Genomic DNA, 67,571 nt, shown 5'->3' on the forward strand with positions numbered 1-67,571 from the left:
GAACTCAAATTTGAAGCCACCCTAACTGACTTAGCAAGACCCTGTCTCAAAATGAAATCTTTAAAAGGGCTAGGGATGTAGCTCACTGGTGGAACACTGGTGCCCCAGGCCCCGAGTCTGATCTTTCATGCTGAAAACTTAATCTATTTTTTTTTAACTAAGCCTCTCTTGTCAATATTTCATGACCTGTTGCTATTTCACCTTTTTGTTTTTACTCCATTGTCTGAGCATTTGACAACAGCAGTGATCTATGAGCCTTGACTTGTCTACCTTGAAGACAAGTCTACAGGCTATGTCAAGCATGGCACTGGGACAGCTTGCATTTTCAAGTGCAATTCTGTTAAAACATCAACAAAAATTCTCACTGTAATAAGGTGAAATGTCAAAATGTACATTTTGGCCCAGAAGTGTCAACAGGGCAGAAGCATTTGGCAGATGGCCTAATAAATAACAACCAGGCATTAATTCATGCTTTTTAGGAATAGCAACAACAATAAAGAAGGATCTTCAGCTTCTAAGGTCTAAGCTTAATCTAAAGCTACAGAGGCTTGCTTGGGTACAAAGGCCAGCATATAAATGCAACATTACAAACATACTTACAGTCTGCATGCCACAGTAGTAACTCTCCAATGGTGGATTGACTAGGAATTAATTCATCCCCAAACAAAAAGAGTGATTAACAGTGGCTTTCTAGCTTCATAACAAGTTCAGACCTAGACAGTCCCTCACTGGCATAATAACTGCTCAGAGTATCACAAAAAAGGGACCCCTGTACTTCCTGCCTCTCCTTTCTACTATCCTTGGTTACAGTGGCCTTTGCCCTCACACTTATCATCTCAGAGACAATGATAGCTAGTGCTCCTCCAAAGTTCATGTTCTCAGGAGGATGGGGCAAGGGGAAAGGACCAGGGACAAGGTGGAAAATGTTCTGGTGTGAGAGCTTTGCCATTTTATACAAGGGCTTATTTTTTACCTATATGGTGTTAGTTATCTCTGCTTACAAAAGGGGAAGGCCTGGGGTTTGTGGCTTTTACTTTTATCCTAGAGTTAGGCAAAAGAGACAGGAAATTGCCTATCACAACCATGTACTTTAGATCAAAACTGGCCCACAGTATTACCCCTACATGTCTCTTACATTTGTAAGGAATAGTCATTTACTTATACTAATGCTGGATGCTAGCCTCAGAATTCTTGAGGTGATCACATTTCCAAATATTCTATTGAATAATACATGAACAATATTATGCTTCATTTTTATATGGCCTATTTAATCAAAATTAGCTAGAGAGAGACTTGATTGCTTCTAGATCCCAGTTCAGGTAATTGAGCAACACTTATTTTATTTTAGCCATACTATTTTATAAACTGGTTACTGGAATTATCCTCAGTAGTGAAAACAAATTACCTTAGCTGAAAAGAAACAGCATTGAAGATAATTTTGCCTACCTCCCCATATTTTTGCCCTATTTGGTGTGTTACATAAATTAGAATTGGTACAGATGGAGAGTCAGAAAACAAGGTCTGTAAAACAATTCCAGTATAAAACGTGCTTTGTCTCCATCTGGTGGATGATGTTATTGTTGCAATGACAGCAACAGCTTGCTCCTCCCAATCCCACTCAATGACATGGATTAGATATCTTTTCTTTCCTTCTTTCCTTCCTCCCTCCCTCCCTCCCTCTCCTCCCTCCCTCACTCCCCTTCTTTTCTGTTTCTTTCCTCTAACATTTGCCAGTGGGTTAGAAGAAACTCAGTCATTTGGGAACTCAAAGTACCAACCCCCCCCCCCAGTGAAACAACCACAAGGTTGAAAGTGGTCTGTGTACTGTAAAGTAAGAACATCGAGTCTTTAGAGAAAGAAATTAAAGATACCAGAAAATGGAACTATTTCCCATGCTCTTGGATAGTAGGATCAACATAGTAAAAATGGCAATCTTTTTTTTTGTTGTTGTTTGTTTCTGTTTTTCAAGACAGGGTTACTCTGTGTAGCTTTGGAGCCTATCCTGGCATTCGCTCTGGAGACCAAGTTGGCCTGGAACTCACAGAGATCTGCCTGCCTCTGCCTCCCGAGTGCTGGGATTAAAGGCGAGTGCTACCAACGCTCGGCAAAATGGCAATCTTGCCAAAACCAATCTACAGATTCAATGAATTCCCATCAAAATCCCAACACAATTCACAGATCTTGAAAGAACAGTACTCAACTTCATATGGAAAAACAAAAAAACCAGAATAGCCAAAACAACCCTGTACAATAAAGGAACTTCCGGAGGCAGCACCATCCCTGACTTCAAGCTCTACTCTATTATAGAGCCATAGTCCCAAAACAGCTTGGTATTGGCACAAAAAGAGATAGGTTGATCAATGGAATCTAATTGAAAAACCTGATATTAACCCACACACCTAGGAACACCTGATTTTTGACAAAGACGCTAAAGTTATACAATGGAAAAAAGAAAGCATCTTCAACAAATGGTGCTGGCATAACTTGCGGACTTGTAAAGATTGCTGATAGATTCATATCTATCACTATGCACAAAACTTAAGTCCAAATGAATCAAAGACCTCAACATAAATTCAGCCACACTTAACCTCCTACAGGAGACGGTAGGTGGTACCCTCGAATGAATTGGTAAAGGAGACCACTTTCTGAACATAACACCAGTAGCTCAAACATTGAGATTGACAATTAATAAATGGGACCTCCTGAAACTGAGAAGCTTCTGTAAGGCAAAGGACATAGTCAGCAAGACAAAAATGCCAACCCACAGAATGGAAAAAGATACTCACCAACCCCATATCTGACAGAGGACTGATTTATCAAAATATACAATGAACTCAAGAAGCTAGCCACCCCTGGACACATGGGGAAGGGCCCAGGACCACCACAGGAAGATTTGGTGGACTTTGCAGAGCCCCCTTTGAGGGCCCTACCTGCCTGGGGAGTGGTGGGCGGATGGAGTGGGGGTAGGCTGGGGGTGGAGGAGGGATGGGGGTGAGGGGAGGGAGAGGGAGAAGGGACTTACATGTGAAACAAGCTTGTTCCCTAACTAGACCTAATAAATAAATTTTAAAAAAAGCTAGCCACCAAAAACCAAACGATGCAATGAAAAAGTGGAGTGCAAAACTAAATAGAGAATTCTCCACAGAGGAATCAAAAATAGCTAAAAGGCACATAAAGTGCTCAACATCCTTAGCCATCAGGGAAATGCAAATCAAAACAACTCTGAGATACCATCTTATTCCTGTCAAAATGGCTAAAAATCAATAACACCAATGACAATCTATACTGGAGAGGATGTGGAAAAAGAGGAACACTCCTCCATTGCTGGTGGGAGTACAAACTTGTAAACCCACTTTGGAAATCAGTATGGCGATTCCTCAGGAAAATGGGTATCAGTCTACCACAAGATCCAGCAATTCCACTCTTAGACATATACCAAAAAGAAGCACATTCGTACAAGGACATTTTGTTCAACTATGTTCAACTATGTTCATAGAAGCATTATTTGTAATAGCCAGAACCTGGAAGCCACCTAGATATCCCTCAGCTGAAGAATGGAGAAAACATGGTACATTTAAACAATGGAGTGTAATTTTTTTCCACTACTCAGTGGAAAAAAACAATGGAATCTTGAAATTCACAGGCAAATGGATGGAACTAGAAGAAACCATACTGAGTGAGGTAACCCAGTCACAAAAAGACAAACATGGTATGTAGTCACTCATATATGGTTTTTAGTCATAGACAAAGATTGCCAGTCTACAATCCACACTTCCAGAGGATCTAGGAAACAAGGAAGACCCCCAAGAGAAGATTGCATAGTCCCTTGAAGAAGGGGAGGGGGACAAGAACCCCTGAGCAAAGTGGGAGCAAGGGGGGCAGGGAGAAAGGAGGTGGGAAGGGAACAAGGGGAGGGGGGAGGAGAACAAGAGGACTGAGACAGGGGAGGAATAGAGGAGGGCAAGAAAAGAGATGCCTTATAGAGGGAGACACTACAGGTTTGGAGAGAGGTCTGGCACAGGGGAAATGCTAGGGGATCCACAGGGATGACCCCAACGAAGAATCCAGGCAGTGCTGCAGAGGACGCCTTTGATGCCCTTCCCCTACAATGAGATTGGTGTCTACCTTGGTTACCATTCCTAGAGCCTTAATCCAGTAGCTGTTCAAAGCAGAAACAGGCACCCACAGCTAAGCACTGAACCATACTCCTAGAATCCAGTTGCAGAGAGGGAGCAGAGATGAGCAAAGTGGCCAAGACTGTGCTGGAGAAACCCACAGTAACAGTTGACCTGACTCACTGAGAGCATGGAGACCCTAGTCACAAAGCTGGGGAAACAGCATTGGACCAAACCAAGCCCTCTGAATGTGGGTGCCAGCTAGGAGGCTAAGACAGTCTATGGGACCTCTAACAGTGTAGCCAATCTTTATTCCTAGAGCACAAATGGACTTTGGGAGCCCATTCCCTATGGAGGTATACTATTGCAGCCCAGATACAGCAAGGAGGTCCTACCTAGGCCCTCCCCCAAATGATATGACAGACTTTGAAGGTCCCCTGTGGAGGGCCTCACTATCCCTGGGGAGGAGTTGGGGGATGGGTTGGGGGGGTTGGTTGGGAACATGGGAGGATGGGAGGGCAAGGGAATGGGGGGATGGGGGATATGTAAATATGAGTGCCTCTAAAAAAAATTTTAAAAAAAAAGAAAAAGAAAAAATAAAGAAAGTGGTCTGTGTAGATAACTCACATGATCTCCCAAAGGCCTCATTACACCCAGAGTTGAAATCATCAAGCTGTTGCTAGCAACACAAGAAGTCTGACATGTTGCCCTTTCTATGGGGCAGCACAGAGATGCAAATACACAGTCAGACTTGCCCATGAGCAAATCTCAAGCAGTTTCAATCTGATTTTGTATCTCACATGTTCCCAAACAACTGGTAGTATTTTCCACAGAATTCTCAGGTGCTTATCAAAGTGAGTATTCTTTTTTCTTGTAAGTGTCCACACTCCCTTAGGGATGAAGCCCTGGAGTTGTACACTTGCCATTCAGATCCTGCCTTTTCCTATTTCTTGAAGTTTATTAAAACTTGCTTGCTGGAGTCAACAAGATGGTCCAATGGGTAAAAATCCTACTGCAGAGCCTTACAAGCTGGGTTTTTATCTCCAGACACCACCGTGAAGGGAAAGCTTCGACTCCCAGAAGACTTCTCTGACCCCTGTACTCACACACATATGCACACAATAATAAAACAGAGTTCTTAAACTTGGTTTATGGAACCTGCTTCTTTCTCACCTTGCTTTTTGCCAGCTGACTAGAGATATATTTAATATTGGTGTATCAGACAAACAGATGATAATGTTGAGGAAAAAACATATCCAAGATACATAAACCATTATCACTTATATATCATAAGCATTCATCCTATTCTTTTTTTATATTCTAGAAGACATTTCAAATGAAGCTACAGTCAAACTAGTCACTATCATCAGGACAATTTTGATCAATAGTGACTCAGTCTTCATCATGACATATGCATTACTATAAAAGTTTATATTTAACCATATACATGATTTTCTATTTTAAAAAGGTAACTAAGTTTTACTTCTGGCATTATTAGATAGCTCTGAATCCTCTGAGAACCTGAAGAAAATTCAACACATACCATTAAATTAGTGAAAAGACAGATCTAATCAGTATTAATAACACACCTAAATGCTAGAGAACTCATATCCAGAATGTAGAGAACCAGGGATTCAAATAGATTGTAAGGGGGCTCGAGAGATGACTCAGTTAAGGGCACTGGCTTCTCTTCTAGGGAACCAGGTTTGATGCCCAGCACACAGATGACAGTTAACAACTGTCTGTAACTCTTCCAATGGATCAGACAATCTTTTCAGGTCCCTATGGGGACTACACACATGCGGTAACACAGACATACTATATAGGAAAAACATCTATACATATAACAATAAACAATAATTTTTTTACGCTAGTAAGAGTTTCTAAAGGCTAGCTGTCATGGGGCTGGCAAGATGGGTCAGTGTATAAAAGTACTTGCCTGGCAAGCCTAGTACCCTATGTTGATTCCCAAAAGCCATGTAAACGTGGAAAGAAAAACTGACTTCACAGAACCATCCTCTCACCTCCACGTGTACCATGGCACAGGTGGCTCTCTCTCACACACACACACACATCAAGCATACACACACTCACACACTAATTAAATGCTACCAGTTGTATCAGTAATCAAAGCATTACAAATCAAAACTAAAATGCAAACATCTGAAAAATCTTTCAGAATATTTAAAACCAAAGGACAATACTAACCTAGGCTGAGCAAATGCCACTCATATGTTGTTTTTAACAAAACCTCAATTGTTCCATCTTTTTCAATAAAGACACAGGTGAGAGGGAGAGAAGGAGGGAGGAGGGAGAGAGGGAGGGAAGGAGTGGGCAGGGCTAAGAGATTTGTATTTTTGTATTTTTGTAATTTTGCATTTTGTATTCTTAGGTAGCTTTACTCCTTGAGCTATGCACCTCCAAACCATACCTATCACTCACTAAAGGATCTAGTTAAAAAGCAGATATTTATCAAGTAAACTAAAAGAGGACCAGCAATTCTGTATGTCTTGAAAACTCATAGATGTTTGAAGTCAGTGAGATGGCTCAGCCAGAAGAGCCACTTGGTCCCAGGGCTAATGACATGACTTCCAATTCCAAGGCGAGAAGCAACTTCCTAGAGTTGTTCTAAGAGAGGACATCCTCTCTCTCTCTCTCTCTCTCTCTCTCTCTCATACACACACACACACACACACACTGCAAGGTAATGCTGAGCCTTAGGGCAGAGTTTTCCAACTACATCTTATGAAAAGATTTTGCAAATTATCAAATATTACTAATGGCCATTAAAAGTTTAATGATATTTTAGTTTGAAAAAATACTGTTGAGCCCTTTCTCTTGCTTTTTGAGAATTTGCTCTTAAATGTAAGTACCAAACACTTGTTTAATAAAATAAATAAATAGTAAATGTACAGTATACAAGCTATACATCATGGGTACTGTCAATCCTACCTCTTAATTCAGAAGGCAATGTCAAAACATGGCAGCAGAGACTGCTTGGTAATGAACACAAGATGTTTGGCACTGTCCTGGATAAGCAACACTTAGCAACTGGCGTCTCTGCTGGATTGCCAATTGCAGAGGCTGGCAAATTTTCTACATAGGGCCAGATGGTAAATATTTTAAGCCTTACAGACCATAGGGTTTCTGTCATAACTACTTAGTTCTGCCAGTACATCACAAAGCTACTACAGACAGCATGTATATGACTGGGTCTAGAAGGGGACCTAACAGATCCCCTAGTCTACTATACATCATCAGCTAACAATATGTAGTTTGTCTGAAATTTTCCATATAGTTAGTTTTAAGAAACCATCTTAGTTGGGCATAGCAATACATCGTGTGGGAAGCTGAGACAGGACAGGCAGGAGGACAGTATGTTCCAATCCAGGCTGTTCGGGCTATATAGTGATACTCTGCCTCGAGTAAAGGAAAAGAGAGGAAATGAGAATGGGGAAGAGAAGAGCTGAGTGGAAAGGGAACATTGCAGGAACAGAGATGGGGGAAAAATGAGATTAAGTTGTACCTCAACAGTGACTTTTTTTTGGTGCCTTCATGGATATTCACTGTCAAACAATTTCATAAATGGTAATCAATGAACTAGAACCCTAAAATAAATAATATATGAGGTGACAACACAGGGGACATCTTAGTATATATATAATATGTATTCTTTAGCCACACACTACTGGGATGCTGGCCTGCCTGCCCTATCATTTCACAGGATTAGCAACCATTAATCAGCATATTGCCAAACTAGCACAGAAACTTTGTACATGAATTTAAATTCCACATAGAACTTAATTATGCTAAGCCTGTGCCACAAAATCCATTTATTTTACATGGATTTATATTTTTGATATGCATAGAAAGTATGACCAAAAACATCAAATGTAGTAAAACTTAGCCCCAGCCATTAACGGTGTATGCCATTAATCTCAGTAGGAAGCAAAGGTAGGTGGATCTCTATGAGCTGGAGGCCAGCCTGATCTAAAGAGTGAGTTTCAGGACAGCCAGGACTATGCTGAGAAACACCATCTCAAAAAAAAAAAAAAAAAAAAAAAAAAAAAAAAAAAAACCTTCAGCCAACTACAGTCCAAAAACAATCCACTTACTGGTTACTGGTTATACTACTTTATTGTACATACAAAATTGGCTATGCTACCTTAGTCTCAGGTTCAGAAACCCAAAATGAAAGCTCACACTCATAAAAGATTAGCTTACCTGGCTATCTAAATTAGTTTAATGAGTTACATGTTTTGAAAAACTAGAGATTTTAGTATGTGCAAAACACTACATTGGAGTTAAGATTTGTTCAAAAGTGTTGGTCACCTATGTTTTTGTAAGTAATATTTATATTTTATTATAAAATAAAAGGCTTAAGGAAAAAATCAAATTAACTAGTAAGAAAACTTTCACTCTATCTCTGTACCCCATTTTATCTGCCCTCTACTTTGGTTCTGCCTTGGGCACCCTTCCCAGTGCTGACAGCAGCATTCTTAGCAAGCAGCGCTGCTCCACCTGAATTTTAAGGAGAACGCTGATTTTGTTTGCTTCAGAATGTTTATTTTCCCAAATCAAAAAGTAAAATCAGGTTCCTGAGTTGCTACTATGCTCGATGCTTCTTACTGGGTTCCTACAGTTTCCACTTTCCCCTACTATGCAAGGAGTCCACAGCCAAACTTGTAGTAGAGGTTTCGGTTGTGGGGTACACCCAGCCAGCACCCCGGAGTGGGGGACATGCAGGCTCCTGTCTGCCCTGCCTCACACTCCTGACAAATGAGGTCCTGCACTTACAAGATCAAGCAGTTCCTGGACTGTTCCTGGACTCAGAGAGACCTATCCCTGTGCAAGGGCTTCAGTAAAGCCCCAAAGCAATGCAAATACAGCCATAGTCAGGGTTCCCTTGCCCTGAAGAGAAGAGTCTTGCTCTTACCCCCAACCCTCACCAATAGCCAAACATGATGAGAGGGAACCTGTGACTGGGAATAAGGAGAGGACTTGTCATCCCACAGATTAACATGGCATAAACATCCAAACAAAGAGATTACTTTAGACCAGTGTGTGTGTGTGTGTGTGTGTACCTGCTACCAAGTGTAACTCACTATCTGTGTTCAAGCCCCAGGACCCATGTAGCAAAAGGAGAAGGAGAGCATCAAGTTCTATCTAGATCCCTACTAGTTTGCCCTCTGACCTCTATACGTGTGCTATGTGAGAGTACACAAGCAAGCAAGCACACACACACAATAAAGAAAAATTTTAAGAGCCTTATAAAGTATATTGTTGATACATTTATTGAATTAAATATATATATAAAATGCCAATCTATACAGCAGCATTTAATGCATAATATATACTTTTAAAACTTACAATTTACAATGATTGTGAATAAAAACTTGACACTGAAACAGTCTCCCAAAGCAATTTATTTAGCTGTTCTTGTTCGAAGTCGTCGTTTGAGAATCTGATGATCACTTTCTTTCACTTTCTGTTCCATTAAAATCTGAAATTAACAGTTTTTCAAATATAGGTAAAAGTAATTTGCTTATGAGTGATGGTACACCATTATAATTCCATTTTTCATCTCCTAAATAAATGCATGTCAAAGAATTACAGATTTTGTAAAAGATTCATTCAGCATTACCTAAGTCAAGAATTAAAACAACCTATAGTCTGCTGAATCCAAGGCAGATCTAAGATTGAAATTACTAAAATATTTGGACATAAAATGCCTCAAACCAATTTTAGGAAATGACCATTCACAGCAATAAGGTCTAACAAAAGGGGGAAGTACACTATGCTCTAGCTCAGCAAAAACAATCTGTAGACATAGATATCTTTCTTCAGCAAAGAGGAGAAACTGTACTACTCAGACGGTAAAATAAGACTAATAGAACACTACATGAAATAGCATGTTCTAACTCTGGCTTATGACATCAGCCCTAGCTTTGTTAACTACTATTGCAAAAGCGGGTCACTCTTATTTGTCTTGGCCACTTCCTGTTGAAATCCATTAATTACGTTTCTACTTACACTTTCATCCACTAAGCAAATGAGAACTTCCTGCTTTAGCTCTCATGAGGACAATGAATCAGAGTGACAACAACCTCCTTTTCTTTAAAAAGCCTAATGGAAGTCAGGTGTGTGCACACATGCCAACGATCCCAGCCAGGTGTGAGAGCACACTACAATGAGCCAGCAACAGGGAGGCTAAGGCAGAAGGAACACTAAAAGTTTGAGGCCACTGTGGATGACATAGTGAAAACCTTTCCCAAAAGCACAAACAAGACTAGAGAGCCAGCTCTTGCAGAAAACTTGGTTTTGGTTTCTAACACCCACATGGCAGCTCACTACCCTCCAGTATCAGGGGTTTCAGTGCTCTCTTCTGGCATTCAAGGGTACTGCACACACGGTGCATATTTATACTTACATATAGACAAAATACTCATACACATGAAATAAAAATAAATTTTAAACAAGAAGAAATCAGAAACCTAGAAGGAAGGCTTATAGAAGAAAGGTAAGAGAAAACGGTGAAATATCAATTTTATATTTCTATTAGGTACATGGATCCATATTTGACTCTTGTAATAATGATAACACAAGAATAGCTCTTAGAAGTAAATAAATCATTTGTTGTGTTCTATTGATGGAAATATATTACTCTGATGAAACTTCAACTACCACTGCATAATACGTGTGTGTGTGTGTGTGTGTGTGTGTGTGTGTGTGTGTGTGTGTGTGTGTGTGTGTGTGTGTACTACTGTGGTATTTATATTTAGTTACTATAAGGCTAATATATATCTGGGATAAAAAGTATAACATCTGTCTAAGAGAGCTAAAGAGAAGAAATTAAAAGCACTCGAGTTGAAAAGGTGGCTTAGAGATTAAGAGCACTGGCTGCTCTTTCATAGGACCTGGGTACAATTCCCAGCACCCACATGGCAGCTCAAACACATCTGTAACTCCAGTTTCACAGGATCCAATACCCTTTTATGACTTCCACAGGTACCAGGAATTCATTTGGTACATAGATATACTGTAACCAAAACACCCATACATGCTAAAAATTAAATGATTTTTTAAAAATAAATTAAAATCATAAAATTCAAACTGTTACAAATACTTGAGAATTAAAAAGAAAATGTATAGATTTATACTGATAAGAACTAAAATATTAGCTTACCACTTGGCCAGATATGTTGATGGGAGATGAAATTTCACTTCTGTATAATTTCCGTTTGGCTTTTTTTGGCTGAGACACATTTTCTTTACTTACTTCTACAGCTGAGAACTTTGGAGAACTCATTGTTTCAATTATCCTTTTTGCTGCAAGCAAAAAAATGTTAATTCTTGTGTTAATTTTTCTAATTTTTCTAATTTTTCAAACTAAGGTTTGAAATTCTTAATGAAAAAAAAATAGAAATCAATCAAGAAGAAAAACAGTGTACTATACAAATGGTGACAAGACATGAATAGATAATTGATAAAGAAACAAATCCAATTAACACTTAACACAGAGAGGGGAGAAAAGCAAGGAAGCATCAGTGAACCCCCAGCATCTGCAATGACTTGGGAGTCTACCCAGAGCAGGGTCTATCTGTGGGAAGCTGCATTAAAAGTAAGGGGTAAAGCCAGGCATGACACAGGTACCTAGATTCCTGGCAGGTGGGAGAATGAGGCAAGAGGAGCCTGATTTTTCAGTCTAGCCTGGGTTAGACAGGAAGACACTGTCTCAAAAACTCAAAACACTAAATAAAGCAAATAAATATGGTAGATTCACTTTGATACTCGTGTATCAAGACACCCATGAAGAATATTCAGTAACAACTTAATCACCAATGCTTTATGCCCATGAACAAACACATACACTACATAGTTAACAGTGGACACATTCTAAGAAGTAGACTAGATATTTTTAAATTTCTGTTGAGACACAAAAGGCACAGAACCAAGAAAGTTTGACAACCTCTGGTTAGCCTCCACAAAGCACTTTCTGTTTTGATTCAACTATGATTCTAGTCGTTCCTTCTCCATCTCGCCCACTTCTGGTCTCCAATTTATGCTATTGCTACCACTCAGGAAATCCCACAAAACCTCTTTATACTCTCCCCCATCTAGAATTACATGTACATTTTATAGTGTTCTGTAATCTACCAGCATTAAAACTATTCCCTGTAGTGAATATGAACATACATATGTATATAACTCATAGTACATATTTTAACAGAGATATGTAACATGTGCACATTATAGCTCACTGCTCCTCCATGGTCTCTGTATGAGTTCCTGCTTTAACATCCTTCAGTGATGGACTGTGATGTGAAATGTTACGTCAATAAACCCTTCCTCAAATTGGTATGAATATATATATGTATATATATATATATATATCAGTTAATATTTACAATACTAACAGTGATTACCTCCAAAGGGTCAAATAGTACAACCCCACATTTCTATGCACACATCCCATTTCCTTCCTAAGTTTCTCAAAGTTCCTTCATTATTATAATTGGCTTTCTCTGACCTCCAATACTATCCAACCACTTTATTTTACCTCTACTATATTCAACAGCCTGCTTGATTTACATAGGTTACCTAAATGTGAGCCTTTCTACTCCAATACATAGTGAACACCTAGGAACATCGTCTTTTGTTTTTTTTTTTTTAGGAACATCGTCTTTTCATCTGATTTTTCCCACAGTATCTAGGAAGACAATGCCTGCCTGCTCTAGGCATTAGACTTATTAAACTATTAAATGTATATGCAACTAGGCAATAGGAAGCACTCTACACTTATTAAAAAGGTCACATAATTTTTCCACAAACCTTTTGATTGAAGAATTGTTGGAGAATGTTGCAAGAAGTCTCCAAATTTCTGTAGTGTTCCCTCTCTTTTTTTAGAGGCTATGTTTGCACTAGCTGTAGGTGCCTGGCTCCGTAAAGAGTATGTTTTCTTAGATGATGGACATAAAGAAATCTAAAAAAAACAAATACTTTCTGTCACTAATAATGAAAAATGTTACATGGAAACAGTTATGGCCACAGTTAATTAAAGGAACTTGGAATTAGGTTTGTGGATTAAAATCAAAGGGCTAACCAATGACATGAGTCTGACAGCTAGTGTAAGTAGATGTGAACACAAGAAGAAGTACCACTAAAGGGCAAATGCTAAAGGTATAGTCAAATGTTGATTACAGGGATTAGAAATTGAAGAGAAATTGAGTTGCAATTGACACAACTGAATTTTGGAAAACTACTACTCAAAATTTGGTATCTTACATCTAAGCTCCCACTTTATCATGGAAACGACAGAAATAACTGGACCTAGGACAAACCTTTTGTTCCTTTTTGACAGAGGAATTTCTATGTTCTGAAGCAGGGAGGTGCACATTATTTCTGGGTGTAGAATTTTTCTTATTTTCACATTTCACCAAGTCCTAGAAGTAATAAATTTTGGCACTGGTTACTTCCTTGATATTAATTTCTTTAGACTCAAAAAGAATGTCCGAAAATGCTACATTACTAATTAGGATAACTGTTCTTGAACAAAGGCAGTGTGAGACCAAAAACCAGTAGCAATGCTGGAACTTTTTTTACCAAACATTTTAAGCTTAAAACAGGTAACTTTAAAAGTAAATATTACCATCTATTATGTACCTTCCACAGAAAGAAAAACATCAATATACTACTACAGAGAGAACTAAGGATCAGAAGAAGGCTGGTGTGACTCACCACACAATGCGGCTAAGATGCAATACTAAGTCTGGCAGTCCTACTGCCTTCTAAGAAGCTGCACTAACAAGTGGCAAGAGCTTTTTTTACCGACCATATGAAGGTCCAAATCCTAATACCAGCTGATGGAAAAAGAATTTTCCAAGACTTAAGATTTTAGTTCAGTAACAAAGACACTGATCAAGCAATTTTGTCATTTCAATTTCTCTCATTTCTTTATCAAACATTTCCCATCCCACTGGGGATAATGTAACTAGTTTGGTACAAACTGGTATACTAAAATAAGTGTCTGGTAAAATTCATCATTATCTGACCTACTCCAGATGAAATGAAGTAAAGAATGAACTAATAAAAGCACAGCTTTCTGAGGACTATGAAGTTCCTGTATCATCCCTACAGGAGAGAAAATATTCCGTAAGTTGTGTACATGAGTCTCTAGAATGAGTTCTGAACAGAAGAGGGCAGCAGACTTAACTACAGCTAAGCCTATTAACAACATTTGCTTGCTAAATTTACCCATCAGGCAACTATACCTCCTCCATTTCATTACTCTTCCTCTTCCGTGCCTTGGGAATCTTAATTGTGACCGGTGTAGGACAACCAGGGTGCTTCACTGCCATTTTGTTTGGCTGCAAAGGTGTAAACTGAATCTCTAATTCAGGTTTTGGAAATCGAGTGCTTTGTACATTTTCTGTTGACACTTCACAAGAGTCGAGAATTACAGATCCATCCTACAACAAAATAAAAATGGGAGAAAGGGTTATTTATCTTTGTAACACAGATTTAGAAATGGCAAAAAAAAAATTTTCAAATGCTGTTCAAGACGATGACTTGAGAAAGAAAAAGGGCTGTGCTAGACAACAGCAAGGACAGAAGACTGACATATCTATACTCTCCAGAGTATGCATGGTGTATTAAAATAGTGAAAAATAGGGTCAGAGTATAGACCAAGGACCTGGTTTCACTCCCTAGTATCAACAAATAAATTGGAGGCAACTTAAGTGATCAGCATTACCCAAAGTTTTACCATCCTAAGAGCTTTATATTTAAAGGATTATGGACCTTATCACAAACCCGCCAAGTCAGAAACCTCCAAGGAAGAATTTGGTATTTTAAACAAGCACCCCAATTACAATAGATTTAACTCTAGCAACAAATTCTTCGTGACTTTTTCCATTTAGGAAAGGAGTCTTTCATTCTCCTTCCCTTTAGTGGTTTCCATGGCTACCAGAGGTGATAGAAAAACACCATGGTTCTCTAAAGTGCAATCACTGGAAGCACTGTCACATTCTATCCTGCTCCCTTACCCCCTTGGGATGCTTTCAGGACACTTTCCCTATTGAAAAGGTCCCAAACCTAAATCGAGCCACCTACTATGAGAAGCTCAGGCAACAGTCAGAGGTCACACATGCATCTTTTTCATTATCACTACGCAAAATAAGTCACATGGCCTTTCGGCCTAACACAAACAGTAAAAAACACACCACAGAGAAAGCCAAATTTGATTCCTTCAAAACCATGAAGACAATACCTGCTAGAATTATCAATAGGAAACTGGAACCAAGAGATTTTAAGACATTGTATATAAATTTATGGGGGAAGAAATGTTCATCATATCTGACCAGAAAGAGAAGAGCAGGAGGAATAGAAGAGGGTTGTAAAGGAGGAGGGGAAGAACAAAGTATAATGATATCTGCATAGAAATGCCACTACAAAAAACAAATTAGAACAGGGGATAAAGGAGCAGGGGAGGAGGAGAGGGAGAGGGAATTGGGATTGACATGTAAAAGAAGCTTGTTTCTAATAAAAAGAAAAAATTAAAGCTTGCTGCATGGGGCTGAGGAAATGACTCAGTGGTTAAGAGCACTTGTTCTTTCATAGGGCTCAGGTTTCATCTCCAGAACCCACATGGTGCCTCTCAACTGTAACTCCCATTCTAGGGGATCCGATATCCTCTTCTGACCTCTGTGGGCACTGGGCATGCACATGGTACACAGACATACATGCAGACAAAATACCCATACACATAAAATAAAAAAAAAATCTAAAAAAAACTTTCTGTATTGATCAACTTCAAACTATTTCATAAACTATCTGTACCAGTCACTAAAATCAAGACTAGAATGTTATTTTCCCTGCATCTCTCCCATTCTCTATTTCCTTTCTGTTCACCTGTAAGCACAGCACGATACCGTGTTCTACCCCACAACATCCCAGGCAAAACACAAAGCTCCCATCGGGAATCACACTACTCTACAATAGGAACTTGTCTCCAATATTCCCACCTCCTTGCAGATGGCAATCATGTCTATTTATGTTTGTGCCCTCAGTGTTTAGCAAAATTCTCAATGTTGAGTAGCCTCAATAAATGTTTAAAAATAAATTGAAATAATTAAAATATTTTAGGTGGCACAGAGTATTTATGTATTTAGTAATCCAATCTGAGGAATTCTGTCTTAAACACAAAACCCTAAACCCAACACAAACGTAATAATTTCATGTGGCTATTAAATGTTGGTGTAGTTATTTTTTTTTTAAGATATATTTATTTATTATGAATACAGCCTTTTACCTGCATGTATTCCTGCACACCAGAAGAGGGCACCAGATCTCATTACAAATGATTGGAAACCACCATGTGGTTGCTGGGAATTGAAATCAGGACCTCTGGAAGAGCAGCCAGTGCTCTTAACCTCTGAGCCATCTCTCCAACACCGGTGGTAGTTATTATAATGGATAGAATTTCAAAAGAAAGTACTATGAAAAAAATATTGACCTTTATTTTATCTTTTACAGGATATTCTATTTTCTGACCATCAATAACACTTTAAAGAGGAAGTAAAAGCCAGTAAGCTTGGTCACCACTGCCTATAAGGTGGAAGAAGAGAATCAACTTCGACAAGTTGTTCTCTGACCTCCACATGTACCGTGTGGCAAGCATACTGCCCACCCAAAAATGGCTTTAAGAAACTAAACTAAGTAAATATAAATGTAGTTTAGAGGTCAATTTCTCAAGCGCCTCTAAATTTCCTTCACACAGCTGAGCATATACACAGCTAAATATGTAGCAAGGTACCTGTAAAACTTGGTAACATTAAACCTTCAAATGCTTATGATTAATACCAGGTAAAGAGAGCAAATACTGGTTATATTGCTGAATACCAACCTCTGCTGCATTCCTAGACATTTCAAAACTGGTTGATTGAGGTTCAGTTTCAACTCCACCAAGATCAAAAGAACCATTATGTTCAGGCTTGAGATTCATGGTTTGGTTTTCCTGAAGAAAGAAAATTCATTTTTAATAAGAAAATAAACACCTAACACAGAATGATTAAAAAGGACTTGCACAGAGTAATTATTAGAAATGCACACTTCAATAAAAAACTTCTCCTTCCTTCAACATTTTCATCTTTAGACTAGGGAAAGGCTGGGCAACTTACTAGCCTCTTGTGAGATTTGAAAGACTGACCTCACTTGCCTCTTACTTGTCATAACTGTCTGGTTAAGCCTGCAAGAATCATTTTTAGCTGGACATAGTGGTAAATGATTATAATCAGCATTCAGAAAACTAGGCAGGAGGATCATGAGTTCAAAATCATAGTAAGACACTGACTCAAGTCACAAAAGGCAAAAAACAAAGAACAGGACTGGTAGAGTGGCTCAGCAGATAAAAATTAAAGCAACTCAGTCTCAAAACCCGAATTTAATCACTGGAAGCCATGTTGGAAGGAAAAGAACTGAGACCCCAATGTTATCTTCGGACCTATGCAGTGTCATGTCTACATGTCCTTTATTTTCTAAACAGAGTGACACACCTAGCTATGTTAAAAGACACAATCAGAACTTAGCTGGAACTTGAATGCTAATTTTGATAAAAATAATTCTTGATAAACTATAGGTGGGTTATCAGGGTGGCTTAGCAAGTTAAGACTCATACCATCAAGCAGAGGCAGGTATATCTCTATGAGTTCCAGGACAGCTAGAGCTAAAATAAGACTACTTCAATTTTTTCTTTATTAAAAATTAAATTTAATTAAGGGTGGGTCCAATTATTCAAGTGACACCAAAACTTTATGCTAAACCACATTCCTACAATTTCAAGACAGACTAAGATAATCCTAAATCGTAGACTTTTGAATTACTTTAATTTGGGAATTACGAACAAACTATTAAGAGAAAGTGTTAAGTTTTGACCATTGATAAATCAACTATAATAATAAACTCTGAAAATTCAAAAAACATGAAAAACATCTAAAATGTTCAAGCTTTTGAATCTTTTGGGACGTACTGAGTAAATACTTGGGAAATAATTTCAACAAGAAGGTATAGAGAGAGTTACAGTGCACTGACCATCCCTGCGCTCTCTACAGCAGTCCTTTTTAGCTGCTGGATTTCCTCATCCTTATGCTTGTTACTGGAGAGCAGCGCCTTCATCTGCGCCTCCACAGCTGTGACCAGCTGGTCCCGCTCCTCTCTCCACTTTTGAAGGTCATCAGTTTTCTCTGCCAGCTGTGCTGTCAGTGTTTCCTAGTCAACAAGCACAAACGATACTGAAATACAATCACATGGGCATGAAAATGCTAGAATAGAACCCTGTTACCTTATTTCCTAACTTAAAAAATTAATTAAAAATTTTAACATAATCTTTATAATGAATCTAAGAATGTTATAAATTTTTTATTAAATATAACATGGTGAATATAGAATATACTATGCATTCATGTATGGACGAAATGCTTACAAAATACAAAATAACATTTTATCTATTAAATATTCATTTTATCTATTAAATACACACCTTTAATCCTAACACTCACACTCAGGAGGCATAAGCAAGCAGATCTCTGTGACTCCCTGGCCAGCCTGGTCTACATAGTTCCAGGCAGCCAGAGCTACATAGTGAGACCCTGACTCAAAATAAATGAATGTCCTCATGTCACATTTGTCCTTAGCCCACCTTCAAAAGAATCAGATTACTGGCAATTTCTTTCAATAAATAATTATAGCCATAGCATTTTATATAACATTATTTCCAACAACATTCAAATAAGAGAAGAATAAAATTACAGTAAAACAAATGACACACCTCACAGTTATTAAACATAGAAATGAAATAAGGAGCTAAAGAGACAGCTCAGCAGTTAAGAGCACTGGTTGCTCTTCTACAGGAGGTGGGTTTAATCCCCAGAACTCATGGGGTAGCTCAGAATCAGGGGATCCAAGACACTCTCTGGCCTCTGCAGGTACCAAGCACAGACATACAGTACACAGATATACATGAAGAACAACCATACTCATAAAATAAAAATAGTAAAAACAATTTAATTAGAAGAAAAAAATGAACATTTAAAATGAACATTTAAAGTAATTTGTAGTGGGTTCAAGTAAGTATGAAAGATTGTGTCAAATTAAAGAAAATCTAAACATGGAAACTGCTAGCATTTCCAGGGACAAAACTGGAGACAGTGGGAGCAGCTCTCATTAAGAGGGAAGTCAACACTATTTCCTTATTGCAAAGGAAATAGAAATCTTTGCAGAACAGAAAAAGGCCTTTCCTTCCAGTGAGAGCGAATACAGGGAGACGAGGGCCAGAGCCACAGCTTAAAATAGCCTCAGACACTGCACTGTACCTTCTATAGCAAGCACTTTAAAGAAGAGAAAAAGGAGTCAAAAGTCCTGTGGAAAGTATCAATGGCATCAGCAAAGGAAGGGAGGCAGTGCTAAAACCTTCTCCTCTTATTGCCACACAACCAAAGCAATAACAAAAGAACCAGTTTTCAAAAGCCCTGTAAGTCCACATTTTGGCCACTATAGGCCCCCTCTGAACTATAATCTGGGAACCAGAACAACTGTCACAAGCTACGCACTGAAACAGGGCTTATAGGACAAGAAAAGAAACTTTGAATCAGGAAGACACAGAATCCAGCAAGGTAGAAATGTAGTCTGAATCACCATCTACAGTGGAATACAGATGGCAGTTAGGGGACTCCAACCTCAAGGACCACTGAGGAATGTGACCAGTATCAACCAACTTATCCAAAGGTATGAGGAGATCAGGAACTTAGCCATCGAAGGATCATCAAGGAGGACAATAAAAGATCACCTAGAAGCATGAACAGGATCTGCTGCACAGCCTGTGAAGGACAGCTCAGCCATACAACTGTCATCTGCAAGCTGGGGGAACCTACAGTTCAGACTAGAATTAGTATCAGACAAGATCATGACACTTGAAGGAATGCAAATTAAAACTACTTTGAGATTTTATCTTATCTTTGTCAAAATGGCATGTATAAGGCCTTAAGGTCAATTCCCGATACACGGACGGACAGACAGGTAAGTTTCCAAACTCAATGATACACCTCAAGGTCTTAGCAAAACTAAGGCCAGGAGATGGCTCAGCAGGTTTGCTACACCTCATGACCTGAATGCAAACTCCAAAATCTATATCATAGAAGTAGGGAGTGGATGCCTTCAAGATGTTTTGACTTCCACACATGAGCTATGGCATGTGTGAGCACGCATGCACTCGCGCGCTCTCACACACACAAACAAACACACACACACACACACACACACACACACACACACACACACACACACACACCATGCAATTACACATATTCACCAAATAAATAAAATATAATTAAAAAATAAAAGAAGTTATTTCCTTGTTGGAAAGAAAGAAGTGGTAGGAGGGAGAAAGGAAGAGAGGGTGGAAAAAACAAGAGGGAGAAAAGGGGTGCCAAATGCAACCTGAGTTGACAACATAAACAAGATTGACAAACCCGTAAGTAACTAACCAAACTAGAGGGAAAAAAACACAAATTCAAAAGAGAAAATTCTAAAATGAAAAGGTAGGTAATGCAATAGACATCAATGAAATAGAATTACTAAGGCATACTTTGAAAAACTATATTGTAAATTGGAAAATATGTAAATGGAAACATTTTCAGATACCTAAGAAATAAAACAATAAAAACAAATTAAAAAATAAATATAAGAAGTATATAATAAACAATCAGAGTTAAGCAATAATAAGAAGTTTCCCAACTAAAAACTCCCAAGCCCAGGTGGATTCAAAGTTGAATTGTAACAGAACTTTTTATAAGAACTCACACTTAGGGGCTGGAGAGATGCTCAGCAGTTACGGCACCTGCTGATGTGACAGAGCCCCAGATTCCATTCCCAGGACTGACATGGTGGCTCACTACTATCACTAACTGCAGTCTAAGGGATCTGTTACCCTCTTCTGACTCCACAGGTAACAAACACCTGTGGAGCACATACAGACATCCAGGCAAAGCAAACACACACACACAAAACAAAAATATTTTAACTACATGTATGTGTGTATGCCTGAGTACAGGTACCTCAGGGAGGGAGTTATGAGCTGGGGACTTGAACTCACATTCTCTGCAAGAGCAGTATGTGCCCTAATGGCTAAGCTATCTCTCCAGCCTTCATAAACCTAGAAAGAAAGCCAGAAAGAGAGACAGGCAGACAGACAGAGCACATTTGTATACCAATGCTCCTTAAACTATCCATAGAACAGAAAGAGGAGGAATGCTGTCAAACTTATTTACAAAGCCAGCATTACACTCACATCAAACCAAACAAGGACACGGGGGAAGAAAATTATAGAACCATCTCCTTGGTGAACATGGATGCAGAAATTCTAAGTAAAAAATTTATAATCCAAATTTTACTACACATCAAAAAGATTGTTTACCATTACCAGATAGGATCAGTTCCAGGGATAAAAGAGTAGATTATCATATGAAAATCAACAAATGCAATAAATCACACTAATAGACACAGAGATCACATGACTACCTCAACAGATTCAGAAAAAAAACCTCTGACAAAGTTCAACCTTCACGATAAAAATCAGGAATAAAAGGATCATACCTTAGCACAACAAGCCACATGATAAACCTATAGCCAACACTATATTAAGTGGTAGAAATACAAAACATTTCTGATATAACAAAGAGGGAGACAATGGTATCCACTTTCTCCACTCCTACTCAACATAAGACTAGACTTTGTAGTGCAATATGCCAAAATAAATAGATGAAAATAGGAAAAGAAGAAGCCAAACTATTCCTATTAGTGAACAATATGATTCTGTACATAAAAACTTTACAGAAAAGTCTTAGAACTAATCAACATTTTGAGCTAAATAGCAACATACAAAATGAACAAAAGTCAGTGGCTTCTGAATATACCAATAATAAATATACTAAAAAAAAAGAAACCAGAAAAACAATTCCATTCACAATGGCTTTAACAAAAAAACAAAATGCCTAAAAGGAAAGCTAATAAAGGAAGTGAAAGCCCTCTGCAATGAAAATTCCAAAACACCAAAGAAAGAAACTAAAGAAGACACGAGAACACAAAAAGATCTGTGTCCAAGTGTCAGCAGAATTAATATAGTAAAATGCCCAAATCACCAAAAATAATTCCGTTTCAATCCAATTTCCATCAAATTCCAATGATACTCTTCACAAATAGGAAAAAAAAAAAAAACAAAAAAAAAACATCATCAATCCTAAAATTCACATTGAACTACAAAATATTCCAGATAACTAAAGCAATCCTGAGCAAAAGAATAATACTGGAGACATCACAATCTAAAGTCATATCACAAAGCCAACATAAAAAACAGCATGATACTGGCATAGCAACAAACATGTATTTCCACAGGGAATAGAAAGGAGAACACAAAACAAACATACTTAAACTCACACAGCTACAAAGTCCTTAATTTTCAACAAAGATATCAAAATACAATGGACAAAGACATGGTGCTGGGAAATCTGGACCGCAAAACACAGAATAGAAATGCAAAGTTCCTATCTCTCTCACCATGCACAAAAACAAAAGTGGACCAAAAGTCCTGAAGCTCTGAAACTGTTGGAGAAAAACACTACAAAATAAGCAATCGGCAAAGTCTTTCTCCATTAGCTCAGAAAATATCAAGAACTGACAAAAGGGATTACAAAAAGTAAAAAGCTTCTATACGATTAAGGAAGTAATAAAGTGAAGAGAGAATATAATCGTAGCTAGCTATACATCTGACAAGAGGATTACTATCTAGCTATAAAAAACTCAAAGTATTAAACACCAAAATAAATAAATAAATAAAAATTAAACAAGCCCCACTTGAGCTCATGAGACACAAAGTTCAGTAAAGATGAAATATAGATGACCAGTAAACATGACAATTGCTAAATATCCTTAACAACCAGGGAAATACAATCAGGCATTTCCCAAGTGGCAAAATGAAGTGAGAAAAGCTAGGAAAACACAAGAGTGAATGTCATGGTCAAATGGGGAGCAGGAATATCTTACAAAAGGACAACCTGCTCACAAAAAGAATTAGAGCAACTTTAAGAAACCTAGGGGAAATATGAAATATATTTAAGAACCATTGCTACTAACCACTTCACTCTGTAGCTTTAAGCAGCGCTCCCTGTCTTCAGCATATTTTTTCATCTCTCTGTTTCGTAGATTCTCAGCTTCTTTGGCTTGAGAGGTAAGGATTCCTTTTTCTTCTAACCACTTCTTTCTATCAGCTTTATATTTCTCTTCAGATTCCTGAGTAAAGATGATAAAAGTTATTTTCACATGGCAAAGTAGTAATTTTTGGTTAATATTGTCACACAATCCATCCACTTTCACCTTTAAATAAAAAAACATCAAACAAGTGGGTTTTTTGGTAAATAAGGACAATATCAACTTAATTTCAGATTTTAAAAAGAAATGTTAACTGGCCTTACTTTCACGTATAAAACAGTATTTTGCTATGAAATTCCTTCATCAATGAGCCTAAGTCAAACTAAACAACTGACATTTCTGTAAGAGTTACAGTGACTCAAATATTCCTACGGGGGGGGGGGGGGGTGTAAGCACCTGGTCTGTGTCACTTAAAAATGTATAGTTCCAAAAATTAAACACAAAATGACAAATAACTTGTATAATTATTAAAGGAACATTCAGAATAGAGGTTCTGAATAGATATATAAAAGTGATTTTCACACTGAATTCTATAGATATTTGTGCTCATGGCAATCTAATTTTAGACACTGAAAATCTAATGAAAACTCTAAAACCAAAACAGCACTCCATATCAGAATTAAAGTTTGCAAGATAGCCGATTACAATAATTCAGAAAAATGCAAACATCAACAATCTTAATATGGCTGAAATAACTCTATAATCTATATTTAATTAGTCAAAGAAAAGTTATTTTTCCTGTTATTCTCAGTAAATAATACAGAGCACATGCCTTTAATCCTAGCACCTGGAAGGCAGAGGCAGATGGACCTCTGTGAGTTCAAGGCCAGCCTGGTCTACATAGTAAGTTCCAAGATGGCCTGCTCTACATAGTGAGACCCTGTGTCAAATAGGAAAAAACAAAACAAAACAACAATCTAAAAAAAAAAAAAAAAAACCTTAGATACAAAACTAAGCATGGAGGCACATATACTCCCATAATCCCAGCATCTGGGGGATAGAGGCAATAAGATCAAAGTTCAAGGTCATCAAACATAAATTGAGTTTCACACTAGCCTCTGGTAGTTGTTAAATCCCATGGAAAACGCATTAGTTCCCCAAATAATGTATTCTACATATAGTACATTAAACCTGAACAAGGGTGTACATAAATATAAAATTAATCCTCTTATGTATCATATTTTCATGTTTCAATGTTTAGATATATAGCTTCCATTTGATAATCAAACATGGGGAAAGTTACCAATCAAATAAATCTCCCAATGGCTGTCTTCTTCAGAGCAATATTTTCTAGGTAAGAAATGGAGTTGAAAATAGATACAAAGACAGCAAAAGCAGTAACTTAAAAAATTACATATACACTGTCAGGGAGTGGGCTTAGTAGGTAAAACTACTAGCTGCAAGAGCCTGTCACCTCAAAGATAGACCTAGAACCCATGCTTTAAAATATACATGGTGGCGTCCATCCATCTGGAATCCCAGCACTCTATGGCAAAATGGGAGAGGCAGAGGTAGAAGAATTACTAGACGTTAATGAACCAACAGGCCTGAAGATGCTGCTTAGCAGCAGAAACAAGAGATTCTGCCTCAACAACTCCTGAAAGCTGTCCTCAGACTTCCACACATGCTGTGGTACAAAAGCACACACACAAGCAGATAATCACACACAGTTAATTACACATATAAGACATGAAATTGAGGACACAATCACAGTGATTTCACTGACTCATAATAAATTATGTCTTGGGAATTCCCCAGGATATTTCCAAATTGTGTTCAAAGTTTCTTCTCTACATTAATAATCACCATGTATTATTTCACCCACAAAACTAGAAATAAAATACAAAATGCTGAGTTCTCTTACAGAAATACAATGGACAGAAAGGAGGGAGAGAGAGAAATGATACCTGCAGCTCGTCCTGAAGCTTACTGATCTTCTTCCTAAGTATGTCTGTGTCATCTTCGGGGTCTTCGTTTGCCCTGTGATTACTTCTAGTTTCCAGATCTTTGAATTTTTCTTTCCATGTATCCAATTCTAATTTAAAGTAGATACAATGTTATGAATGTAGCAATTATACATGAAGAAGGAAGAAAGGAAGGGAGGGAATGAAAATCAGCAGAGCCCAAAATACAGACCAAGGTGGTTCTAAAATTATTCTGAAAGCTGAACTTTAAGCAGTCTCACCAAATTCTTTAAGATTACCTTATTTGTTTATATGTACATACATAGTACTATATATCTCACAAGGAAGTCCGAAGAGGGCATCGGATCCTTTGGACCTAGAGTTACTGATGGTGGTAAGTCACCACATGAGTTTTGGGAACCAAACCTGGGTCGTCTACAATGGCCAAACATGTTCTTAATCTCTGAGTTATCTCTGCAGCTACCCTCACCATTCCTTAGTGAAGACAAACTACAGGGATTTCTCATGTGCCCAAAGATTACTGTTCCAAGTACTGAGAATAAATTATTTTAATCTGAAATTACATGATACAATTCTTGAAGTGCTAAAGAAAAAGTCCTATCTATGAAAATGTCTAGAAAAGTATGAAGAACTTCATCCAATTACATTTCATATCATAGCACTAACATCCAATCACAAATAGGCCATATATCACAGTCCTCATCAAGAGCACTTCAGATGCAAATAATTAGGCTAACTAAGCAAATGCACAAAACTATATGTAAAAAATACCATAGAAGTAAGTACATACATTTCTTCCCTTTTGTACCAGACTATAACTAGCTTAATTAAATATTGTAACTTCCTACACACGTTAGAAAAATTGATGCTGTTGACAGCAATGGATCAGTACTTACTGAGATAAACAAATTAATGCTAAAAGCTTGCAGACACAAATCAATCAAAGCTTGTTTTTTCTTCATAGATGTGTTTTTTATTTGATGTAGATGAGTGTTTGTCTACATATGTGTATGTGCTCCATGTACATGCCTGCTGCCCACGGAAATTAAAAGAGGTACTGGAACTGAAGGTAGAGCCACCATGTTAGTGTAGGGAACTGGACCTAGATGCCCTGAAAGAGCTACAAGTGTTCTTAATCACTGAGTCTTCTCTCTACCCCATGATGCAGTATTCTTATTTCTTTATGATATATAACCTTACTCAGAAAACAATAATTTTCATCACAGTGGAAAAGATGTGTCAAAAATTATGAATTATTATAAACTCTACACTACTTTTGAAAAGGAAGAAATCCAAGAAGATTAAAACAAGAAAGTATGTTTTGAGATGCAGTCTCATTTTACCTTTGGCTAGCCAATCAGCTTCCTCTAACTTAGCCTCAAGCACTCGGTCTTGTTCTACCTGAGTTTGCTCTTGCTCTTCTAATGTCAATCTCATGTGTTCAATCACCTTCTCTTTTACACTTAGATCTAAATGTTTGAGAAAAAAACAAAAACTATTGTTAATAGTTCAATTCGAAATATCACAAAGAACCAAATAATTTTAATAAAACAATTTAGAAAATGTGTACACTGAAAATCATACAAAAATAATGAAACTTAAGACCTAAATAAATACAAAGGTATATCCAGCATTAATTAAAGAGTTTGTTAACTATCAATCTTCCCAGTTAGAACAGCTTTAACACAATCACTACTAAAATTACTCATGGCTTTTATGTAGAAGTGAACAGAATGATCCTAAAATTCATGTGGCAATGCACAGCACCTAAAGGAGCCAAAACATTTTTGCAAATGAAACACAAAAATGGGGGGACCCACACTTCCCAATTTTAAAACACATCACAATGTTTCCATAACAGTGACATGCTAGCATGAAGATAAATAGATCAAAAATCAGAATTGAATGACCAGATAACAAATTATCACATTTACAGTTATTCTTCAACAAAGGTACAAAGATAATATAGTAAGAGAAAGAACAGGAAGGTGCCCCCGACCCTGCAAGCTCAGGGATTACTGCAGAATCGGCAGAGTGACATCATGTCAAAGACGTGCAAAACCAAGTCAGAGCTAATACCAGCATGCAGAGGGAAATGGGACAGAGTCCCAAACACAGCTGAGAAGCTATTGGCAACCGTTAACCTGCTGGGAAAGGAAAGGTCAGTTTTCTCTGAGAGGGCAGCCCCTGCTAAAGCAGCCTTGCTCCAGTGGAAGGCCACAAACTGGTAAGGGGTTGGGGATGAGGGGGAAGGAGGGAGGAAGGGTGGGAAGGAGGGAGAGAGAGAGAGAGAGAGAGAGAGAGAAGTTGCGTGGGACAGGAAAGGTAAGGTGAATCTGAAAAATGGGAGGAGGGTGAAAATGATCAAAATATATGGTTTGAAATTATCAAAGAATTAGTAAAAATATTTTTAAAGTGTACAGACCATTACCAAGAAATCAGTGTTGCACTGAATATGTATTACTTATTGTTTTTCTAATAATCAATTTTAATTTTAAAAGTTATTCAGCAGAATGCTTTTTACCTTTGATAACATCTTTGGATACCATCATTTGAACATTTTAAAGAAAAAAGTTAACTGTTATTGCAACTATTTAACAGTCAATTTAGTTCTAGAAAGAGGAACTTGGTTCTGACCTTTGCATACTCTCTCATACTGCTGTACCGTTTCTTCCATTTTCTGATTATTTAACTGCTCCTATAAAATTCAAAAATACAATTAAAGGCACATAAATCAATACTTAACAGCAGTTAATAGTAGGTGTTGAAACAGTCCAGGAATGGAGTCCTGTGAGGAGAATGTCAAACCAGTGCTTGTGAAAATACTCCAAAAAACAAGACAAGAATATTGAGACCTGTTTCTTCAAAACATAAATTGTTTTTGAAATATGTGTTTTGTGCACCTCTCGGGTGGGCTAACTTCAGATTACTCATTATTGCGTTCTGTTTTTATTCAATTAAATGTTTAAACTATCTTTAATATGTCTATATAGAAAAAACATGGTTCTGTCATGTATGGCTTGTTCTTGTGATTATATATACAGCTTGAACTCATCAGTTACTCATGTGATCATTCTTAATCCTCAGACCATAAATTGTCTGATGCTCTGAATAAAGTTGACTAATGCATAAGACTTTAGTCCACCTCATTCACTGGCTCCATTCTCCCAGGACCCACAACTTCTAGAGCAGTGAACAAGTAGACATTAATAGAACCTAGGTGTGCCGGGACATGCATTTAATCTCTGTGAGTTCAAGGCCAGGCAGCCAAGGCTATATAGTGAGACACAGTCAAGTTCTGTCTGAAAAAAAAAACAAAAAACAAAAAACAGAAAACAGGGCTAGAGAGATGGCTCTGAGGTTAAGAGAACTGGCTGCTCTTCCAGAGGTCCCCAAGTTCAATTTCTAGCAGTCACATGGCAGCTTACACCTGTCTGTAACTCCACTTCTAAGGCTTCTGACACTGTCACACAGATACACATGCAGGCAAAACACCAATAAATATAAAATAAAAGTAAATTATTAAAAAAAAAAAAAAACAGAAACCAAAACTAGTAAGATGGGTCAGTGAGCAGGGCACTTGCCAACCCAGAGGAGCCTGAGTTCCTTCCCTGGTGCCCACAGAGTGGAAGAAGTCATCTCACAAGCTGCTCTCTGACCTCCTTATATGCAGTGGGGATACACGCACCATGACACATGTGCAACCATGCACTGAATCACATAAACACATTCACATATGCATAAAAATAGACAACAATCATCTCATGCTTTCATTATCAGTTATGACGATCCTTATACCTACTCAGGATTTTACAGGAATGTGTTCTCACATATCATAAGATGCAAAAGCAAGTATAATGGAAGTACAATGTATACTGATTATAAGAAAAAATTTTAGTGTCCCCATTATGAAACATAAAATGTAGAAAACGTTTAAGAGTCCTCTATCTAAAAAGCAGTTATACAGTTTGAAAAAAGTATCAAGAGTCTTAAGGGGAAAAGTTCAATCACAATTCTAACTTTAACCTGCCAGTCACCAAGACTACACTCTCCAATCTCTTATCCATTCATCACAATCTCTACAATCTACTTTAGGATGGATCACTACAGATCAGGCTGGACTGCCTGGATCAAAATAAAACAAAACATACAATTGTATGTTAGTAGAGTCTGGTGGCTTGTGCCTATAATCCTCATGCTTGAGAGGTGATGACTGAAGGACTTGCTATGAGGTCAAGGTCAATCTAGGCTACAAAGTAACATCCTATCTCAAAGCAACAAAACAAGACAAATTTTAATATAATAAACACGTTTTATCAGGCAATAAAATCTAACAGCAGAATGGATTTCAAGCATCATTAACAACGTAACTGCTACCTTGAGCTGCTGGATCGTCCGCTGTTTCATATCTATTTCCTGAGAATACTGGTTTTTCTTTTTCTCCAGTTCATTAATTTTAATCCGCAATGATTTCTCTTCATCTCGCATTACAGATACCTACAGAGCGAAATTTATAAAGCAAATTGAACATTTTTACACTTTTTGCTGTGTTTAAAATTTATGACCATATCTTCAAGAATCATGCATGACCTTTAATCCCATCAGAAAAAACAAGACACTGCTAAAGGTACATACATTACTACATTACTAAGTGGCAAAGTTCAGCCTTTTTTTTTTTCTATTTCTGTTCTAAGCATCCTTTCCCTAACATTTTGAGCTCCCTTACTCCTTCTTTAGAGTCCCTTCTCCCCAGCAAGTGGCTTCCTGTGACACATGGCTTAACTCAAGCAGTATTATTTTCACCCCTTTTCTTCTCTAAAAGCTGCCAAGATGTACAGCTTGCCTGCTGAGGAAGGAAGGGGGAGGGGGAAGAGAGGCAAGGGGAGGGAAGAGGGGAGGGAGGGTTCTTATGATGTTTTCAATTTTCTTTTTTCTTCTTTTCTTTTCTTTCTTTCTTTTTTTTCCCTCCAAGACAGGGTTTCTCTGTGGAGCCTAGCTATCTTGGAACTCACTCTGCAGACCAAGGTGGCCTTCAACTAAGAGATCCACCTACCTCTGTCTTCCAAATGTTGGGATTAAAGGTGTGTGCACCATGCCCAACAAGATATTTCAATTTTCATAGGAAGATACAAGGGGGAAATACAGAGCAAAGAAAAACTAGACAGCAAGAAAATAATTGGCTACATGTACTACCTTCAAGAAACATAACTAGGAGAAATGGAATAGACTTTTTTCCCTCCCTAAATTTTCTTTGTCGATATGTTAGTTTACAGCTACACAACACAGAAGGTGCCAAACCTCATCCAAATTAAATTATAATGGAAAACTTGTTGTAAGTCACTCTGTATATCCTAAATAGCAAGTACAAACAAAAAATACTTTATTTTTAGAGAAACTCCTATATCAAAAGCATATATATTTCTACACACACAAACACAAACACACGTACAAACCTTTGAGCGGTGAAATGTTTATTACCTGCAGCAGGCAAGGATCATACCCAAAGCCACATCCACATATTGTTCTTCTCTCTAACCTTCAGTTTATTTAAGTTAGCTGCATTTTCCCTTGTAAATTAATGGCATTCATCATTTTAAGAAACATTCAAGTTCACAGATTTCAGTTTAATCTTAAAATCTACACCTAAACTTAAACCTAAGGGAGAAAAATCTATACCACACTAAATTGTCCACAAGACTTTTCATATAACCTACCTCTTTCTGTACCTGCTCAATCTGCTTTTTGGCATCAGTGAGTTTCTCTTTCAGCTCAGCATAATCTTCTTCCTTCCTCTGAAGATCTGCTTGGAGATCCAGAGTAAGAAGAGAGTTTGCAGCAAGTTCCTCTTTTAATCTAAAAAGAAAACAGAATCACAAAGTACTTCTCAGGCAACATTGGCTGCTTAGATCACTATGTGAAATAGCAACAAGTGTTGCAGAACTACATCTTTTCACAATGTAGAATGTGTAAGCTAGCAGTGAGTACTTCAGACAGCAGCATCTAGGGTCTCAGGAGTATAACCTTTACATACAACTTTTGTTTCTAAAGGTTTATGTGAACCAAGTTCAAGTGCCTCACTCATCATATATGCTATTCTGTAGGGAAAAATCCTGATTAAGAGGTACTGCTGACCACGACCACTTGGTCTTGGTCAGAGTTACATAACAAGGATTTAAGAAAGAGGGAGGCGCATATGTCGCTCTCTTTCACCTGGCTGAGCTGACTAGGAAGCATTTTCAGGGTCCGTCCTGCTCTGGTGCAAACCTGGGTCACTGGCCCCCTTGACCGAGTACTGTTCCCCAATAAACTACCATTTATCAACCTATCTCTGACTCCACTTTGTAATCATCTATAGTATTCTATCAAATTAATTGACATCCATCTAACTGTTCAAAAATTACGTAGAAAAAATGAATGCCTGGAACCAGCAAGATGACTTAGTGAATAGAGGTGCTTGCTGCCAAGCCTCATGACCTGAATTCAATTCCTGGGCCCCACATGTTACAGGGAAGGGACTATCTCCCACAGGTTATTCTTTGACCTCTGCAAATATGTGCATATGCACAAAGACACATGGGCACAAACACACACACACACACAAAATGTGAAATATTTTACATACTTTAGATAGTTTAAATAAAACTTAGCTCACTTTTCTGTTTCTTGTCTGCTAGTTTGTCTTTCTTCTTCCTTTAACTGGAGTGACTGTTTCATATCATGCAAATTATTTGTCAACCGTGTGATTTCTTCTTCCAACTTGATTTCTTTTTCATTGAAATCTTTGGTGCTTTTGATGTGATCCTGGTGATTTGCTTCAAATTCCTTCAAACTTGCTTCTAGCTTTAAGATGGCAGATTCTTTTTCTAAAATGCCTTGCTCTAATTCAGCTAAGCGGCTACACTCATCTTTCTGGGTCTCTACTATCATTTCAAGTTCCTTTATTTTTGCCTTATAGCATGCAACATCCTGGGTTAGCTCTGAAAGAGCTTGCTCTCTTTCGGACAAAAGCTGTACTTGAACACAGAGACCAACACTTTTTTCTTGCAGTTCTTCTCTGAGCTGATGTATAAGACTTTCTTTTTCTTTCAGCTGGTGATCTTTTTGCTTATCCTCACTCTCCTTTGCTCGTAGTTCATTGTTCTCATCCCTGTAGCCTTTTACTTCCACCTGTAATTTTTCAATTTGCTCTTCCAGTTCCTGAATCTGATGAGACTTTTTGGAGGAGGCCTTCACAATCTCTTTACATTCTTCCCAAATGGCTTCAATACTAGAGTGGAAGGAACTTTCCCTACAGAGCTCTTGAATATGACAGTCTTTTACCCAGTTGCTTGACAAGTCACTACCTGAAAGCTGTAGTGATGTGTTCAGCAAATTATCCCCTTTAGGACCACTTGACAGATCCTGGAGATTAAGTAAATCTATTTTTGAAATATGAGAAGATGAATCAAGTGACCTTAGTTCATCTATTTTTGTTTGCATTAGTTTTATCTGTGAAACATTGTTTGTGATGCTTCTTGTAGCAGTTTCCATCTCCTGTGACAATTTGAGGATCCTCTCCTCCTGCTCTTTGTTCACAGCTTTCTGCATCTGTAACTCAGCAACTGCACTGTCATAATTGGCCTGCATTTGCTCCACCTTTGTCCTAAGAGACAAGTTCTTTTCTTCAGCAAAACAAAGCTGCTGCTGCAAACTCACAACCTGTTCATTCAATTCTGCTTTTTCCACTTTTTCACTTTTGAGTTCATTCTCACCAATAATTAAAAGCCTTTTGAGCTCTTCATTCTTTTCTTGTAAAACTCTAATGCCTTCTCCACCTTCTGAAACAGGCTGCTGCATTACTTCACTTTTCTTTTGATCTTCGGTGATGCATGGACTACCAAGTATAAGACCTTTAAGAGAACATTGGTACTATTAATATTAGTCTAGCAAAACATAAGAAAGCAACAGTTGCATATAAACTGAAAGAGCAAGCTCTTTCAGAGCTAACCCAGGATGTTGCATGCTATAAGGCAAAAATAAAGGAACTTGAAATGATAGTAGAGACCCAGAAAGATGAGTGTAGCCACTTAGCTGAATTAGAGCAAGGCATTTTAGAAAAAGAATCTGCCATCTTAAAGCTAGAAGCAAGTTTGAAGGAATTTGAAGCAAATCACCAGGATCACAACATTTGCAACACTAGAAACATCAAACCTCTAATGAAAAAACTGAAAAGAACTTTTAAAAGAAAACATACACAATTTAATCCACTTAAACAAAAAGTATAGCTTCAGGTCTGAGTTGACCAAAGAGATCTAGCAAAATAATGGCCATTACTTCTGAGTACTCACTTTCTAGTATTTATCATTTAACTTAATTCCACGGACCTTTATCTAACTTTATGAGACAGGACAGAGGGCAGGGAATTATGGTGACATTCTAGCAACCAACTATAACCTAAAGAACAGTTTTAAATTACAGTTACAATGTTCCTGACTCACAAATTGAGCAGCTCATTAAATTTCTTCATAGATAAAAGCAGAAGGGGGTTGAAACTCTCAAAAGTCATATAAAACATACGGCCTCATCTTTCACTAACTCATGAAAGAACTGCTGACTGATTATTTCCTCAGATGGGAACAGGAAGCTAATGGCTATTGTGTTGTAGGTATAAAGATCAAGGTAAGTCCTGTGCTGTAGAGCAGCTATTAACAGAATCTTGAAACATGCAGAGGGCTCAACTAATCAAACATGAATGCAAGGCATGTTTGCAGGCTTAATATCTACATTTCTAGGGTAAAGATAACTCTGCTGGCCCTTATCCTAAGACTAGTGCTAACAGGCTCCAATGAGAGATAAAGTGTTTGTCACAAAAGCATGAGGGCTCAAGATCAATCCCCACAACCAAGGAAAAAAGAGTTACGTCTCTAGCCCTGTATTATAATGAGATTCAGGATCTGTCACTGGAACCTGAACCTGTAGGTGGAGTTTTTAGTCAGGACTCCCAGCCAATTCTGTCCTGTCAGGTGGTTTGCAAATAACCACAGAGACTTAATATTAATTACAAATGCTTGGCCGATAGCTTAGGCTTGCCACTAACTTGCTCTTACAACTTAAATTAACCTATTTCTGCTAATCTATGTGCTGTCCTGAGGCTCATTAAACTCCATAAACTTTCCATGTTGCTTCTTCCTCTTGGGTCACAACTCCTCTGACTGCCCTCCTTCCAAGCATTCTCTCTGCTCCGAAAACCCTGCCTAGCTATCTGCCAATCAGCGTTTTATCAACAATGAGGGTAACACATTTTCGAAGAAGGAATATTCCACAGCATCATTGATTAGGGTAGACTGACTAGTCTGTGAGTCCCAGACACTCACTTTTCTAAACCTTCCCAGTGCTGGGATTTCATGTGTATGCCATCATGCAAAGTGCAAAGTGAGAGAAAAGAATCTACCCTCATTCTATGCATGAACACAGTCAGTTTCCCCCAATACCATTTGTTAATGAAGCTGAGAATAAATAGGAGAAATCTGGGAGTGAGAAGAGGAGGAGAGGTGACCTCCAGGGCCAGCTAAGAAAAGCTGGCTAGAAATAAGCCAAGCTAAGCCCAGGCATTCATAAGTAAGAATAAGCCTCCATGTATTTATTTGGGAGCTGGGTGGCAGACCCCAAAAGACTAAGAGTAAAAAACAACCAGTAACAGATTAGATCATGGTATCTACGTTTTCCTAAAACCTGTTCTTACTCAGTTTATTTCCTGCTTGTGAGGCACCCCTGCAGGCAACGGAAGTGCTAATACCTTTTTTTGCTGGTGGTTCACCTTGCTCAAGTCCGTCTTCATTTAATCTTTTCCTTTCTGAATGTGTCTGGGTAATGCTGTTCTTGGGCATTGCAACTGTTTCATTACAAGTTGATTTATTGCTGATTAAAGATGTATCTACCTAAAACAAAACAATTAAAATAGTTTTAATGCAGAAAGCTACAGCAAACATGGGGACTACAAATATTACCTGTCATTGGTCTATTTTCAAATTTGATGAAACACTTTGCAAGTTGTTTCTTTAGTTTCACTCTAAGATAACTGAGGACTCTGGCAACAGAAAACCTTTAGAGATAAATATCACTAAGTCATACTCAAAACATTATGTGCTTCAGATGCAATGGGAAAAGCTTATATTGCCAGCTACATAGGAGAATGTAGGAGGACTGCTCCTATACGCAATTTCAAGACCAGTTGGTCAACACAGTGAAATCTTGTCTTTAAAAAACTAAGTAAAACAAACAAACCCTAAAGACCAAAGTGTGCTCTGAAATGAAGTACTTACAGAATATTACACACATACCCTTTTATTAATCTATTTCCAATAGCCTAGCATGGTAATTGGTAGATGGTAGATGGTAGTTTTACCTGAAAGAAATCAGTTTTGGTTTCTCACCCTTATGCTTCCACCTTATTAAATGGGGTTATTTCCCCCAGAAAAGGTTCAAAGTCAGCAAAATAGAGTAACATATGAAATACTTAAATACACAGCTACGGATATAATACCGAGTGAGGTACCCATAACTATGTATCAAAATATTAAAGCCCACCCAGCCTGGAGTATGCCTCAGTGGTAGGATGTATGAAGTTCTTGGTTCCAGCCTTAAAAATAAAGTAACGCCTCATGTTCAGATAATCCAGGGAATGGTGACAGGTACTGAATATACCGTTCTGTCAAGATATAAAGTCACCTTGAGAGGCAGAGGCAGATGGATCTCTGTGAGTTCAAGGCTCGCATAGTCCATGAAGCAAGTTCCAGGACCGCTAGGGCTGTTACACAGAGAAACCCTGTCTCAAAAAACAAACAAACAAAAAAAAAACAAAAACAAAAAATTCTTACCAAGACAAAGTAAAGCTTACATTACCTTACTTGATGCCTTCAGCTCTTGAACAAAAGAGTCTGATCCTGTGAAGATAAAGAATATTAATAAAAAATTTTAAGCATCTAAAATTAAAAAGAGCACTGAATGAAACATGGGCTACTAAATTACATTAAATTCATAAAAAGAATTTTGGCAGTAATAATATTAAATTACAAGATGATATTGTTTCAGAAATAGCCACTTTCAAAACTTTGAGCAAACTTATAGGCATAGCTACATAGTAGAAACACAGTAGTGTCACATACAGTAGTGCCTGTCTGGTCAACTTCATAAGACACCACGGACTTGCCATTTTCCAGCTCTCTTCTTTCATATAATAAAATGTGGAGCATGTCACCTCTGGTTGAATTTCCATTCATCTGCTCTCATTTTGAGATGTCTTCTCTAATAGTAAGTAAATGTTTTAAACTATTTATTTAGTTGTTTTTTATTTCTTGTGTGTGTGTGTGTGTGCACGTATGCACACACCTGTGCATCATGTACACCTGTGCACCTGAAGAAGACAGACTCAACCTCAAGTGTCCATCCTTAGGCACCACCACTGTTCTTTTTCAGACAGTCTCTAACTGGGACTTGTGTTCAACTAAGCTAGGCTGGCTAGTCACAAGTTCCAAGGACCTGTCTCTGTCCACATCCCCAATGCTGGGATTATAAACACATGCCACCACACCAAGCTTGTTTTGTATAAGGTCTGGGAATCAAACTCAGGTCTTGATAGCACCAACTTTACTAACCTATCTGCCAACCCTCAGAAAATGGCATAGTGGCTCATGCCAGTCAACCCAGCACTCAAGAGGCTACATAGGCAGGCAGATCTCTGTGAGTTCCAGGACAGCTGGGGTGGTTACACAGAAAAATCCTGTCTCGGAAAAAAACAAAACAAAACAAAACAAAACAAAACAAAAACCAAAAACATATATGTGCTCAGACATACATACATACCACTTTTTGTAGTAAATCATATTACAAATGATAAAAGTGTTAAGATTTGTTAATTAGCTTAAAATATTTTCTAGTCACTAAGATAAAAAAGATGCACAAATCTCTATACTCTAGTTATACCCTAGTTTTTATGTATTTATATAATCCAAATATAGATAAAATACATGCACTTACCACACTCTCTACTTTTTAGCTCTTCTTGGGCTTTAGTTAATTCTTCTTTAGTTTGGGCTAATTCCGCTTTAACTTGATTAAACTTTAGTTGCAAACAAGCAATAGCTTCCTGAGGATCAGCAAGAGACGTAATATATAAATGAGCAAGTTCAGCCTGTTTCTTAATATCAGTGACATCATCTTGAAGAGAATCAATAACATCTTCAACTCCTATATAATTACACGCTTCCTAAAAATAGCAAAAACCACATGTCTAACATTAACAGTGGACTTCACTACATGTGGTAATACTCTAACAGACTACAAACAGCAAAAATTCACAATTTAAAATTCTTTAAATTACATGAATCCCCCCAATTATACAAAATTTGTTTCACTATTCATCTTCTAAAAACAGAATGTGAAGCCTGTTTCCTCATATCATAAATTTTAGTAAGTTATTACTGAATAATTTTGATTACCTAGTTCAAGTACACCTTCAATCATACAGATTCTTATGTGGCATTTCACAGTAATTCAAGAAAAGTAACCTCCATCTTCATACCAAAGTCCACATCACAAACCATGTATACATTACAACACAATGGAATGGCAGTGAGAGCCTGAAGATCTCTGTCCCAGACCACTGAATCCACAAAGCACATACCCAGAGGAAACCAAAACAATCCCTCCAAAAACCCTTATGAGCTTGTGGGAGCAGCAAAAATTAACTTTCCTTGAGGTAAACAACAGTGCTTTTCTAACAAAGGCAAGCCCTTTTATACATAAATACATGTTTCTGTTTTGATCAGAACAAGTGACCCTTTAAGGGTCCCTTTACATCTTTAATTTTTTTCATAAATTGTAAGACATTTCTGAATGGAGTATAATCCAAGAAAAATGACTTGTCACTGCCTACAAGTAAAACAATGACTCAAGAAAAACTGATATGGAAACAAATGCCACAAAAAAAACAAAAAAAAAAACTTTTACAAAACCAAAGTTCCATTTAAACTGTTTGCGTCTAGCAAGGTACACAGGCCTCACTGATTATTTTTAATATTTTCATTAACATACTTCAGTTCCAACTTTCATGGCACAAATTCTATTTGTTGGCTCATCTTCGGTGTCACATATTCCAACCAAATCTTTGAAGATTGCCAGGCGACGTTCAGCATTTTCTTCTAATGCCTCTCGTTCCTGAAGAAGTGTCTCCCTTTAAAAGAGATTATTTCCACTAAGAGAGCAATTTAGATAGTCATATGTAATATCTATCTATATAAGGAAGTCATCACATTCAGAAGTCACCTAATATAAATTAAGAAATGGCTATAAAACAAACAGATAAATCTCAATTCTTACCAGGTCATGAAGATAACTTACTTAAAATCGGCTTCACGTTGAGTCCAATACTTAGTGAACTCCTGTGTAACTTCTTCTCGAATTTTAAATTCCAATGTTAACTTTTCCTTTTTTTCATTTATTAGTCTTTTTTTCAAGTCTTCTATTAAATCCAACAGTTTCTAAAATAAGCATATATGCTTTATAGGAAAGAGTCCAAGAGAAATATAGAGTGTTCAAAGAGAGCTATTATAGTTTAGTCGATTATAATCGTGTCCTTTCTAATGGTGCTAATAGTCTTATTAAAATTATAAAATTATAGAGATTCCTTAACCTGAAAATTCAAGTGTGCCTCTCTACATCTGAGAAACAAGCCTGTACAAGAAAATATAAACATGCACGCCTTTAATCCCAGCACTCGGGAGGTAGAGGCAGGTGGATCTCTGTGAGTTCAAGGCCAGCCTAGTCTCCAGAGCGAGTGCCAAGATAGGCTCCAAAGCTACACAGAGAAACCCTGTCTCGAAAAACCCAAAAAAAAAAAAAAAAAAAAAGAAAGAAAGAAAATATAAACAGATCTGTCTAGCCAACTGTACTGAAAAAAAATTATTTATTATCTACTAAGAACTGTTTGGTAGAGTTATGTTTTATTTCATTCTATCTATACAACTCCATGACTTGCTAGCACCACATTTCCTAAGCAGGGAACATAAGGACCAACTCTATAGGAAATGCTAAAGGCTGGGTTCAAGTGTCCTAGTCACTGGGCATGGTAATAATCCATGACTTTAATCCTAGCACTCAGAAGAGGCAGGTGGATCTCTGCAAATTCCAGGTCAGACTGAGCTGCTACACAGTGAAACTGTATATAAAACCAGAAAAAGTGTCCTGTTAAGGAAAGGGATATGAGTCACCATGGCACAAGCTCACACTCACACAGACCACACACACACACACACACACACACACACACACACACACACACACACACAGACAGACAGACAGACAGACAGACAGACACACACACACACACACACACACACACACACACACACACACACACACACACACACACACACACACACACACACGATATAACTTCACATGGGATTCAGGAGCAAGAGGATGGTGTCAATTCTGAGAACAGTGTGTTCTAAGCCTCCAGGGCCCCACAGCAAAACCCTATCCCAAAGCCCAAATCAGAGGGGTGGACTGAAACATGTATTTGTAAAATATCATATACTCATTTTGAATTAAAAATCCCAGGCACCCACATAATAAGCTAAGCACATGTATGTAAATTCCAGCAGTGGTAGGGAAACAGGCAGATCCCTACAAATAAAGAATCTATTCCACAAAGTTGTTCTCTGACCCTATACACACACACACACCACATCTGATATCGATCTCTGACCTCTAGTGCACCTTCACAAACACACAAAAAGAGGGCAGGGCCTCCAGAATGAAGCCCAACTTCAGAAAAATAAGCCAAGCAGAGTTCTTAACGCATACCTTGTTGTTCTGACTTTTGAAGGCTCTACAGTCCTCTAACGTTTTATCTATATCTTCATCAGTAAGTTCAGTTTCCATGTTTTGTGTTTCTTCATTTTTTTCTAAATCCTCAATCAAATCTTCGTTTTCAACCAGATCTTCTAGACTATTTTCCCATGAAGCAGAGGTTCTTTTTACATTTAGTATTTTACTATCCAAATTATTGTCTAATACTACATCTTGAGAAGATCTGATGGACCCAAAAGATTTCTCTTGAGAAGAACTGAAAGTATCTGGAACATACACCTGTTAAAATATCCAAGGTGGCTTTTACAAGGGGAAAGGCGAAACTTCTTCACTGGAAGTTATTTTTTGAGACAGGTTCTCACTGTATAGTACCACCCTGCCTGGAACTCACAGACTACCTGCCTCTGCCTCCGAACTGCTGGGGTTATAGGCACCATCTCACCCAACCCAATCAATCACACTGTAGCATTTATCTAATTATTCTTTACCAATAAAAACTTGAGAGTCAGATATTGGGGTAAGAACCTGAATTATCAGAGAAGCATGGAGAATCAACCAGTGACCTCCTCTCTTTCTATGCAAACATTTAAAAAAGGGAATTGGCACTGCTAAATTAACTTTCTGGGAAGAATAGTCTATGTGCAATCTACAGGTCAACATGCCTTCCTGCATTCTCTAGCAAAGGCTTTCTGATGACCATCACTTATAAGCCAGATGAACTTCAAAGTGACAATTCATTTCAAAACTGCCATGTTGTATAATTTATCCTTATGATTAATACTTAGTATTCAATGTCATTTTACTTCTTTTGGGGATAATATTAAATTTTTTCTATATCTATGTCTAGTTAGTTAAAAACTACAATTTTATCTTCAAATATTTCCTAGGCTTAGAGTAAAACACGAAATATTACTTATTTCACAGAACCATTACCCAGGCACAAACAAGGGAACACACTTATAGTTTCACACTGAAAAAGGCAAGGCAAGGCAGTGGTGACACACACCTTTAATCCCAGCACTCTGGAGGCAAAGGCAGAGGCAGGCAGATCTCTGTGAGTTTGAGGCCAGCTTAGTCTACAAAATGAGTTCCAGGACAGCTAGTGCTGTTACACAGAAAAACCCTGTCTTGAAAAGAAAAAAAAAAAAAAAAAAAACCAATCAACTTGCTCTTTCAAGGACAGTGGTTAATGTTCTATGAGATGTTCATACATTTAGCAGCAACCCAAATACATTTACCTTTTGTGCAATGGTTGAGAACTTCAATACATTGAGTGTTTCATCATAAGCAGAACAACACTGACTAATATTGATGATCATACATATTTTCCCTTTGCCATTGAAAAAACTTTGGAAATAGTGGGTCAGTTTACTTTCCCGGAAAGGCACATGCTGTTGAAACCTATGAAAAATTCGAAAACACAGCAAGTTAAAAGGTTTGGAATATGGATCAGTATTAGAGCTCTTGTCTAGCATGGACCAGGCCCAAAACTGAATCTCAGTAATAAAGAAACAAATACTTCAGTGAGGTCACTAATAAAATTTACTTAATTACTTGCCCTTGTAATAGTCTTACTCTTTTTTAAGAAATAGTAAGAATAATACAATAATCTACTAGGTAAAATGTTTAAAAAAAAAAAAGTCACATTTAACTGTACTGTATTCCCCATAATAATAGTAATTCTATGGCACATATCATAAAACTCCTTAACTAAAGTTGTGAAGGCTAATTAATTTTTCATTTAATCAGCTTAAGAAGATAATTAATACAGTAGACTGTCACAAATGCACACAATATATTGCTTAAGAATAAAGAAGTTACAAGACTGGGGTATAGCTCAGCTGACAGAGTGGTTACCTAGCACACACACAAGGCCAAGTTTGCTCTACAGCACCACATGAGGGAGAAGTGTGATGGTGCACATCTGTAATCCCACTTGGGAAGTAGAAGCAGGAAGACCCCATGTTCAGGGTTATCCTCAGTACATACTGAATTCAAGGCTAGCCTGGGCTACATGAGACCATGTCTCAAAAACACATAAGCCAAGAAGTTTGAGACACTAAATCAACATCACAGAGATGTGCTTTCTAAACTATGAGTATATCTGTTGTGGAAAATAGTCAATACAATCATTGTGAAAGAAACAGCTTTTCAAAAAGGACTTAAAAGAGCAAACTTTAATGATTTTGATATTTATAGTAATGATACTTACTTTGACTTTTCACTGTTCCTCAAAACACTGATACACTTTCCCAGAGTCAATAAAGAAGCGTTGATATTCCCAGCCTCTCTTAGCCTTTCACCTTCACTTTGTGTCTTCATGCTTCGTTCTGAACCAGCAAGATCACATAAAGACAATCTAAATCAACCCCCCCCAAAAAAGGTTACTGTAAAATTTTTCAAAATGCTTCAAAATAACTACAGGTTAAACAGCTTTCAACTTACTCACTAACTCGAGTTACACGAGGCATTTCGGAGTCTTCAATCTGTAATATTCTAATAGTGAATATGCTGTGACTGAAAGAAGAAACAGAGATCATGTATTATCACTCCATTTCAAGGCATGCATTCTACAGGAGACAGGCACCTAATGGACTTCTTTACACAGGTTTAATCTGTCCTCTACCAGGGATACATTTTGCAACTAGCTGCCAGATATTCAGCCCCTACTCCATTGTCACCTACACATGCCCAACTGTCTAGCATCACCTTATAACTTGTCAAATCCCAAACCCCTCAAAACTTCCCCTCCTAGCACTCCAATTTCTATTAACAAAATCATGTGTAATAAAGAGTCAATACTTGTGAGGAGAAAGCAAACAATCTAAAGTTCAAGGTCAGCCTAGACTACTAAGTGATACCCTATTTAAAAATGAAACATAAACACTGGCACAGGAGACCACTTCCTAAATATAACACCAGTAGCAACAATTAATAAATGGGACCTCCTGAAACTGAAAGACAAAGGACACAATCAACAAGACAAAATGGCAACCAACAGAATGGGAAAAGATCTTCACCATTCCCACATCTGACTGGGGGCTGATTTCCAAAATATACAAAGAACTCAAGAAACTAGACATCAAACTACCAAATAATCCAATTAAAAAGTGGGGTACAGATATAAGCAGAGAATTCTCAACAAAAGAATCTCAAATGGCTGAAAGACATTTAAGGAAGTGCTCAACATCCTTAGCCATCAGGGAAATGCAAATCAAAACAACTCTGAGATTCCATCTTACAGCTGTCAGAATGGCTAAGAATAAAAACAGTGATGACAACTTAAGAGGATATGGAGAAAGGGGAACACTCCTCAATTGCTGGTGAGAGTGCAAACTTGTACAACCATTTTGGAAATCAATATGGCAGTTTCTCAGGAAACTGGGAATCAATCTACCTCAAGACCCAACAATACCACTTTTGGGCATATACCCAAAGGATGCACACTCATACCACAAGGACATTTGCTCAGTTATGTTCACAGCAGCATTATCTGTAATACTCAGAACCTGGAAGTAACCTAGGTGCCCCTCAACTGAAGAATAGATAGAAATTATGTGGTACATTTACACAATGGAGTACTACTCAGCGGAAAAAAAAACAATGGAATCTTGAAATTTGCAGGCAAATGAAGAGAATTAGAAAAAATCATCATGAGATAGGTAACCCAGAACCAGAAGACAAATATGGCTATCCTCATTCATAAATGGATATTAGGAATCAAGAGAGACATACATGGATCCACCTAGGAAGAGGAAATAGACAAAATCTCCTGAGTAAATCGGGAGCATGAGAGGGAGGGGGAGGAGGGAAGGGAAGAGAGGAAGTAGGGGACTGGGGTGAATTGAGGGAAGGGAACAGAATGGTCGAGTTGGGAGAAGGATAGAGAGGGAAAGCAAGGAAAGAATTATCTTGATAGAGGGAGCCGTTATGGGATTATTGAGAAACCTGACACTAGGGAAATTCCTAGGAATACACAAGGATGACCCCAGATACGACTCTAAGCAATAGAGGAGAGGGTGTCTGGAACTGGCCTTGCCCTGTAATCAGATTGATGACTATATTAATTGTCATCCAGTAACTGATGGAAGCAGATGCAGAGATCCACAACTAACCACTGGGCCAAGCTCCTGAAATGGTTATAGAGGAATGAAAATAAAAGGGGTCAAGACCAGGGTAGGAAAACCCACAGAAACAGCTGACTCGAGCTAGTGGATGCTCAATAAATACAGACTGACAGCTTCAGAGCTTGCATAGGACCAAACTAGACCCCCTGAATGCAGGTGACAGTAGGTGACTTGGGCAATTTACAGGGCCAGTGGCAGTGGGACCAGGATCTATCTGTAGTACACAAACTGGCTTTTTGAAAACCATTTCCTATGGAGAAATACCTTGCTCAGCCTGGGGGGGATGGGACTGGGGGGGGCTTAGTCTTGCCTAAATGTGGTGATGGGACAGACTTTGTTGACTCCCCATGGGAGGCCTTACACTCTCTGAGAAGCAAAAGGGGAAGGGGGGAAGGAAAGGTAGGGGAAGTGGAGAAAGGGGGGGCAAATGGGACTAACATGCAAAAATAAATAAATAAATAAATAGAATTGAAGAGTTTTTTTTTTTTTTTTAAAGTAAAAAGATGGCTGGAAATGAATGTAGGTCAGTAGTAGCGTGTCTGTCTAGCACACATGAGAGCCTGAGGTCCATCTATAGAACTATGGAGGGAAACAAGATTTTTCTTGCAGAGATCATACTATTAGTGAGAACGCTGTGGTATGAAAAATACACTCTTTGAAAAAATAGAAACAAAACATAAATCTGCCTTTACATAGACTGTTGGAGATCACACTACCACCCCACGCCCACCTCATAGTAGGCAGGGCTTTCCTCCATCCCCATACTTACTCTGTCCCCTACCCCCTAGTCCCACTTTTCACAAAGAGTCTTCCTTAACCCTTTCCCTAAGAGTATAACCATTTTTCAAATTATGTATGTATGTATGTATGTATGTATGTATGTATGTATATGTATATGTATATGTATATGTATCAGGGTAAGATACAGAGAAAAGACTACCACTTTAAGCAACTGGGAAAATAATCCATGATATAAAGGAAGAGTAAAAATGCCTCAAAAACATCCTGCAAATTAGGAAACCTACTGTCCAAACAAATTGTAGCCAAGAATTTACTACTTACCTTCTACTAGAAGCATTGTTCAGTTTTGTAAAGGAAACACTCTGATGCTTCACTCCTAGCTTTAAAAGTCTGTATGCTTCTTTAGAATCAGATACCTGGATCCACTGAAGATCTTCAACAAATAAAGAAGATATACGCTAGTTTTTAAAAATGTAACATTTGTGCTACAGCATAATCTTTGCAAAGTATTTTCCTAGTACCATATAAAATCTTTCTGTTGGTCACACATCCTAGAGAACCATCTAAACCACTCCTCACTCCACAAGAAATATAAAGTTGAGAATATAAAGACACTTAGTATTTAAGTTATGCAAGGTAAGATGGAAGGCTACAAACATTTTACAGTTACAAAAAAAAGTAATAAATACTGGAACACCTTGATTTTTATCACCAAGAATATAATTAACATTCGAGCACAAAAAGTATCTAGACCCACTTCTACTCAATTATAATAAACATAATAAAAAATATTTCCAAAGTACAATCTTATTTTTCTTGATGCTAAAAATGAATAAAATTACTGATTTAAAAAAAAACTTCCTTTTTGATGACTATAGCTGTCACAAAACCTAGAAGTGAACTTTGGCGCAATAAAAATAAACAATGCTCACTGATTTACCTTTTATAAAAGAATAGCCCTTTACATCTTGGGAAAGGCGTAGCATCTTTCTCTTTTGGAACTTAGATGATACAGGAACAAACAAATCGTAAATACTTTCATTGTAAATCTCAAAGAAAGAAACCCATACAGAATACTTTATATTATCAACATCCAGGCTAGATTGGTCACAATTGTTCATGGATTCTTCAAATTCTGGGATAGTCATAGAGTTTGTTAAACTTCCTATAATAACAACAAAAAGCATAAAATTAAGACCTTGACTAAAAAAAAATGAAACAAAAAATATAGACCATGACTCTTAGGTTCCTTAATCTCTTTACCATCTACATTAAAAAAATGGTTTAGGGAGTCAAGAACAACTATGTGGCACTCAAAGCTTAGTTTCTTTTTATCTTCTTTTTCAAGAAGGAATCAAATACAAATTAAAAATTCTCGATTTCAATATTAGAGTTAGAGAAAATGCATGTGTGATTCTGAGCCTAGATGAAACTTTACAGCTACTCAGGTCATATAGTTTAGTAACACTATGTAAGAACTATATAATCAAAAAATTAACACTGGGGGGGTTTTGAAATTAAAACCTTTCAAATATATTTCATGATGAGCAAATTAACATAAATGAGAAAAGAATACTTACCACAAAGAATGTCATAACTGTCATTATGTAAAGTAACCTAAAAAAGAAAAAGAATAAAGTTTAAAAACATTTTTGTTAAAGTTAAATAACTAAGATATTAATTACCTATCCAATTAAACCACGTAATTCAGTGATTCCTGCTTTAGCTTATTTCCTAGTTAAACAATAGCATCTCATTGTAAGAAATTTGGCAAAGTATCAAATAAGAATATCTTGTTTTAGTATCTGCCAACCAAAAATAACTGCAAATATATATAAATATGTCCATTTAATTATTTTGCATACATTTAATTAATATAGTAAGCTGCTTTTACATATAAAGTTTACTTGTAAAAATGTGATGAATACTTAACAGATATAAAATGAATGACTCCTTTATTAGTATTCAGATGGGTATTTACAAAATTTTACCTGTAAAATATAACACTACAAGGAACATCTTTATGTATTGCATTCTAATTATTTTTATAAAATATCTAACAAAAAAGAATGAACTGGTAGACAACATGGTAAGTTTGAAGGCTTCCAGTGTCAATACGGTAGCCCCAAACTGCCTTCTATAAACATTTCACAATAAAAGCATAAAAAGAACACCTCATGTTTAGATTTTCATAAATTAGTAATCTTTTCAGAGGATAACTCATTAAGGAATTAATCAATGATTTTTTTTATGAATTACTTACACAATTACCCACAGATCTCCATAATTTGCTAAAATACCATTTTACTTTGTGAGGCCATACTTTGTACCCCAATGACCAAATAAACCAACCTTCCTTCCTTCCCTCTTTATCTTTAATTTTTTTTTAATTATGTACGAATGTATGCACATGGGTTTGTTCACTGAACACATTAAGAGACGAGGGCTTACAGAATACAGTAACAGAAAGTTTCCTGGAACTAGGGTTACTCTGCATGACCAGTCTTTCTTAACTGCTGAGCCAAACCTCATCTCTTTCATTTTTTCAAGACAGAGTTTTGCTATGGCTGACCTGAAACATACAACCCTCCAACCTCAAACAACCAAATGTGAATCACTTACTGTTATTATTATTAATAAAACCCTGTTTTGTAATATTTACTATTTTAGATTTATTTTGTTTGTATGAATGTTTTGCCTGAACTCAATGTATGTGCACCATGTGTATGCCTGGTGTCCCGGGAGGTCAGAAGAGATGTCAGATCCCCTAGAACTGGAGCTATAGATGGTTGTGAGCCACCACTTGGATGCTGGGAATTGAACCCAGATCCTCTGCAAGAACAGCAAGTGCTCTTAATCTCTGCGCCATCTCTCTAGACCCTCTAATTTCTTTCTTTTTTTTTGGGGGGGGAGCTCTTATAAAACCCTGGCTGGCTTCAACTTGCCATGTATTCACCATAGGATATCCTTGAAATTCTTATCTGCCTGCCTCTATCTCCTAGTTGCCAGAACTACAGGTATATGCCACCATGTCTAGCTTTATGCAGTGCTAAGACATGAACCTACTGCTATGTGAATGCCAGACAACACTAGCAAAGGAACCACATCTCTAACCCTTAAATGTATTTTTATTTCTTTCAACGCCAATATGTGCTATTCATATTCTTTTGGATGTAGGGCCATCCTCTTAAGCACAGCTGACAGGCCAATGAGCCCACCCTTAATGAAAACAGACTCTCCTTCCCCTAAAGACATCAATCTTCCACAGTTCCTGAATTAGGGATGGGGGCTCATGAACCTCCTTTCCCACCCATGCCAGTAGTAGCTTGACTAGCTTAATCTTGTACAGGTAACCACAAGTGATATGAATTCATAAGAACAAGGGTTCTGTCATATCCAGAGGACAGTTTCATCCTGGTCCCTACAAACTTTGGCTCTTACACTCTTTCTGTTCCTCCTCCAAATCAGGTCCTGAGCCTTGGAGAAGGAGGTATAACACAAATGTTTCATCTGTAACTGAGCACTCCACTGACACTTATTCTCGGTCCTTTCACCAGTTGTAGATGGCTCAGTTGTTAAAAGAACTGGCAGCTATTACAGAGGAGCCAGGTTTGGTTCCCAGCACCACAGTGGCTCAAAACTACCTCTAACTCCAGTTCTAAGGGATCCGAAACTATCTTCTGCCCTCTGTAGGCACCAGGTATGAACATGTCATAATACACAACATGCATATATACATACATACTAGATGCACTCATGTAAACACTCATACAAATAAGTCTTTAAAAGACAGAGGTGAAGGAGGATCTCCTTATGTTTTCCAGGCTGGCACCAAATACCTGGACTTAGAGACTCCTCCTGCCTCAGGATCTGGAATAATTTAAAACTACAGCACATGCTACCAGACCCAGCACATGACTAGTCTCCTGAAAGTCTAAAGGGAAAATCATTAATATTTTTAAAGTAATAATTAAAACAAATTAATAGCTTTTCTATCTTTAACAATAAAAATATCTGAAAAAATAAAACCCAGAAAGACAGAAGATAAATTAATTTTAAAATTCATTATAACTAATAAGGTACTATCCTACATAAGACAGCATTGTTCCATAGAATACTACATATTATTCTATATTACAGTTTCAATATTCCCACTAAAGTTTATGTTGAAAAATAATTCCCATTGCGAATTAATAAGGGGTGATAGGCCAGATAGGCTCACTCCTTTAATTTCAATACTGACATTTAGAGGCAGATCTTTGTGAGTTTGAAGCAAGCCTGCCTGTTCTACATAGCAAGTTCCAGGCCAGAGCTGCAGTCAAAATGCTTTCTCAATTTAGAGAAAGAAGAAGGTGATTAGATCACAAGAGCTCTGATCTCATGGATTAATCCATTCATTAATCAGTGGATTAACGGGTCATCCCAGGAATTGGTGTGCTATAAAAGCCTGTTTGGCTCTGTATCTTGGACACACCTCTCCTGCCATGTGATACCCTGGATCACCTTGAGACTCTGTACTAAGTTTCCACCAAGAAGGTCCTTACTAGTTCAAAATTTTGCTATTACAAGTTGCTATCTCCAGGGTCAGTGAAATAGTTCAGAGGATACAATTGCTACTAAGACTGAGGACCTAACCTAGATCCTCATACACAATGAGAAAACAGACAACCTTGACAGATAACAGACAAGTAATCTCTCTCTCTCTCTCTCTCTCTCTCTCTCTCTCTCTCTCTCTCTCTCTCTCCCTCCCTCCCTCCCTCACCCCCCTCTCCCTCTCTCTCTCTCCTTTTAAAAAATTCCTGGCTGTAGAACTACGGACTAATTATAACTTTATAAACTACCCAAAAGTATTTAGTTATAACAACTATAATAGTCTCCACAACACCACCACCATACGACCTTACCATATGAAACATTGTCAGATCACAGTGCATTAATAAAAATTTCACAAACTAAATGAATACTGAAAAACAAATAAGAAGCCATGGAGATGGCTCAGCAGGTTCAGCACTTGCCACAAAAACCTGATGAGCCTATTTAGATCCCCCAAATCAACAGCAGGACACAACCAACTCTCCCAAGTTGTCCTGTGATCTCCACCCTTTACCTTACCACCTGTGCACCTGCATTTTCACATATGCATCAAACACATAAAAACATGTATGCATGTTTGTGTGTGTCTATGTACAGATATTTAAAGAAAAGCAAAATTCTCAAGAAAGTCACAACAGCTTAGAAAATGCATTAATAACTAATAATGCATTTGGCTTTTTTTTGTTTTGCCTGATTAAACTGAGTGTTTTATCTATACTATGCTATGCTAATGTTCCATCACCATGCTAAATTTCAAGCCCTTAGGACTTATTTTAACAAATGAGTTTCTAAAAATAAAAAGAATAAATCAAATGACAAAGAACACCTGAAATTTCACAAGAAAAATTCTAAGATGCCCTAATGACCTCATTTATAAAAAAACATAAACTGAGGGATAGCTGAGATCATTGATCAGGTGACTATATGTAGACTAGTAAATAGCTCTCAGGGCCAAGTGTCAGAGCACATGCTTGTAACCCCAGCACCAGGGAGCAAAGGCAGGAAGACTAAGAGTCAAGGACAAGCCAAGACTACATAGTGAAACTGTGTCCACAGAGGGAAAAGGAAGTGCTCAGGGTTAAACTCAGTTTGGAGAAAGTAACAGGAAATATATTTGAAATACAACATCCCCTTGCTGAAGCACTACTTATAGCAAGTTCACCAATATGAAATTAGTTTTATAAGCTGATTTTTTTTTAAAGGAATTAAGTTAAACACACAAACTGCTAATAGACACCAATGATTTAGAATAATGAAAGTGTGGAATATTCCTTTACACTGTGAATATATGTTATTGTGATTGGCTTAATTAAAAAAGCTGACTGGCCAATAGCTGAACAGAAACCCCCTGACTCCTACAATCCCTCCTCTCTTTCTTCAGGAGGACTCCCAGAGCTTGGATCAATGCTTAGATGAGTATCTCTGCATCTGCTTCCATCAGTTACTGGATGAAGACTCTCTGATGAACACGCACAATAGTCCTCAGTCTGATTACAATAGATGACTAGTTCAGGCACCCTCTCCACTAATGCTAGGAGTCTTAGCTGCGGTCATCCTTGTGGATTCCAGGGAGTTTCCCTGGGACCAGGTTTCTCTCTAACTCCTATCAAAACTTCTCTATCATTCTCCTCATCTGTCTAGTCTCCAACCCACACCCTCAAGTTCCCATCTCCCCCAATTCCTGCCCCCAGTTTACCCAGATCTCTAGTTCCCCTTCCCAGGGAAATGCATCCATGCAACCCTCTTTGTTATCTACCCTCTCTGGAGCTGTGGATTTCAAGGTGATTAGCCCATACTTTACCCCTAATATCCATTTATGAGTGAGTACATACCATGTTTGCCTTTCTGGGTCTGTGTTACCTCACTCAGAATTTTTTCTAGTTCTATCCATTTGCCTACAAATTTCATGAGGTCATTGTTTCTAAAGATGAGTAATATTCCTTTGTATAAATGTCGCACATTTTCCTTATTCATTCTTTGGTTGAGGGGCATCTATGTTTGCAGGTTTTGGCTATTATAAATAATGCTACTATGAACATAGTTGAACAAGTGTCCTTGGGTGGTTTGATTGAACATCCTTTGGGTATATGGCCAAGATTGATATAGCTGGGTGGTTTTTTTGTTTTGTTGTGTTTTGTTTTTAGAGACAGGGTTTCTCTTTGTAGCTTTGGAGACTGTCTATATCTGATCTATACCCCATTTTTTTAATTGGATTATTTGTTATTTTGATATCTAGTGAGAACCTAGGTTATTTTATAAAGAGTAGGATTTCACTCCTGTTTAAAGGAAAAAAAAAAAACTGTATTCTACATATAACAAAGAAGGGCAAGAATGTAGCTCAATGTTAGAGTGTTTACCTAGCACAATGAGGCCCTGGATCTAACCAGTATCAGAAAAATCAAATGTGAAAGCACCTGCATATGAGGGTGCATATCCATTCAGACAGCAAGCTTTCTGCATGAGGTGCACCAAGGAAGTCTGGCACTCAGGAGGCAAAGGCAGGAAGACTGAAAAGTTGAGATCAGCTGAGCTAAATAAGAAGCCTCTCAAAAGAAACTGTCCAAATATTCATTTTTTGTTTCCTATATTTTTTCTTTAAATTTTTGTATTATTTTCAAATATTTTCAAATATTTCATAAATATTTTAAAAATATAATATTAATACTATAACAAAAAAGATTACTATCATTTACATTTCTATTTAGTATTGCCATTTGCCACTTTACATATTTTTTTCAAAAATAAAAAAGCACCATGACCAAAAACAGATGACACAAGCTAAAATTATCCTGAATGTTTACAAAAGCTTTCCTTGATTTTGATATTTTATGTACTAAAATACTAACATACCTCTTTAATTTGCCGCAGTAATGCACTTTTGTTAGCACTTTCCTCTCTTTCTTGTTCAGATGATAACCGTAAGTATTCTCTACATCTATGTGGTTTGACGTTCATCTTTGTATATAGTCTTTCCTGAAGACTACCAAACAATACATTCAGTGTTCTAGGCAAAATGCCAATATTTTCTTCTGTGCCTATAAAAAGATAGGAAAAAGGTAATGTTTTTGGATTAACATTTATCCATTTATTTATACTACCAATATCAATAAGCTATAATAAAAAAGGAAAATGCAAGAAATCAAAGAATTATTTGGTTTTCTATCATTTCAGTATTTACTGCATTGTCAACATATTCTGATTCAATAGCTTGAAATTTTACATTCAGATCTAGCCCAAATATTATGATTTCCTATCACCCATCATTACAAAATGAAATGCTTTTTATTTATTCCATGCCTAATTATCTAAAGCATATCTTAATTATTAACAATATATTCCTCTCTATCATATATTAAATATCAGCAATATATGATGTTTAAAAAAATTGAGGGGATACCCAGGTAAGAGGTCTAGTTAGGAGTTGTCTCTGTGTGACCAAATTAAGGAGGAAAGTTAGGACAAGAAAATAATTTAATACAGCATGGAGACAGTAGTACATTTTGTAAGGTGCTTGCCCAGCAACAACATGAAAAGATATGGATATCAGTGTGTTGGGGGAAATAAGCCAAATACAGAAAGCAAGTGTGTATTTTTCCTATCATATACAGAATCTAGATTTAAATTGAGAGGGAGAATATTACTGAAGTAGGAAGGGAACTGTGAGAGGGGAAGAAGAGATATTAAGGGAAGACAAGGCAAAAAGAGGAAGCTATGGAACAGATATACATGTGTGTGTTTTATATACATGTAATATATATGTGTATCCATGTGTTCTATATACATGTTATATATGTGTGAGTATATTTTCTACAATACGTGTATGCTCTTTCAGAGGAGGAAGGGGACCAGAAGAGGAAGGCATGGGAGAGTGGGGGAATGAAACAGGGGGAAATGAAAAGAACCAATTATAATGACATATATGTACAAACATGGCATAATGAAACCAATACTTCAACCTTGTTTTTGTTTTCTGAGATAAGGTTTCATTAAGTAGCTCTGGCTAGAATGGAACTCACTACGTAGACCAGGCTGTCCTAGGACTCAAAAAGCAGCCTGCCTCAGAGGCCTCCTAAATGCTGGGACTAAAGGTCTACACCAATACCTCCAGCTCCAATACTTTTTAATGTTAATTTTTTTAAAAGCCTTAAAAACATACATATAAGCAATAGTTAACAGACTCAGCAGGTTGTTTATATATGTATTCACATATATATAGTAAAAAAGAAAATGAGGTTATCAGTTTGAAAAGGCGCATAGAAGTGATATAAAACCAGCTGGAGGAGAAAGAAATGTGATTATATTTTTTTATGGAAAAAGTAGTAAAAATAAAAAATATGGACTAGATGACGGAAATACAACTACATGCAATTACTAAAATACCAAATGCATACTAATGGTTCTATTTTCTTTTCTAGTCAAAATAAACAATATTTACCTTGAAATGTATATGTTTTTCCAGAATTGGTCAGCCCATATGTAAAGATCAGCCGACTGTGTCCTTTCAAGAGGTCTTTTACTGGCTGCATAATGCAACCCAGAAAGAACTCTTTCTGTGAAGTTTCTGGTCCAAAAACCTAAGAGAGCATTTTTAAGATATGACTTTTAAGAAAACTCATGTTCCAAAATTATTAAGCATTTATTTTGAAATAGTTATTAAAAACAGGAACCATGTCTCTACCACCAAAAGTACACTGACAGGATTTATAAATTTTTAGAATAGAAACTTCAAGGCTGGCAGGATGGCTCGGTGGGTAAAGGTGACTGCCAGCAGCCCTAACAACCTGAGTTAAATCCCTGAGAACCACATGGTGGAAGAAGGAGAGTAAAGAGTCCTGCAGGGTCCCCCACATGCACATCATGGCAGGCACACACAAGTAAATAAAGTTTAACTAAGAAAATAATGCTAAGAAATCTCATACACCCAGCCAATCAGTATCTCATGAGTTTTAGAAAATATTTTTAATTAAAATAAAAAAGCTAATACAGTGTCTTACTTCAAATTATAAATTTACAGACCTCAGTCTTAGTTTCAGGGAAAAAAACATATGCATGCGTGCGTGCGTGCGTGCGTGCGTGTGTTGACATATTATCTGCAATTTAATAATGCTTGCCTGAGGGTTCAGGATGCACAGTCAGTCACAAGCTATAGAGGTCAGGTAGTGGCAATACACACCTTTAATTCCAGGACTCATGAGACAGGAAGATGGATCTCTCTGAGTTCAGGGCCATCCTGGCCTACACAAGAGTGAAGAGTAACAGAGCGCATGCCTTTGATTCTAGCAACTTTGATCACATACCTTTAATCCCAGCACTGAGCAGGTACAGACAGGAGTGATATGGCTGGGCAAAGAAAGGAATATAAGAAGGAGGAGACAGGAACTCAGAGCTTTTGTCTCTGAGGATTTGTGGAGACAGGATTGTCATTTCAGATTGGTAGAGGTAAGATCTACTGGCTTGGCTACTTTGCTTCTCAAGTCTTCAGCTTGAAGCTTGAACCCCAATATCTGTCTCTACATCTTTTATTTTCTGTGTTACATATATACACACATATTTATATGTGTGTACATGTGTATATATATATATATACATATATATATATATATATATATATATATATATAATAACACCAGTACCAAAGACTGAAGTTCTATGAGCACAAAGCAAGCGCTTCAGTGTACACAATTACACAACAATTTAGCCCAAGTCAAGTGTTGGCCTGTTTAAAAAAAAGAAACAGAAACAGAGGAAGGAGAGGGAACTGGAATATTCTTCAGGGGGGAAGTATATGCTTTACGTGTGCAAGGCCCTCACTCAATCAACTACATAGCTTGAGCGAGCGCGCGCACGCGCGCGCGCGCGCACACACACACACACACACACACACACACACACACACACACACACACACACACACACACACACACACACACACGGTACTTAGTTACCTTAGAAAAACTGAATTTCTGTGCCATCTGTCCAGAGTTCTTCTCACTTAGCTGGCCAAGGATGCTTTGGGGATCTTTCAGCAGAACATTCTGCGAATCTAGAACTTGTACACAACCCTAGAAAACAGGCCCACAATAGTAAGAGTAGCATTTATTGAATGAAAGCAAAACATTAAAATCTAATTAAATTCAACACAAACCTCAGCCTCATGTTCTTTTTCTGACTGGGTAAATGGTCTTATTCGAAGACAAACTTGGAGGTAATTTTTAGATCCCAAACTGTCTGCCTAAAAAGAAATAAATAAAATTTTAAAAAATACAGAATATTGCTTTTTCAGAGATTAACTATTATTTATATAATAGTCTACAGAATTTTTATTCAGACACTAACCTGTATTGGTTTTGTTTCTTAGTATTTCTACAACCAAGGCTGTTGCACGAATAATAAAGACTCAGAGTGTGAGTGATATTGGGGTTCAGCTTCAAGCTGAAGATCAGAAAAGCAAAGCAGCCAAGCCAATAGATCTTACCTCTACTCAGCTGAAATGGCAACCCTGTCTCCACAAATCCTCAGAAGCAAAAGCTCTGAATTCCTGTCCCCTCCTTATATTCCTTTCTCCGCACAGCCTTATCCTCCTGTTTACACCCCCACACCCTCCCAGCCCCCCACCCCCGTGCTGGGATTAAAGTCATGTGATCCCAAGTGTAGAGATCACCTTTGTGTGAGCTATTTCTTTTAGGACTGGATCAATTTCATGCAGTTACTGAGCTTGAACTAACAGAGATCTGTCTACCTCTTAATCCAGAGTCCTGGGATGAAAGGTGTGTGCCACCACTGCCTAGCATTATGGCTACTGGGATGAAAGGTGTGTACACCACTGCCTGAGCTCTGTAGCTTGAGAATAGCTTTGGTTTCTGAATCCTCGGGCAAGCTTTAATAAATCATGAATAATAAACCACCACACAAGTGTAGGTCCTTTATCTCCTTGATCCTCGGGGGTTAAGAGTGTGCAATGCTCTTGCAGAGGGTCTGAGATCAATTCCCAGCAGTCACATCAGGCAGCTCACTACCATCTGTAACTCTAGTTCCACAGTATGACACCATGTGACCTCCTAGGGCATCAGACAAACATGGTGCACATACATACATACATTCAGAAAAACACCCATATACATGAAATAAATAATTTTAACAACAACAAAAAAAAAACCTGGTGGTCCAGGTATGGTGTTACACACCTATAATCCTGCTACTCTAAAGGCTAAAGCAGGAAGAACAAAACTGGAAGCCTCTCTGGGCAACTTAAAAGGTCTAAGGGATATAATATAGTTCAGTTGTAGAGTGATTGCCTAGCATATATAAGCCATGGCTTTTATCAAGACAATTCAGATCTTTTTAAAAATATATAAATAAGGGAAGTTTTTATCTATATAGGCAGGGGAAGGGAAAGGGAATCTAGATGTAATAAAGTTTTTAATTTTAGTAGAAAAAAAATTTCAGGAAGTCAAGGTCATTCTCAGCCACATACAAGTTCCAGACCAGCCTAGGCTAACTGATATACCATCTCAAAACAACCATACAAGGCCAGTGGTGCATGCCTGTAATCCCAGGACTCCAGAGATGCAGAAACTAGAAGGTGGGGTGAGGAAAAGCTACAAAGAGAGACCCTGCCTCAAAACAAAGAAAGTAAACTTTGTCCTAACTTGATAAACTTCACAGAGATGTAAAGTTTGGGATGTTTGAGTGGCTTCTTTAAACCAGCTGTGTGATGTTCTATTTGTAAATTAATTAATACAAGGTGATTTTATTTAAATCAAAAGAGACAGAAAAGTAAAAACAATAATTCATATGACTTGTGAGAATGGTTTTGCTGAAGGCAAACTGCAGCCATCCCATGACTTTGGTCACAAGAGCTTCAGGCACACCTGGTGTTATCGTGTATTGCAAACATAATAAAGGACTAGAGTCACCTAGGCATGTGACGCTCTACTTTATAAGGCATGCAAATTAGATTAGGGACCTTAGTATGAGGAAATACTTCATGTGTAACAATCAATACATATGCCTTTGTAAGGCTGCTCAGGGTTCAGTCCATTAGAGAGGCTGGACCAACCTGCAGCTGAATAGGCCTTATCTTGGAGTGCCTTCTTTCTTCAACCAACCCTAACTACATAGTGCACCCCGACAATAGAGATATTGCAGGTTCAGTTCCTGAACGCACAATAAAGTAAAAATCACAATAAAGAAGGCTACATGAATATTTCGCCAGTTAGCTTAACTACCAAAGATGAATGAAAGAATGAAACCTGAAAATTTAAAATAATGTTTTCAGATGGCTACCAGGTTAGGACATACATACATGCTAAGTTGTTTAGGCCCACTGTTTGAAAATGAACTATTATGTATTTCTTTTGACACAGGGCTCCATTGAAAAGCCAGGATACAAGTCTGCTTTAAATCAAGGAAGTTTATGAAAACTGTAACATGAACACATTTGCCCTGGAGCACAATAACCAACATAGTGTTTTTCTTACATTGTACTTACCCCAGGGTTTTCAGCAACTAAGGAAAACTTTCGAGAGAGATCAAGCTTAATGCCATCAAAATTTATTTCTGAAGGCCTTGCAATTGGGTCAGCACTAAAAACATAAGATGGTCTAGGCAATCCATCTTGATTCAAATGAGATTCCATTCTGCAAGAAGAGCAGTAACCTCTTTAAGACAACTGAAATAAATCAGCATAAAAGCCACCCACAATTGGAAGTCTATAATCCAAGGAACTTAGGTGTGGTTTACTTAGTACACTTGTTAGCATGCACAAAACCCCGGGTTCTATCCCAAGCATAAACAGGGTGTGGTGGCATGGGCCTAGAATCACAGCACTAGAGGTGGAGCAGGAAAACCAGAAGTTCCAGGTCATCTTAGCTACACAGGGGATCCAATGCCAGTCTAGGCTAGGCCAAGATCTCTTCTCAAAGAACAAAAAATAAATAAACATAGGTTAGACATGATAAACCCAGCCCTCCACCCAATCCAAGGAAAAAGCAAGTGGATCTGAGTTTGAAGTCAGCCTGATCCATAAAGCAAGATCTTGTCTCAAATTAACTGATTAATTAATCTAAAAAGTAAAGTTGACAGTTCAACCTAACCTACTACTTTCCCCCCACCAAAAAAAAAAAAAAATGAATTCAAAGAGAGAAAACATTAGACTGCTTCATTTACAGGACAACAACCTATTATATTTACAGATTCTAAATATACTAATATTGAACACTACCCACAACTATTCATGTGATCCAGTTCTAGGAAGACTCATCCAAAGGCATGCCAAGAACAAATGCAATCAGTAAAAGAAGAGTATGAAATGTTCACTCAGCCTGAAACCCTCACCACAAAAGTCAAAGAGACCACCAGGTGAATCAAGATCTTGTGTTACTTTCAATACTTAGTGAAATAATGCATATAACATTAAATTGAACAACAAATCACTACAGGGTAAAGCTGACCAAAAAAAAAAAAAAAGAAGGAAGGAAAGAAAGAAAGAAAGAAAGAAAGAAAGAAAGAAAGAAAGAAAGAAAGAAAGAAAGAAAAGAAACTGAAATATTTTTAAGACTCAACCAGATGTGCCAGGCAGTGGTGCCTGGTGCTTTCATCCCAACAATCAAGAGGCCGAGGCCAGGCTGGTCTACAGAGTTCCAGGGCAGCCGAGGCTACACAGTGAAACCCTGTCTCAAAAAAACAACAAGCAAACAAAAAAACCTACCAGAGAGGCCAAGGTCGCCTCTTAGCTTTTTTTTTTTTTTTCAAAGAAACAAATTAACAATCCAACATCTGCAAGGAGATTCCCAATTTAAGGAAATAGTCATCCATCTACATTTGTTTACTCTACGGCAGGCTCGAAACACATTTCAACAGAAGTGTCCAACTAAAACTGTTGCACTCTTATTTTCTTTATATACGTGTAAAACCAAGATAAGCTTATTTTCTAGCCACAAAGTGGTATGAGAATAAACACTGGCCTCTGCCCAGAAAGAGAGAGCCCTTGTCACGTGCCGAAACCGCTCACCTCAGGAATTCAGGCAGCCAGATGTGGTAAATGTCTCTTATCTGTTCTATAAAAATATTAATGTCGCCGGGCGTGGGTGGCACACGCCTTTAATCCCAGCACTCGGGAGGCAGAGGCAGGCGGATCTCTGTGAGTTCGAGGCCAGGTCTCCAGAGCGAGTGCCAGGATAGGCTCCAAAGCTACACAGAGAAACCCTGCCTCGAAAAACATATATATATATATATATATATATATATATATATATATATAATATATATATATATATATATTCACACATACTGATGTCTTTACATCTAGCCTGCATCTCCTTTAACAGACCAAGAAACCAGGGCCCAAAGAGATTGAAGGCTTGCGTGTCTCAATTACCTAAGTTGCGGCTCAGCCCCCACCTCCAGCAGCCCCGCTCCTAGACTCCGGCAGTCACGAGCCCGTCAACGCTGACACGGCCGCGGTGTCGCAGCCTCAGGAGCTCCGGGCAAGCAGCCACCCTCACGAGCGTCGGCTCCTCACCTGCAGCATGGCACGACCCTGGCAGCCGGGAGCAGCTCGGAAACCACTCGGTTTTCAAATTCAAACAATGGCGGCCGGAACCGCAATGGACCCTGGGAGTGGGCGTGGCTTTCCCCTCCTTCCCCCACCCCCGGAGCCAGGCTCGCGCGCGGCCGACTTTTGCCCGCGGCTCCGGAAGAGCCTTTCGAATCTGGGGGCGGGCCTTGGTGCTGTGGGCGACCAATGGGCAGTGGCAGGCTCGTGGGTCGCCTGGCTCGGCGTTCTCCGGGTTTCTCCCGGCCGCGGTAGGTGTGAGCGTGCCTTCTGGTTGCGGGTTGCTGTCCCTAAGACTAGTCACCTCAGAGTCCTGCCATTCCGGGGCCAGAAAGGACTTGTGACTTGGGGCCACGGTCAGTTCCCTCGCTGACGTCGACAGCGGCCCTCGTGGATGAAACAGATTTTTCTTCAAAATACATTTTAGAAGCATTTCCTTCATCTTTTTCTTTTCCTTTTCCTTTTCCTTTTGGCTTCTCTGAAAGTTGTAAACGAGCTACCGCTTCAAGGCGTTGGGCTGTGACAGTTTTATCCTAGGCAAGGTCTTTGCAATGTCCAAAATGTAAGTGCCCGAGCATCCTTTTCTGCTCAAGTAATCCTGTGATTGAGGTCCTAATTGCTAGTGCATTCGTATGACGGGGGTTTACTAGTGGGACTAGACTTCATTTCGGATAAAAAAAAAACAAAACAAAACAATGCTAACGTAAACTGAGCATGTGCCTTATGCCTCCACTGGCACTTAGTTTACAGAATGGATTGTCTGGTCCAGAGAACAACCCGTTAATGTAAGTATTGCTATCGTCTCATATAATACATTCTAAAATAAGTAACGGGCACAAAGGCAAGTGGAACTGAAATTTCAACTTAGCTGAAGAGTTTCCTGACCCTGCTTTCCTATAATCATCTTTTCAGCTCTTTACTTGCTTGGAAGCATTTTGGAACACTTGCTTAACAAAGTGTTTTCCACCCTACATACAGTAATTACATCTCCTACTAACTTCTCAGTCTCATTCCATTTGCCCACCCCTGCACAAAATAAAATTTGAGGGGGACTAGTTTGGAATTGAGAAGTGTGGATACAAGGGACGTCAAATGAAAACTGCACAAAGAAATGTAAATGTAAAAGGGGGAAAGATTAAAATAGATACTTCTCCTTTCCAGGCTACAATTTAAGTCTTTTTGTTTTTTTGAGACGGGGTTCCCTGTGTAGCCCCAGCTGTCCTGGTACTCTCCCTGTAGACCAGGCTGGCCTCTACCTCCAGTATGCTGGGATTAAAGATGTGTGCCACCACCACCCTGGCTCCGTTGGTTTTTTGTTGTTGTTGTTATTGTTGTTGTTGTTGTTGTTGTTGTTTTCCCAAAAGGTCCTTCTATGTAGCTCTGGCTGGCCTCAAACTCCATACCTTTCTACCTCAGCTTCTTTCCAATGCTGAAATCATAGAAGCATACCAGTAGGTTTGCCCAACAGAATGTCAGTCTTTAATGGGCTTTGCCAATTTTCATTGCTTCTTCCGATAAGTCTATTCCCTAGATCCAAGTTGTCTACCATGCCTCACAGTGCCTTGCTGTGCAACTTATTGATAATTTCCAACCATCCATGTGGCACCTTTATGTATTGATTTGGCAAACATTTGCTGAAAAATTGCAATATGCTGGGGCTGAAGGTGATAGAGGCAGTAGGTGAGAAAGGTGAGCACAAAGACAAAGACTCCTAAGGACATTTTAATAGGGCAACAGTCAAGTCACAAAATAAGAAATTTAAACCACTATACTGAGAGGTTTAAAGGGAATTGTCTTAGAGATATAATATTGTGATGGGGAATACAGATGAAAAATGTTTCATCTGTATTACTGAGGATCATTAGGAATTAACTAGTTAAGATATATAAACATTCCAAGCAGGGATAAAACAAAATCCAATGGATCTCCGTTTTGATTCTTATTTCCAGCAGCGTTTCCCAGCCGACTACAAATGTATGATGCTTGAAACATTCTTCCCTGGGCTACTGGGTCAGCACTTTCCCTTTATACTTCTTTATATGTTACACTTTTCATCTCAATCGCCATAGATTATCCTTTCTCTTTTGCTCAAACTCTAAAATAAAAGAATGTTGAGTCCTGATGAAAGACCCCTGCCCCTTAGCTCTTAAGTTTGCCTCCTCCTCCGGTCGGCGGCTGATGGGGCGCGCGGCGGATGCCTCGCTCCTGCGCCTCCCCGATCCCCACCCCCACCCCCACCCCACCCCACCCCCACCCCCCCACCCGGCCTCCACTTCCCCCGCCGCCACACGTCCGGCCGCCGGTTCCCTCCAAAGCTGGTCCACCCCGGCGGGGCCCGCGTCCCCGGCCCATCCACCTGGCACTGCGTCCCGGGGCTAGGGCCGAGCGAGGAGCCCGCGAGGCAGCCCGAGGGCAAGCACCAGGTGGGCCGGCCCGGGGCCCCGCCCCCACGCCCCCGCCCGATGGGGGACACTCCATCCCAAGGCCCTCGACCCCAAGGTCAGCCATCTGGACGCGGAGGGGGGAATTGAGTCTGTTGTACCAGACACCAGACCTTGAGAATATGCTGGTCTGGAATGACTTTGTGCCTCACTTGAACCGTCCAATAGAAATGACTCTGTACTTCGCCTCATTTGAATAACCCTGTGTAGCGCCTCAGTTACATTGACCAATGGGAATAGCTCTGTACTGCGCCTCATTTGAATTATCCAATAGAATCCCTGCTTCTCGCTTGCACTTTTTGCTATATAAGGACCCCTCTCCCTTGGCTCGGGGCACTTGGCCTCACAGAAGCTAAGTCGCCCCGGGTACCCGTGTCTCCAATAAAGCCTCTTGCAGTTTGCATCCAAGTTCGTGGTCTCGCTGATTCCTGGGTACGGGTCTCCTTCTACGAAAGTACCTCCACGGGGGTCTTTCACTGAGACCTCCTACTTTCTCTCCTGTCTAGTTTTCTACTTGACAGGTTCATCAACTTTTATATACAACACACTTATACAGCTGATAAATTTTCTATACTCAGATTTTATGTCAGCGATCTAACTACATGGAAATATTCTACTACCCACTTAGTGAAGTGTGACAGATACCTCCATAACATGATCAGAGTGAAACTCTGAATTTTTCGATATTGAAGCCTAATCCTCTTCATACTTGGTTTCTTCTGTCTTGTAAATGACTTCTAGAAACTAGAGAATCATCATTGTATCCTTTCCCTCAACACTCACCAAGTACATAAACAATTCCACTTCAAGGCACATTGTTTGGTCTTTTGAGAAAATATTCACTCTGTAATGGAAACTAGCCTGGATCCCAACATTCCTGCCTCATCCTTTCCACTGATGGGATTGCAGATATGAACCACCTAGGGGTGGTTTTTAATTTTAAGATTTTTGTTGTTGCTGCTGTTTATGTGTATGAGTGTTGACCTGCATGTGCACTGAATGAATGGCTGGTGCCAGTGGAAGCCAAAAGAGGGTCCCAGACTCTTTGGAACTGGAGTTACAGACAGTTGTGAGACCTGATGGGCACTGAAAACCAAGCCTCTGCAAGAGCAACAAGTGCCCGTAATTGCTGAGCCATCTCTAGCCCTCAAACTTTTAAGTGAAGTAAATATTCCTTTCCCTTTGTTTATTTTATTTTATTGTGTATATATTTCCTGGATGTTTTATGTTAACAATTTTCTGTATTTAACTTTTTCTTTGACTGATGAATCTGTTGTCTCTATTTATCTTCAATGCCTATGATTCTCTCTTCCATCTCTTGTGTTCTGTTTGACATGCTTTCCTCTGTAGTTCCTGATGCTTATCAGATTTTCCATTTCCAGAATTCCCTCGTTTTGTGTTTTGTTTATTGCCTCTATTTCAATTTTCAATTCTTGAACTGTTTCCTTCACCTGTTTGATTTTTTTCTTGGCTTTCTTTAAGGGATTTATTGATTTCTTCCAATTTTTGTTTGTGTTTTCTTTAATTTTTCATCTCTGCGTGTGGGGGCGGGTGGGGAGGTGGATGCTTAGATAGACATGGTTCAAGACAGAGGAGTCTTGTGGGAACAGAGTCCAGTGGGTGGCAGTGGTGGTGGTGCAGCCTGTTCAAAGGTTTCTTACCTGTTGGTTGGCTTCTGGGGTCTGCACCAGAGCAGTGGGGTCCACCAGATCTGGGGGCAGGGCCCAGCTCTCTAGCTTGGGCTGAGATGGTAGGGCCTAGAGACTGGGGCAGTTTATCTGGGAGACCAGTCATTTACCTGTTCTCCTGCCTGGTGTAGGTGGTGCTTGTGCCTATAGGGACTGCTGATGTTACAGGGGATGGTTGGCCAAGGGGAGGATGATGGGATCAGTGGGTTTGGTGGCAGAATGGTTCTTGTGGAAACAGAATCAAGTGGGTGTTAGTGGTATTGGTGAGGTCTGCCAGGAGGTCCCTTACCTGCTGGACAGCTGCTGGGGTCTCTTGATTCAATTTTAAGCAGTCTATACAATTAATTGTGTATAATAATAACAGTTATTATTTTTGTCATTATTATTTTGAAACAAGGTCTCTGACTGGACTCCAACTCACAAAGATCTGCCTGCAAGTGCTGAGATTAAAAGCTTTGCCACCATGCCCAGACAATTGCTGATTTTTAATGTGGTCACTGAGCTGTTTACCAACAAAATATCATAATATATCTACCATTTACCTTCAAAATTTTGACAGAAACTACACAAAACCAAAATAGAAAGAAATGTGAGAAAAAATAATTATTGAATCTAGGTGAGAGATACAGTGGTGTGCATTGTGTCATTCTTTCAACTCTTAAAAATAACTTTGAAATTTTCCAAACTAAGAGGAGGTGCTAAAAGGAACCTTTGCTTGCACCAGCCAAACTCTTCCTGTAATAAATTCGTCTTTTCTGGTTACCTCAAGTACCAGGTTCTTTGCTGAATGTATGATTCAGCAAAGTGTTCTTGGTTTCTGAATTCTCATATCCCCATTCAGTAGCTCATTTCTCAGGTTCCTTTTGATCACAAACAAGCAACTTCAGGCTGAAGAGTTGGCTTAATGGCTAAGAGAATGTATTGTTCTTACAGAAGACCTGAATTTGATCCCCAGCACCCACATCACACAACTCACAACTGACTGTAACCCTAGATCAAAAGGATCTGACATGGCTCTGACCTTTGTCCTTGAGTGCCCACATGTAGACATATATAATAAATAGTAATTTTTTAAAAATTTAATGACTTTCTTCGAGAACACTTTGCTGCTTTGTCTCAAGCCTGTTTTTATTTGCAGGCTTAATAATCTATTTCATATTTACTACAACTATCAATCGTGATACTTGGTTCTTGTTACCACCCTCTCACTCTTCTTAGGTGGGTTTCTGCCAACTACCGACTTATCCTCAAGGACTCTAGAGATACATAACAACTAAATAAATATTTGTCCATCAGTAATTGAGGGCTCATTGGACAACAACAGAGACTACAAGTAGTGGGGAGTATATCTGGGATATGAGATAAGGCCAGACCTGTAGCCTTAATTAGCCATATTACTAATGTGGATTTTATGAAATGTTGCTGGACTATTTTAAAGATGAGGACCTTAAAATCCAATTTGCATCTCTCTGTGGTGGTATATAATTTATGATTTTTTTCAAGCTTGCCTGAGGATTCAGAAAGCAAAGCCAGCCTCAGCTATAGAGATCAGGCAGTGATGGTACAGACCTTTAATCCCAGGACTCAGGATTAAGAGGTAGATGGATCTCTGTTAGTTCAAGGCCACACTGACTACACGAAATTGATGCTGTACTAAAAGAAACAGCTCACACAACGGTGATCTCTGCACTTGGGATCACATCCCAGGCACTGGGGAGGTGGAGACAGGAGGATATGGCTGGGCAGAGAAAAGAATATATGGAGGAGGAGACAGGAATTCAGAGCTTTTGCCTCTGAGGATTTGTGGAGACAGAATTGCCATTTCAGATTGGTAGATGTAAGATCTACTGGCTTGGCTGCTTTGCTTTTCTGATCTTTAGCTTGAAGCTTGAAACCCAGTATCAGTCTCTGGGTCTTTTATGGTCTCTCTCTTTTAAAAGGTTAGACTTCTGAAGAAGAACCAGCTAGAAGGCTATTACAGCTGCCTCAATAAGACATGATAGTGGGAATTTGGGAGATGGGAGAGAAGACACAGTAAGGAAGAAAGATTTGAGAGGTACTTTTATGTTTTTTCTTTTATTTCTTTATCTTTCTTTCCTTCCTTCCTTCCTTCTTTCTTTCTCCACTATAGTATTGTAGTCTCTCTACATAGGCAGTCTTCCATCTCAGAGATCCACCTGCCTCTGCCTCCCAAGTGTGTGCCACCATACCTGATTTCATTTTTCATTTCTGTACCAGTCACTAGATTTAGAGACACAAAGCCAATATGAAAGGAGAGAGAGAGTATGATTTTTGTCCCCATTTCAAAGAATTTTATCTGGACATTAGCATAAAACAAAAAAGAAAAAAGATGAGTTAAGGGCAGATGATTTCCTGCCATGGTCACAGCCTCTGCTAGTACAGGCTTACCTCCAAGACATTGCAGACACCACAGTAAAGGGACTATATAACAAAGCGAATCTAGATTGTCTCAGATTTTCAACATATATAAAAGCTATACACAAGCCAGGCAGTGGTGGCATATGCCTTAATGCCAGCACACAGGGGACAGAGGCAGGTGGATCTCTGTGAGTTCAAGACCAGCCTGGTCTACAGAGTGAGTTCCAGGACAGGCTCCAAAGCTACACAAAGAAACTCTGCCTCGGGAAAACAAAACAAAACAAAACACACACACACACACACACACACACACACACACACACACACACACACAAACCATTAAACACAGTGAGACCTGATCAGCAGTTTAAGAACATTTTGTTGTTCGTGCAAGACTCACGTTCAGTTCCTAGCCCCCACACGGTGGTTCCAGGGGATCCAATTCCCCCTTCTGAACTCTTCGGCACCAGGCCTGCACATTGGGTAGATACATAAGTTCATGCAAAACACTCACATAAAAATAGATTGAATTTTTTTCAAAAGTTATATTTACAGTATAGTATAGTCACTTCAGTGTAGTGTCACGTGCTTGTAATTCAGAGAAGTCAGCAGGAATATTAGGAGTATAAGGCCAGTCTGAGCTCACAAGACTCTGTCTCAAAAACATTGGCTTTATAACTCAGTGGTAGAGTGTTTAATCTAGCATGTTCAAGTTCCTGGGTTCAATGCCAGTATGTATGTACCTTAATTAAAAATATTTATTGCTAAAATAAAATGATAGTCCTTGCCTCCAGAGAGTAGTGACCTCTCTACTGGTGGATGATCTTACTTTGCTGATTGTGTGTGCTGATTAGTCAGGCTGGTGGCTGTTGACTAGAGCAGCTAGAGGAATATTTTTCT

The 67,571-nt window shown here is 38.4% G+C and overlaps 1 protein-coding gene across 4 annotated transcripts; it reads right to left on the minus strand.

The window, feature by feature from the left end:
* Window positions 1–9,388: 9,388 nt before the first annotated feature.
* Kif20b (kinesin family member 20B) lies at window positions 9,389–60,284 on the minus strand. Of its 4 annotated transcripts, none has more exons than XM_035441877.1 (32): window positions 59,987–60,198; window positions 58,100–58,247; window positions 55,754–55,840; window positions 55,554–55,670; window positions 54,044–54,182; window positions 52,459–52,643; window positions 46,596–46,632; window positions 45,956–46,180; window positions 45,337–45,448; window positions 42,593–42,664; window positions 42,360–42,506; window positions 41,386–41,548; window positions 40,142–40,426; window positions 38,675–38,814; window positions 38,369–38,507; window positions 37,313–37,541; window positions 36,179–36,219; window positions 35,073–35,214; window positions 31,950–33,186; window positions 31,024–31,150; window positions 29,675–29,794; window positions 27,935–27,995; window positions 26,641–26,766; window positions 25,280–25,407; window positions 23,298–23,453; window positions 18,204–18,380; window positions 17,020–17,130; window positions 14,387–14,584; window positions 13,457–13,558; window positions 12,948–13,098; window positions 11,302–11,444; window positions 9,389–9,618 (listed from the first exon to the last, which is right to left on the minus strand). In XM_035441877.1, the coding sequence occupies exons 2-32, from the start codon at window positions 58,244–58,246 to the stop codon at window positions 9,541–9,543; spliced, it is 5,322 nt and encodes a 1,773-aa protein (XP_035297768.1). In that variant the 5' UTR covers window position 58,247; window positions 59,987–60,198; the 3' UTR covers window positions 9,389–9,540. The 4 variants fall into 4 exon arrangements, with proteins under 4 accessions (XP_035297768.1, XP_027262160.1, XP_035297769.1 ...); XM_027406359.2 differs by having other exon boundaries at window positions 9,392–9,618; window positions 31,012–31,150; window positions 60,131–60,284; XM_035441878.1 differs by having other exon boundaries at window positions 9,392–9,618; window positions 31,012–31,150; window positions 37,313–37,421.
* Window positions 60,285–67,571: the final 7,287 nt, after the last annotated feature.

Source organism: Cricetulus griseus, chromosome 3 (genome assembly GCF_003668045.3).
Source record: "Cricetulus griseus strain 17A/GY chromosome 3, alternate assembly CriGri-PICRH-1.0, whole genome shotgun sequence".
NCBI classification, from domain to species: Eukaryota; Metazoa; Chordata; class Mammalia; order Rodentia; family Cricetidae; genus Cricetulus; species Cricetulus griseus.

What these genes read in the sequence shown, in the direction of transcription:
- Kif20b (XM_027406359.2), bottom strand. Translation starts at nt 58,246, where the DNA reads ATGGAATCTCATTTGAATCAAGATGGATTGCCTAGACCATCTTATGTT. An exon ending in AGCTGATTGGCTAGCCAAAG is followed by an intron (nt 25,408 to 26,640) that starts GTAAAATGAGAC and finishes ACTTTAAATTAG; the next exon opens with AATTGGATACATGGAAAGAA. An exon ending in TCAACATATCTGGCCAAGTG is followed by an intron (nt 9,619 to 11,301) that starts GTAAGCTAATAT and finishes TGTTAATTTCAG; the next exon opens with ATTTTAATGGAACAGAAAGT.